General features: G+C 37.4%; 2 protein-coding genes and 1 long non-coding RNA gene across 3 annotated transcripts; 1 reads left to right on the top strand and 2 right to left on the bottom strand.

Moving 5' to 3' along the window:
• Positions 1–33,417: 33,417 nt before the first annotated feature.
• Positions 33,418–35,398, bottom strand: LOC131013261 (uncharacterized). Its single transcript, XM_057941328.1, has 3 exons — positions 35,190–35,398; positions 33,976–34,181; positions 33,418–33,890 (listed from the first exon to the last, which is right to left on the bottom strand). Exons 1-3 carry the CDS (start codon positions 35,277–35,279, stop codon positions 33,632–33,634), a joined length of 555 nt encoding a protein of 184 aa, XP_057797311.1. The 5' UTR covers positions 35,280–35,398; the 3' UTR covers positions 33,418–33,631.
• A 2,074-nt stretch (positions 35,399–37,472) lies between these two features.
• On the top strand, positions 37,473–42,181 carry LOC131008268 (uncharacterized). The gene is made up of 4 exons (XM_057935155.1): positions 37,473–37,915; positions 38,009–38,183; positions 38,366–38,499; positions 41,983–42,181. The coding sequence occupies exons 1-4, from the start codon at positions 37,473–37,475 to the stop codon at positions 42,179–42,181; spliced, it is 951 nt and encodes a 316-aa protein (XP_057791138.1).
• Positions 42,182–68,253: 26,072 nt separating this feature from the next.
• Positions 68,254–71,075, bottom strand: LOC131013260 (uncharacterized). Its single transcript, XR_009097610.1, has 3 exons — positions 70,806–71,075; positions 69,204–69,267; positions 68,254–68,659 (listed from the first exon to the last, which is right to left on the bottom strand). It is a non-coding gene; the product is annotated as an uncharacterized LOC131013260 (long non-coding RNA).
• Positions 71,076–72,089: the final 1,014 nt, after the last annotated feature.

The raw sequence follows: 72,089 nt of genomic DNA, 5'->3' as shown, positions 1-72,089 counted from the left end.
GAAAATAATTTTAGGATAGGTAATGAGCTAACTTAGAAAAAATAATTTTATGCATGATTAGCTCATATTTTAAAAATATATATTGTGATGTGAATACTTTTTTTTATTATTATTTCTTCATTTCTTTTAATTTGAATGATGTGTTTATTCTATAATTTTAGGGAAGAAAACAAAGTTTTCCATCAAATAGATGGAAAATTAAAAATGATACTTTTGAAAATTATAAAATAAAATTAAGGATCTTTACTGAGTAATTGATGTAGATTATTTTATTTTTTAGAAAAAATAATTTACATTTAATTATATTCTAACTATATTTAATATTTATTTTTTTATTTATTTGATACATCATTTAATTTTTATTTTTTTTTGATAAATTAACATGATTAAATAAAGAAATTTAAAGGCCGCGCCACAGGGGCTTGAACCCAAAACCTTCGATTTTAGACATTAACCCCTAATCGCTTAGCCGATTCACACACTACATCGTTTAAGTTTGATGCAAATGTTAGGTCCTGAGGGTCTCGAATAGGTGTATGGGGGGGGGGGGAATACACCTATGGGCTATTTTTAACAAATCCTCGCTCAGAGGGATCTCAGTTAGAGATCAAAACGAAACTTTACATGCAAACAGAGACTCCTGTTTTACTGAAATCAGTTTTGACCAAACAGGGTTGACGACTGATACTGAAAGCTCTTCAGTAAAGAGTTATCAGTTAAGTTGCTGGAACTTAACTGATGCAAGTAAGGGCTTCAGTCGAGTTTGCTAAAACAGAGATGATAACACTCTTCCTGACTATAAGAAGATAGATCAGTCAGACTGATATCATACGCAGCGGAAATTAAACTTAGTTTCGCAATAGCCTCGGTGGAGCACGTTGTTGGTTATTCGGTTTCTCTTTGCACATGTTGAGCACACCGTAGCCTTTTGTTTCTCCGATTGAGTTATCTCCGAATGCAACTTTGGATCCAGCTTTCTCAACATACTGAGATAGATATTCTTTGTAGCCCGTCATGTACTTCGAGCAGCCACTATCAAGATACCACGTTCTGATTGAAGCTTTAACCTCTTCCTTCTTTTTGTGTTTCCTGACCTTGACCTGCAAGGAAGAGTTGCTTCAGGCACCCAATCAAGCTTTGGGTCCTTCGATGTTAGCTCGAGTTCCCTTTGGAACCCATATCTGCTTCAGAATTGGTCTGGCTGATCTCTTGCGCTTTGTTGATTGTCTGATTGACGTTGTTGGCACTTCAGTTGGCACACGAACATTCTTCTGTTGAGAAATTCCTTTGAATGCCTCACTCTTGTAGCAGTTCTGTCTGATGAGTGGTTAAGGTCTTCTTTGCTCGGCGAAGTATCTTCCTTGAGATACTCGAGTCTTTGCAGACTTATGGAGACTTGATTGATGTCCAGTTGCTTGTTGTTGTGGATGTCGCTTGGCTCGACTGGACTCAGCATTGGTTGGTCTCCATGGATGTTGTTCCTTCTGAAACTGAACTGATATCAGTCTCTGACTGATGTGGCCTTTCTTCCCCCTGGATTGGTGAGGAAGATTTTTCTTGATTCCTGATGTTTCTTCCCCGATCTTTGACTGAAATCTGCTTTCCAGTCTTCTCAGTAGGATGATCTGGTTGGGGGCCTTCTTTGCTCGTCTGTAGCTCCGTGGAGGTGGAACATTTGATCTTGCCATCAGTTTGCGTTTGCGAACTTCATCCATATCATGATCTCTTGATTCTTCTGATGTTGTGATCTCAGAAGGATCGTCCTTTGAAATGATCATGATCTTCTTTCCTTTATCAGCTGCAACCTTTCCTCCAATGCTTTTAACAAGACCTTTCGATGGAAAGTTGCTCATCATGGGAGACTGCATCATGCAGTTCTTGACTGTTTCTTCCAGCTTGTGATTGAGCCTCTTGATCTCATGAGATGCTCTCTCACATCCTGAGTTGGAGATTCTGAGCTTTTCCTCCAGTCGGCTGTTCTCCATGATTAGCTGATCAAGACAAGTTTCATCCAGAAAGTAGATGATTGTCTGATTCTTAGCTCGTTCATCATTGATCTCCTTGTCCAATTTCTGATTCTGCTTGAGGAGATCTTCGAACATTTTCCTCAACTGACAGTGATCAGTCATGAGCTGATCAAACTCGTCAGTTTCATCGGATGAGCTATCTCCAAATTCTGAGTGGTCTCCTGAAAGCATCAGGAAGTTATCAGTATAAGGAGTTTTTAAGTGAGAGATTACCTCTGAGCCATTCATTCTATTGTCGTAGCTGTTGTCAGCCACGCTTTCTGATTTATTGGCCATCAGGGCTCGGCTCTCATCGTCTGAGCTGGAGCTGTCGAAGTCGAATGATTCTGATGTGTCTTTGGAAGAATCAGCATCGTCAGCAACCATCGCTTTCTTCTTCGAAAAGCTGCGATCTTTCTTAGCTTTCAGCTCTCTGCGCTCAGCTTGAGTCAGATCAGGGCATTCATTTCGAAAGTGCCCTTTCTTTCTACATCCAAAGCATTCCATGTCTTTGATGTCGTAAGCGGCTGACTTCCTTTCTCCGCTTCGATCTGTGGAATATCTGGAGTTGCTTTCTCTTTTCTTTTCTTTGTAGTGCTGCTTGTGGAACCTTCTGTACTTCCGGAACTTAGACTCCATCTTGTTGAATCTTTCAGTCAACAAAGCATATTAACTGAAGAAGTCCTCTGGGTTGAGTTCCGTTGGTTCCTTGATCTGCTTCTTGCCTTCTCTTGTTGAGGCTTTCAGTGCAACTCCTCTTGAGGTTGATGGACCATCTTCGTCTGATCCTCCAGCCTTCTTGTTTCCAAGATTTCTCAGAAGGTCGAACTCATTTGCCATGAGATCAGAGAAAAGCTTATTTGTTGGGAGCTGACTGAATCCAGGCTTATGCTGATGAGCGACTGAGTAGATCTGTCATTCTCCACGTGGCAGTGCTCGAAGAATCTTCAGGTTGATTTCTCGTTGAGTGTATTTGTCTTTGGAAATGGATTGACTTCATTCAAGATTTGATTGAATCTAAGTTCCATTTCCTCGACAGATTCATTCTTGAGCATGAGGAAGGAGTCGAACTTCTGGCAAGCTATAGATAGCTTATTCTCCTTGATTTCCTCAGAACCTACGCACATTCTTTCCAGAATGTCCCACATCTCCTTTGCAGTTCCGCACTTGATGATCTTCATGACATGCTTGTCGGGAACGGTGCCGGAGATGATGCTTTTGGCGAGGTTGTCTAGCTCATCTTGCTTCCTTTCTTCTGTTGTGAAGTCTGCTTTTTGCTTGGACTGGACCTCATCATAAGGATCTTGTTGTGGATCAACAGGAATCCTTTTGATGGTTTCGGTGACGGTGATTGTTCCGCTGGTCATGACTTCCCACATTCGGCAATGTTGGGCGGTGAGGAAGCTTTCAAGCCGAAACTTCCATATGTCGTATTTTTCAATACTAAACATAGGTAGAGAAGATAATCTGCTGTGGTTAGTCTCCATCAAAAAAGAGAGAACAGATAACAGCAGATAGAACAGATAGCAAGCACAAAAAGAAAGAGAATTTTTTTTTTTCGAGACCTTTGAGAAAAAGGATCTAGTTCAATTAGAACCTAGACAGATACAGGTAGTTCTTGCGAACAACCTGCTCTGATACCAATTGTTAGGTCCTGAGGGTCTCGAATAGGTGTATGGGGGGGAATACACCTATGGGCTATTTTTAACAAATCCTCAATCAGAGGGATCTCAGTCAGAGATCAAAACGAACCTTTACATGCAAACAGAGACTCCTGTTTTACTGAAATCAGTTTTGACCAAACATGGTTGACGACTGATACTGAAAGCTCTTCAGTAAAGAGTTATCAGTTAAGTTGCTGGAACTTAACTGATGCAAGTAAGGGCTTCAGTCGAGTTTGCTAAAACAGAGATGATAACACTCTTCCTGAATATCAGAAGATAGATCAGTCAGACTGATATCATACGCAGCGGAAATTAAACTTAGTTTCGCAATAGCCTCGGTGGAGCACGTTGTTGGTTATTCGGTTTCTCTTTCAGTTTATCAATTGAAATAACACAAGTAAGAACGTAAAGCTGAAAACTGTAACAACACAGAGACTTTTACGTGGTTCGAAAAAACCCTTTCCTACATCCACGGTTGGTTGATCAGACCAACAATCCACTCCGCAAGTGCTTAACAGGTGCACTGCAAATCGAACCGTGTGCTTGCCGGGTGCACACAACCGTACCACTGAAGAAAACCCTTCTTCAGGACCCACGCTACACTCGCGTCAGATTTCTCTGCTCAACCCAACCCGTGCTAAGACTTCTCACTCAGAGTCAGAGTACCTTCCTGAACTCCGAAACACTCAAACACTCTTTTGGGGAGGAGGTTTGAACGAGTGCCAACTATACTTACAAAGAACAAGTTCTTTGAAGCAAGTTTGACCTTTGGCTTCTGGGTAAACAGAGGTTTGCCTAAGGTCTAAGAGAATGTGTGTAATCAGCAGTGACTGATTTTGGCTTTGAAATTCTCTTCTTTGATTCAAGCTTTGGGGAGATTAAGCTTTAGGCTGAGTAGCAATTTCGGCAGAGCTTCAGCTTATGTCGTTGAATCGGTGAAGGTTGAAGTGATCCTCGAGCGCTATTTGTAGGAGAACTCTTGAATAGATCCGTTGGCGTAGATCGCCCTCAAGATTTCTTCCATTGGAGAGCAATTCGAATTTGGGCTGAGGCTTCAATCTTCGAGGTTCCTTGTCTGGGTGGAAACGGCTCTCTTTGATGGACAGGAGATGTGACGTCTCTGAAAAGTAACCACCAGATAGGAATGACCTCTACAGAGATAAGATCCTGAGATCTCTGCATTTAATGCGACTGTACTTTGTGAGTACGTGGCTTCCTCTGAACGTTGAAAGATCAGTCTGAGGAGGAATATTCAACTGATACTTGACTTTAGTATCAGTCCATTGCGTGCATTAAGTAATCAGTCTTCAACTGATACTTCAGTTGGTATCTGCAGTCTTCAGTCTTCAGTCCTTCGTTCTTCAGTCTTCAGTCTTCAGTCTTCGACACCGCAAGCTAAACTAGAAACGAACTCTAACACTTGAGTTCAAAAACGATTCTAGTCTATTACATTTAAGACCTATGAATTTTGGTATCATCAAAACAAGGGTTAGGATATTCCACAAGGTTCCCAACAGCAAAGCTATGTTCGCCGTGCATCGCACGAGCGAGTTTACTAGTCTACTTAAAAACACAACTTTTAATTTGTCGATAAGACTCAAAGTTGAAGCGCTCAAGAACTCTCCTTTGTGAGAGGTCTTGGTTTCAATTCCGTCCGCGTGCATTGTAATTTATTTACTTTTGTGTGGATAATGGTGCCCTCTAGGGTGTGCATGTTTTTGATAAAACCAAACCATTTAATTACATTTAGATACCTCTTGTAATTATAATTAAAAAAAATCACACAACTTTTAATTTGATTTCAATTTCAAATTGATTTTGAATGACATTTTTGTAATTTATGTAAAAATAATGCCTTATTGTAAGAATACAGAGATTAGATTAAATTAACTTAATTAAAATTGTATTATCCAACTTCTAAAAAAAACAAATTAAAATTGCATCTAATTATTAGCATATATGTGAATCAAATTAAAAAAAAATGCTTTTTTTTTTCTTTTTTCTATATTTTATTTTTATCAAAATCATGTTATTTTGTTTAGAAAATTATATACAATATATGCATCTTGAAATGAAGATTGCGATACAAACTTTAATTTGATATTATATGATATGTAAAAAAATTGATTTAAAATAAATAAGTTATAAACATTTAAAACTTCTGAACAAATTATAATATGTATATATATGTTTTATAGTATTAGTCCTCAAACTTATCATTTTTCAATTTTGACATTTTTGTGGGCTAGAATAAAAACACTTTTAATTGTATAAAATATAAACGTTTCTTAATGTACGAATTTTATGTAGAACACGTATGAATTTATCCAACAGAGTTACGAATTGCGAAAATTATACTTTTTGTTACCTTTGGGATTCGAACTCAAGACCACGAATTCATCCAACAGGATTACGAATCAACCGTAGATCTTGATGATCAAAGGGCTGAAAATCATTTATATTTTATACACTTATAAATGATTTTCAGCCCTTTGATCATCAAGATCTACGGTTGATTCGTAATCCTGTTGGATGAATTCGTGGTCTTGAGTTCGAATCTCAAAGGTAGCAAAAATTTATTTTTCACAATTCGTAACCATGTTGGATGAATTTGTAACCCTGTTGGATAAAATTCGTACATTAAAAAACATTTATATTTATATTTTAAGAAGTGTTTTTACTGTAGCCCTTCCCTATATATATATATATATATATATATATATATATATATATATATATATATATTTCTATTTCTTTTTTACTATTGTTTATATCCTAAATTGAATTCCAAAGGTGGTGTTCGGTTTATAGGATAAGATAGGATTAGTTATGTAATATTATGTTTGGTTGAGTAAATAGGGACCGAGACGTAATCTCGAGATTATGCCACGTATGATTAGTCATGGCTTATGAGTCTTAGCCTACCCCTATGACAAAAATAATCTCGAGCTAATTCAATCTCGGCTAATCTCAGGACAATTCAATCTCGAGCAACCGAACACTCCCTAAGAGAGCTAGTCAACTATACTCTGTTCCAAGGCAATACCGCCAATTATAAAATTATAAAATATAAACAACATGTGTGTGTGTTGGCCAAGCGGTAAGAGGTTAATGCCTAAACCCAAAGGTCTTGGATTCGAGTCCCCTGTGGCGCGGCCTTTAAAAATCTTTATTTAATATTGTTAATTTATCAAAAAAAATAATATATAAACAACATATTATAAAATCTAATTTAATATCAATTAAACACGTCAATTCCAAAATTTTAATGCTCATATGGTCTGCAAGTATAAAAATCATAAACATATTATTAATATGCAATTTTATTAAGAAAAGAAAAAGGAAAACCTAAGCAGAACCCATGAAAGAAAAATCATACACATAATATACATTCAATTTTTTTACCATTTTCTAAATTTTCTTTTAGATTTGAGATAATGGTTTATCGTCTATTCAATATAATAAGTAAACCTTGTTTTAAAAATAAGATTCAATCAATATTTGATATAATACATAGATGAGCCAATGACAATAACTTAAGTACTTATTAGTCAACTTGGTATTAACTTAGATGGAAATGGTAATTTTGCAAATGTACAAATAATCAATAGGCACTCTTTTATTGATATATAGATAGCCAACTACTTAGTTTATTAAATTACTAGTATGTGGACTTATTCAACCGAAATCTTACACGAAAATGTGGTTCAAATGATCAAATTGTATATTCTAAATGACACTATTTTAAAAAAATAAAATAAAATAACCCGATTGAAGTATTGAAATCATACTTTTACTGACAAAAATAGTTTTTGTAGCTCAATTCCACATGATTTGTTGGCATTTCCCTTCATGTTTTGCTTGTGAATGCTTGTTTGTGCCCTAATGTTGAGTTTTATGAAGATTTGATTTTTTGGTGTAGTTTTGGAGTGATTTCAGGAAAAAATAGGGATTAATTGAAGGATTTTGAAAACATTAGATTGAAGTACGTCTCAAGAGGAATCCATGAGCGTAAACGGCGACCAAATCCGAGTCAAGGACGAGGCAGAATAGAGCAAAACGAGTGGACTGCACATAAAGCCCAGGACCCGCGGTCTCGGGCCGTGGCCACGGACCCGACCGCAGGCCCCTCCAACAGCTCCCCCACCATCTTGTACCGCGGTCACGACCGTGACCGCGGTCAAAAGGCGGAATTGTGCGTTTTTGTGGGCCCAGATGGGATTTTCAGCCCCAAATACCCCTTCTTCTCACATTTTTTTCACAACATTCATTACACACACCAACTCCATCACTCCAAAAACCCTCCACACACTAAACCCTAGCATCCATTACTACATTCAACCACCAAGAATGGAAGAACATTGAAGAAGAGAGAAGATTGAGGAAGCTTATTAAATAGGATTTGTCACCTCTTACTCTCTCTTTCATTTATGTACCCATTTGATTTAGGTATGTTATTTGTAAGCATGATAGGCTAAATCCCCCATTGGTTTGGGGATTAGGCTATTTAGATGTTGTAATGGATTAAATATTATGCTTAATATATATCTTGTTTGTTTCTATTGCTATTATATTTTCAAGCCTTAGGTTTATATCTTGTATGGATTGTTGGCCACTTTCTATGCATTTCTAATTTGTGATTTGAATTGGGAGAGGATTGTTAGGTCCTGAGGGTCTCGAATAGGTGTATGGGGGGAGGGGAATACACATATGGGCTATTTTTAATCAATCATCAATCAGAGGGATCTCAGTCATAGATCAAAATGAAACTTTACAAGCAAACAGAGACTCCTGTTTTACTGAAATCAGTTTTGACCAAACAGGGTTGACGACTGATACTGAAAGCTCTTCAGTAAAGAGTTATCAGTTAAGTTGCTGGAACTTAACTGATGCAAGTAAGGGCTTCAGTCAAGTTTGCTAAAACAGAGATGATAACACTCTTCCTGACTATCAGAAGATAGATCAGTCAGACTGATATCATACGCAGCGGAAATAAACTTAGTTTCGTAATAGCCTCGGTGGAGCAAGTTGTTGGTTATGGTTTCTCTTTGCAGTTAGTCAGTGTTCAGTTTATCAATTGAAATAACACAAGTAAGAATGTAAAACTGAAAGCTGTAAACAACACATAGACTTTTACGTGGTTCGGAAAAATCCTTTCCTACATCCACGGTTGGTTGATCAGACCAACAATCCACTCTGCAAGTGCTTAACAGGTGCACTGCAAACCAAACCGTGTGCTTACCGGGTGCACACAACCGTACACTGAAGAAAACCCTTCTTCAGTACCCACGCTTCACTCGCGTCAGATTTCTCTTGCTTAACACAACCCGTGCTAAGACTCTCAGAGACAGAAAACCCTTCTGACCTCCGAATCACTCAAAACACTCTTATGGGGGGGAGGTTTGAACGAGTGCCAACTATACTTACAAAGAACAAGTTCTTTGAAGCAAGTTTGACCTTTGGCTTCTGTGTGAACAGAGTTTTGCCTAAGGTCTAAGAGAATGTATGTAATCAGCAGTGATTGATTTTGGCTTTGGAATTCTCTTCTTCGATTTATGCTTTGGGGAGTTTAAACTTAAGGCTGAGTAGCAATTTCGGCAGAGCTTCAGCTTATGTCGTTGAATCGGTGAAGGTTGAAGTGATCCTCGAGCGCTATTTGTAGGAGAACTCTTAAATAGATCCGTTGGCATAAATCGTCCTCAAGATTTCTTCTGTTGGAGAGCAATTCGAATTTGGGCTGAGACTTCAATCTTCGAGGTTCCTTGTCTGTGTGGAAACGGCTCTCTTTGATAGACAGGAGATGTGACATCTCTGAAAAGTAACCACCAGATAGGAATGACCTCTGCAGAGATAAGATATTCTGAGATCTCTGCATTTAATGCGGATGTACTTGTGCGTACGTGGATTCCTCTGAACGTTGGAAGATCAGTCCTAGGAGGAATGTTCAACTGATACTTGACTTTAGTATCAGTCCTTTGCGCGCATTAAATAATCAGTCTTCAACTGATTCTTCAACTGATACTTCAGTTGGTAACTGCAGTCTTCAGTCTTCAGTCTTCGTTCTTCAGTCTTCAGTCTTCGGTCTTCGGCACCGCATTTAAACTAGAAACGAACTCTAACACTTGAGTTCAAAACGATTCTAGTCTATTACATATAAGTCCTATGAATTTTGGTATCATCAAAACAAGGGTTAGGATATTCCACAAGGTTCCCAACAATTTCCCCCTTTTTGATGATGCCAAAACCACACACCAGTTTTAGACAGCAAAAAGACTGAACTCACAGTACAAGTTCTAAAACTGGGGTGAAAACAGTTCCCCGTTAACAATAGAACCTAAAAACTTGTACTTAGAGTTAAGAACGAAACAGTTCTAAAAATAGAACAAGGAGAAGACAGAAAAACATAATCAGAGCCTAGACAAAGAATCATTGTCTTCAGGTTGAGATCAAAAAGAAGTTCTTTTCATTAAAAAAAATACTGATAAGTCATCAGTCTAGGTACAGAGCAAGACTTACATTGGAGTAAAAAGAAAAACAAAAACAACATGGGAAACCCATGGACTCCAGCAGTCTGCTTGGCTGCGCCTTGAACTTCTTGATCTTCATCTTCTGTCTTCGTGTCTTCATGTTCCTAAGCTTGTTCCACTCCCACTTGTGTTCCGTTGAATTGAGGTCTTTACTGGAACGTCGTCCTTACAACTTCTGGTGATCCTTTGCTGTCCCATCTACAGTCAAGAAATAGAGGACATGAGCAACGTTAACGTAAAGGAAAGGTTGCTCACTGACTCTATCTCTGACTTTTCCCCCTTTTTGGCAACATCAAAAAGAGAGTTGATGATGGAAGCTATGATCAGACGATACCCAACTCCTAGTCTCAGAATCTCGTGAGAAGATTCAAGAACAGGGTGAGTCTAGAAATGCAGAAGAGGAGAACGCCAGTGATGAGGTGAGGAGATGAGAGAGACGGAGAAGTGGAAGAGGATAAGAAAACGTAGAATACGAAAGATAGAAGAAGGCTGCCTTGAAAGGAGACGAGGGCTGCCTATGAGGAGAAGAACAGGTTGGTGAATTGGAAAGAAAGAAAGAAAGAAAGATGGGCGTGAGAAGGAAGAATCGAAGCGGTGGCAGCTGAGAAGACTAACACCGTCGATTCGCCGGCACTGGGTCTTTGAAGAATAGACCAGGTGCGGCTGAAGATGCCGGCCAACAACGAGAGAGGTCTCGTTGTGTGTTGCAAGCCAGGGAGGAGTGCAATATATGCAATATATGATAATGGAAGACACTCGCTTCGCTGGATACAAGTGAGGGTAGAGCAAACTTTGACGTCGGAGAGACGTTGAGATCCAGTGGAAGGGTCCGGTGAAGACCAGGTATGTGAGCGTCATTCTTCCACTCCATGACTTTGCAGTCATAGATTTCTCCTTTCGTCGGAACAATTTTTCTCTGCAACTTTGGAAATATTGAAAATTGTTCTCACAGTGAAGGCTGTGGAGAGGGCGATAATGCCTCGTCAAATATGTAACTTAGAGCTCCATCATTCACTCTATGATGGTTTTCCGATTATCTAAATCTCTGCTCCATGATATGGATAGGAAATACAAAAATTTCATTTGGACGAGAAGAATTGAGAAAAAGCCTTCTTGCACGGTGGGATGGAATCGCATATGCGCTATTAAAGTAGAGGGGGAGGGGGTTGGGCATCAATTCATTTTCATTGATGAATAAGTGTTATCTCATGAAGATAGCCTGAAAGTTGGTGACATGTCAGGATTTCGCTTATAAAGTCCTCTACACCCGGTAACGCAATGCCTTTGGCCATGCAAAGGCTTCGGTGGCGAACTCCTTGGTTTGAGTTGACCTTAAGCACGAGATTAGCTTCCGTTGAAATAAGGTCAGAGAAAGCGGCCACATAAAAATCCTTACTTTCGGTGGTATTGAGTTGCTCCAAATGAGCCTACTCCACACCTTCTCATCATCAACGCTGGACTCTTGAGGAGTTTATAATAGTCCATGCCAAGTAAGTAGGCCGTCTTGACAGTGAATTTTCCATGAGCCTCATGCTTCCAACTTATTTGATCATCCGACCTATGCTCCATAATCGGGGTTCCGTAAGACTCCTTCAATTTTATGTGACTGAAAAAGTTGCTCAAGGATATCAATCTTCCATTCTTTCTCTTCATCAAGCAGTTCCGTAACTTTCATTCCTTTCAACAACTCATTCTCTTTTCCTTTAATTCTAGCCCCATGGAGATCTTTCACCCATACATCCTTATCCACACTGATAGTCTCACCATTACCCACCTTCCATATACTACCCTCATCAATCACCGAGCGGCTCCATGCGATGGATCTCCAAATGTAGGATGAATGGGCAAGAACCTTGGCTTGCAAGATTGTCCGATCAGAGTACTGCGCCTTAAAGACTCTCGCCACCAGTGAGTTTGGATTAGTGACCATTCTCCAAACTTGTTTCACCAAGAGAGCCTTGTTGAAAACTTTTAGATTCTGAAACCCCAGCCCTCCTTCATCCTTAAGTTTACATAATCTTTCCCAATGACTCCAATGCATAATTTTTTTATCTTCCTTATCACCCCACCAAAACCTTGCACAAAGTCGATGAATATCGTCATAGATGCCCTCTGGGATGCGAAAACATTGCATTGCATAAGTGGGGACAGCTTGAACAACAACTTTTATTAGAACCTCATTTCCACCCGCTGAGAATTCCCCCTGATTCCAATTCAACAACTTTTTCTCAACCATGTCTCTCAAATAGCTAAATTGAAGGCGTTTGTTTCTAAGGGAAAAAGCTGGCAGACCGAGATAGCGCTGAATGCCATCTCCCGACTTCACCTCCAAGATATCTGAGACCATTATTTCATTACACGCTAAAGTATTTGGGCTATAAGAAATTGATGATTTGTCAAAGTTAATGAGCTGCCCGGATGCCTTCTGACAACAGTGTATAATATTCTTGACCGTTGCCGCTTCACCTCCATCCACACGGAAAAACATCAAACTATCATCGACAAAAAATAAATGTTATATTGAGCTGCCGGGGAATAATAAGAACACCACTTATCATTCTTCGTCGCTCATAAAATTTGAATAGCGAGGAGAACCCTTGAGCACATATAACAAAAAGGAACGACGATAGTGGATCGCCTTGTCTCAAGCCCCTAGTCAGCTTCACCTCACCATATACAACTCGATTCAACAAAAAAGAGAAGGTCACTGATCTGACACATCTCATAACAATATTGCAAAACCTCACGGGAAACCCCAGTTACCTCAGAACAGCCTCTAAATAATCCCACTCAACCCTGTCATATGCCTTGCTCATGTCAAGCTTAAGCGCTGCATATCCATTCTTTCATTTCTTCATTTTCTGAATCTAGTGTTGGCATTCAAAATTGATCATCACATTGTCCGTGATTTAGCGTCCTTTGATAAACGCACTCTGGGCTTCATCAATCACGTTATCCATGATAGGCCGCATCCGATTCACCAACACTTTGGACACGATCTTGTAACTTGTGTTACACATACTTAGTGGCCGAAAGTCTGCCACCTTTTGAGGCTTATCCATCTTGGGAATAAGGCCAATAAGTGTGTGGTTCCACACCGTTACATCATCCTTTCCATTTAGAACATCCTACACGCTATTCGTCACATAATCACCCACTGTCGGCCAAAAGCGTTGGAAAAAACGAGCATTAAAATCGTCCGGCCCAGGCGCCTTGGTCGGGTGCATATCGAAGACCGCCCTCCTGACTTCTTCCATCTCGTATGGTTTTTCCAGGCCTAAGATATCCTCCTCGGACAATTGCTCCTCAATTTTTTCCACCAAATCGTTGATATCCTCCATCTTTGACCTACTGGAACAAAAGAGTTGCTGGAAATACTCTTTGATAATCACTGCCTTATCTTTCTCTTCATTCTTGATTTGCCACTGGTTGTCTTGCAAAGTTGCAATAGAGTTTTTCTTTCGGTGCTTTGAAGCTTGGGTATGGAACGCCCTCAAGTTGCGATCCAGATAACACATGCTCGTTGTTTCTAGTGACACGCTTGGGCCTCCACCAACTTCTCTATTTGTTTTGAGATACCCATAATCTGTTGAGGTTTAGCTTTACCTCCCACTTCTCGCCTAAGAGCCTGCCTTTCTTTGCGCATCTGTGCCACTTGCCTGTCCATCTTATTGAATCTCTCATTCGCCCAATCTTTCAAAAATTCCTTGCATTGATTCAACCTTCTAGAAAGTTCAGGAATATACTGATTAGACAACCATTCACATAGAAAAATCGTGACAAAATCGTGGTCAAGTAACCATTTATCCTCGAAGTGGAACCGCCCTTTGCCAAAACTGATAATATTGTATTCCTCCGGCTCCAGCTGGCATAAGATGGGTCGGTGGTCAGACCCAAAATAATCAAGCACCTGGTACGTGGAATTGGGATAAGAGGTGTTCCACATATCGTTTCCAAGATACCGATCCAGACGCTCGAAGATAGGATTCCCTACCTGCTTATTCATCCATGTATACCCGCTATTAAGGTGAGCGATATCATGGAGACGACAGTAATAAAGGGTGCTGCGAAAAGCCTCCATCTGTGCATAAGTTCGAGTCCTTCCTCCAACTTTTTCAGAATCCTTGAGAATTTCATTAAAATCTCCTCCCACTAACCAAGGGAGATCCTCTATAGGTATCATGTCACTGAGCCTTTTAAGGAGCTCCCACGTATATTTCTATTGGCTGTTATCCAGGTATCCATAGAGCCCCGTGAAGCGCCAAGTCTTACCGCTCGTAGTAACGTAACAGTCAGTGTGCCCCAATGAGTATGATAAAATCCGTACATCTGTGCTTGCCTTCCAAAGAAGGGCTAGGCCTCCTTTCCGTTCAACTGCGTCCATCATAAAAATACCGTCGTATCTAAGCTACGTTTTCCAGAATCTGCGTTTAGACGTCACAAGCTTTGTTTCACAAACAAAAATAATGCCCGGGGAATATTCGGCTAGCAACTGCCGGAACTCATGGAATGCACAAGGACTTTCCCAAACCTCGTGCATTCCAAGCTAAGCAACTCATAACGCTCGGCGGGGCTACTCGGCAGCCTCCGCCGTTGAATTGTTGTTCAAGTTCTGTTCCAAAGTTCCCGCTAATGCCATCTACTTGCACGGTGTTCCCTCAAGCTCCTCCCGTTCATCATTCTGTCCCCTCCTCTTTCTGAGCAGCACCTCATCCATGCCATCTCGTCTCTTTTCCTCACTCTTCCTCCGTCATCCCCATCCCTTGCCATCATTTTCCATCTTCGCCCAGCCGGATTCTTTTTTGCTTTCTTTGGTAAGGTGTGTTTGAAAAAAAAATTCGTACCATCCTGCCCATGTTTGTTACTCCCCTTGCCCCCACCCTCACTCTCTTTCTCCTTCAACCCCTCTATCGTTGTTTTCCCGATCTCCCAGCCCTCTTTCTCTCATCCTCCCTGACTCCATCCCCCGATCGCCATCATCTCCATCTTCTGCTCCCTTTCCTCCATTCCAACCTTCCTAGCATCTGAGACTTTTCTCACTCATGTCCTAACTTCCAGCCCTTCCCATTCTTCCCCTATTACCCTGTCATCAGCCCCTAAATCCACATTTATATCCTCATGTTCCACCAACCCATCTATCTCGTCAGTACTCTCAGTTTCACCACTCTCTCCCCTTTCTCCTACTACCACAATCGCAATGTCGGTCTGGGTTCTACTATCCTCTCGCGGTGATGGTCATGGCCCCCTCTTATTCTCCTTTACCGTCAACCGCATAAATTAATTTTTGTTGTTCGAGTTTGTGGGGTATGTTGTACGTCTATAATCAATTCCACGTCCCGCCTTCATCCACATACCGAAACTAGAGTTCAGTTTCGATTCCTTGCTCCCCTCGCAATCCTTTAGGTAATGACCTATCCTTCCACACGCAGTACAAAAAAGCTCTGGTAGCTTCTCGTATAAAACGAGTATCATGGTTTTCTCTTTTTCACCTTCTACGCTAATTGGGATCCCCCTGATTAGAGGCGTCTCCAACGACCTCGTAACCCTAACTCGCGCATAGCGGCCCAAGTAAAGCCCTCGAACTCCCTTATCAACCTCCTGTACCGTCCCAACTTGTTCTCCAATTCTTTTAATAATCTGTGTTTCCATGCAAGCTATCGGTAGGTTATGCAATTGTATCCCAATCGAAATCTCATTAAACTCTGCCATAGTCGCCGTTTGCATGGAATTCACTCGCTTAAACAGCATCAAGTCATTATACCAGTAGCAGGGTCCTTCCGTTATTATCCTCTCCCTGTCAGAGTCCAAGTCGAGCGACAAGGCAAATATATTGATTTCGACAATCTCTACTTCACAAACTCCTCGAATCTGCAGAATACCCTGCAACTTCTCCTTCAAGGTCTAGCGATTTGGTTGCCTTTTGCCAAATATCTTGCCAATAATGATTTTGTTCGCCCTTGTACTTCCACGTGCCTTTTCAGTCGTTGAGAAAATAATCGGTCTCGCTTATCCTCTTTCTGACAGTTTTAACGCTTAAACTCTTTTCGCTATCTCCTTCGGATCCATCGTGCTTCGTAAAGCAATAGCAGCAACAAAACAAACGAGACTTCTCTCCAAGAAAGATGAAGGAAAATCAAAGCTTTTCCACGGAAAAGCAAACTTCGCTCTTTAGAACCTTAGCCACCTAGGGTTTCTCGAGAGGAATTGATCAATGTACATCTGTGGATGATTACTTCTATAATGGCATTTTGCATTTCTCTGCTGACTTTGTGACCAGCTTTCCGGATATCGTTTGTGATATTCTACTCTTACCTATTGGCCACAGTCCTAACACTAGATTTTGGAAACCTTTTGTGCGTGGCGATGTAACTACGGTTTTTGCCTATGCTAATCACTGCAATAGGTTCCCCAAACTCATATGGGGCTCATGGCTTTGGGATCAATTTATACCGACTCGACGCTCCCTTTTTACTTGGCGTCTCATTCACCATCGGTTGCCCACTCTTGACTGCCTCATCAGACAAGGACTAATCACTCTTAATTTATGTATCATTTATTCACGTGAGGTGGAATCCATTGACCATATTTTCTGGCATTGTTCCCATGTTCAGCAATTTATACCGACTCGATGCTCCCTTATTACTTGGCATCTCATTCACCGTCGGTTGCCCACTCTTAACTGCCTCATCAGCCAAGGCCTCATCAGAATCCATTGACCATATTTTCTGGCATTGTTCCCTTGTTCAGCAAATCTGGAAAGAGGTCCTCTCTTGGTTCGATAAAGGGCTCCTACATCGAAAGTCGGGACGTTCACGACTTTCTTACTCTGGCCTGGAATGCCAACTTCAACACTCAGGTTCACAAGTTTTGGAAGGCAGGCATCATTAATATTGTATGGCGGATATGCCACTGTCGTAATCAAGCTTGGTTTGATAACGTGTTGTTTCAGTCCTACGGGATTTTGAAATTCGTTAAGGCGGTTTTTCAAGAGATGAATACTCATTTTGCAAATTTTGGGCATATGAAGAATGAATTTAGTGATTATATTATTCTCCGTCGTATTGGTGTTACGCCTCGCGCTTCCCCTCTCCCAAGAATGATTAACGTCTATTTGGATTGAAGCATACTCAACTTATGTAATCCGACTTGTAGAGACAAGAACCTGCGACGTTCCTTGGTGGTTTATTGCCTCTTGGAAACACACTCTTTTGCTTCTCAACGACATTAATATTCTTATTTTTCATGAAAAATAACATTATCACTATAAATATAACTCTCCATATGTAAATATTAAATTGTATTTCACATACTATATATTCATACAATTGTTGAAAACAGTTCAAATGTTGGGAGTATAGAATTACATATTTTCTATATAATACTCCCTCCGTCCCTGAAATAAGTTCATCTTTTTCCTTTTTGTGACGTCCCCCAAATAAGTTCCTCTTTATTTCTTCTCATTTTTGGACAACTACCCCACCACTAATAATACTTTATTTATTCTTACTTTTCACTTTTTCACCACTCCCAATACTAATTATAACATTTTTTCATCTTTTCACAACTCTCAATCTAATTATAACATATTTTTCTCCACTTTCAATACACTTTACCACTTTTCCTTAAAACCTGTGTTGTCCCCAAAGAGAAACTTATATTGGGGACGGAGGGAGTATTATTTAAAAAAAAAAAAACTCAAACCTCGTTTTGTTAGTGGTGGATGAGAATTTCATAAAATCTGATATAGTGGTTGACAAACAAAAAATGTCAAACACTTTCCATATCACACAGAGTCATATCGTTGACCTGATTAAGTGCAAGTGACTACAGTAGAAACTTTTGTGGTCGGCCCTTCCTCGTATCATCCAAAAATAATTCACTATTTTTCTCCTAAGAAAACACTTTTTTTATATTTGAGGTGAAAATTAGTTAATGAAAAATTGGTGGTTTAGAAAAGAAGAACATCTTATCAAAACCAATTTTACGAATCATCGTGTGCATGTCTACTTGTCAAAATCTCGTTATTTATGATTTTTTTTTTTCTGTGGCGTGAAATTGTTAACCTTAATGTTATTGCAAACATTATTCGACAACTTTATTGATATTGCCGTCTTGTTTGGCATCAAAGGTAACTAACTAAAGTGGATTTTGATTTTCACTCATTTGTACAGATTTTGTTGTTTAAACCCTTTTTTCTTATTTCTCACTATCAGTTTTCGAGTCCAAACCTTTTGAAAGTTCATTATTCGTTGGGTTATTAGCGCCTCCTTGGAGATACTTTGATCTTGCACATGAATTTTAAAAGAGGTAAAAAAATATATAAATTTTAATATTTGTAATAATTTTATCAAAAATTTAATTTTTACTCAAATTATATTGATGTGATAAGTTGAAATATCGATGTGTACTCATCGAACGTTTTGAAAAATAACATCGTATAGGATATCTCTAAAAGATATTGTATAAGATATATCTAAACCCGTAAATCGTAAGATTTTTATGAAATTCGAATATTTAGAATTGAATTTGTGACAAAATTACTACAACATTAAAGTTCATGTATTTTTTTACACATTTCAAAGTTCATGCGCAAAATCAAACTAACCCCATAGTTGGCATATTTAGACGCTAATAACCCTTATTCATTCTAAATATTTGGTTCATCTTAGATCTTCACAATAATTAAGAATTATTTTAGAAAATGAATTAGTTAAGTATTTTAGAAAATGAATTAATTAACAATAATTTGCTGGCCCTAGCTTAATTGAAAATGTTGAGGCACTAAAATACTCTCCTTTATGAGAGCTCTTAGGTTCAATCTTTCTTGAGTGCGGATAGTTTTTCAACCTTTGTGTGGTGTAGTGGTCCCATATGCGTACGGTTATTTTTCCACCTTTGTCCGCCTACGTGCGATTATTTTTTCACCTTTCTATGGTGTAGAGGTCTTGCCTGCATGCAGATGACTTATTTGATTATATTTAAATACCTCTTATAATTCTAATTCATTAAAAAAAAGTATTTTTTCTTTTTATGTTATTCTTATTTGTTTTTTTGATAAGAAAAGAAGATAGGATAAAACCACCGGTACCAGAGGTACCTAAAAGTCATACAGGAAGAAAGAGAAAAAGTGTTTGAACACCAAGACAAGAAATTAACATCCGGGAAACTAATTCTAAAAGCTGCATTCCAGCTCCAAAGCCTTCCTTTAATTTCCATCACCACCTCCTCAATATCCCAAGTTTTTCCTTCGAATCTGCTTTCGTTGCGTCTCTTCCATAACACCCAAACCGTACAAACCCATAACGCTCTAAGAAGCTTCCCACTCTTCTTACCTCTGCCAAGATGTGTAAACCATTCAAAATGTTGAACCAAACTCCTCGGTCTCGCCGAGGGAAAGCCAGCCCATTTTACAATATCATCCCACACTTGTTCCGTTTTCGGACATTCCAGCAACATGTGTTCGGCCGTTTCTTCTTTTGACACACATCCATTACACCACAAATCCTCCGCCGAGAGCACTTTTCTCTTAAAAAGGTTGTCATAGGTTGCTAACCTGTGTCTCAAACATCTCCATGCGTGCACTCGAGCCTTCTGCGGAGCTGGAATCTCCCAAACTTGCGAGCATCTCCTTATGGGGCTGTGTTGGAGAGGTGCCGTTCCTCGCTGCCGCCAACGTATGGTATGCTGAATTTGTAGAAAACACACCATCTTTTGAAGCTTAAGACATACAATAATGTACTATACCATGTTAATTAATATACAATACTATAAACAGAAAATATATTTATGGAATACTTTTATCTATATTACTCGAGTTGTATTCAAATTAAAACATAATTAAAAATTCAATATTTGTAAGAGTAGAGCAGTCGCTGCTCAAGTAGGTAGTAGACTAGTAGTAATATTTATTAGGGCATGACATGGTATAATTAGAAGCTTGCGCACTGTTGAGTGTCTTCGTTTACTTTTTATTTCTTTGTGAAATTTTCCAACTAATTGCCTCAAATTTGCCTCGAAATATTGATCAGAAAAGCAATCAATATATGAGTGAGGTTATAATAATGTGAGGTAATGATAATGTAGAACGTGTTAGCGATTTGATTAATTCCAGACAGGCCACGTGGCTTGATTCCTAACAGCCTGTTTCATTTCACATAAATGCCTTGGTTATCACTAATTAAACATATGCAACACCAAAATATAAAAACAAAATATTCTAGTTGGCTTATTCCTATTGCTTCACGTACAATATATAATTAAGTTATTTATCTGTTAAGATATAAATTTTAGATTTTAGAGCCTATAAACAAAAGTACATAATTTAAGCACTGTTTTGAGGTTTATGGAATAGAAACAGTAATTGAGTAATATTCTTGAATTTAGGTGCACACCGGAAATAATGCCCTTTTATATTTATAACTAGCATATGTGTCCTGTGCAATATATGATGAATGTTTTTATATTTTTATATTTATATAAAATTGATATCAATTCAATTATCTTATTAACAAATATAATAAAAAATAATTTTAATTGAATATATTCAAGGCGGAATATTAAAAAATTAAGAGGAATTTACAATAATAAAAATTAATATTATGAAATGCAAAAAAATAAGTTAAAAATAAAAATAAAAAAAGAATTAAAAAATAGATTTATTCAAAAAAAGATGAGAGATGACAAAGAACTTTTTAAAATTTTAATCTTTAAATAAATATAACTTTACATTTTAAATCAAATATTTACATAAAATATATCAAATTCAAGCTCTTATTGTGATCTCTAATTTGATATGCATATTAAATATTTATAATTAGTCAAATTTAACAATATTAGAAAAAAAATAAGATGATAAAGAAAAAGAAAATAAAAAGAAAAAAAAATATAATTTACAAATAAACCTTCAATTTTATTTTAACTATAAAATTACCACATAATTTTGAAATTGATATCAAATTGAAAGTTGCCTTTTTAGGGCGTGTTTGCTAGCTTTGGAAACGCGGGACTGTTATTTAATCTGATGTTTTTTCGCTGTTTGCTAGCTTCTGTTATTAAGCAAGGCGGCCCGACGGAGCCCGATGGCCCGCAGTTAAATGCCAGAAAACTCTCGATTAATTAATCAGCGAAAGGCACCGGATTCAGTGTCTGGAGGGCTTCGATACCTCATATTAATTTTTTAAATTTCAATACTACGCCCAAAAGTTATGTTTTCGAAATAAAAAACGACCTAGCAAAGCCTTGGACACTCCGCCAGTCCTCGTCTTCAAACTTCCCATAGAACAACAACCTTCAATTTTCCATCTAAAAACGACCTAACTAGTCTTAGACACTCCGCCATTCCCATTGAACAGCAGTCGTCGTCTTCAATAGCTCTTGTGGAACATCAATCTTTAATTTTTCATCAATATGCGTTAGATTTGGTATGTAGTAGGTTTTTTTTCCTGATTTCTTGGTGCCTTAATTTAGTCATAGGGTTTCATATTCTTTAATTTCGCTAGTGTTTCTTTTGTTATTGTTGTTCTGAAATTCGAACTCTTGTATCCATCGATATGTTATTCTTTAATTTATAAACATGTATTTGGGTAAAAAGGGCCCAAAGAGCCCTCAAGATACTGTGCATTTACTTAACTTGTAACTGTTGGAATAAATAGCTAATTAATACCATAATTACTTTGGTAATTAATAGAATTAAATGATATTTTTGGAATCTACATGTTGAGTAGATTAATTTGGTATATTTACTTGTCCAAATTTATTAAAAATTGAATGAGTAATTAATGCCCAGAGATAACCATTTGTAAATGGAAATGTGGTGTGCTATCCCACATTGAAAAAACAAGAAAGTTATAAGCTATTTATAAAGTATTCTCTACCATAAAGTAACAATCAAGTATGCTCCTCTATGGTGGACCTTATGGTGCACCCAAGTGGATTTTAACTTAGCCTTTTAAGGTTAAAACTCAAATTCCAGCGAGGTAGGTGGGATAGTACCTTCCGAGGTCGAGCACGTGCACGTCGCACTTGTCGCAATGGCGCTTTGTAGGCGCACTTTGCACTTCGCTCATTCGCATCCTCACGATGAGCATTGAGGAGCCTTTAGTTTTGATAAATGAAATGGCGGTTCGATTATATGGCGGATTATACCGACGCGTGGCACTTATGTGGCGGATAAGGGGTTCGGGTGGAAGGGCTCTGCTGACGTGGCAGCGGTTGGATAAATCTGGGTGATATTTGGCCAAAACAGTGTGATGGTTCGAACCATTGCATTGGTTCGGTCAGCCTCCTCCCTACAGACACACCCTTTCACAGTACCCTTCCACATACTATAAATAGGATCCCCCAGAATGAGATTTAATCACTTGAATTCAGATAATCAATCTTGTCATATTAGTTTAGTATACATACTCAGTCCTAAGTATCAAGCCGTTCGACCAGATAGCGATCTCCTAGTGCTAAGGACTCGTCTATCAACCCTAAACCGTTGTATCTTGGGGGCAATTACTTTAGATCCACGAGCACAGAGCGGAAGTAATTTTGCCTTACGGAGTGAGATTTATTCTCGCCTTGATTCTGCATCATTTCCATTCATCGTCGTTTTATTTTCTGCACTCCAAAATAACAGTAACCTTCAAATATAAATTCGTGAGCATATTGATCCCTCAAAAGTTTATCAGCTTCCCTTCTTCCTCAGCTGTGAATTCTAAGAGATCAGGCGATAAGCATTGCTCTTCTTGAGGGATATTTTGGCTGTCTGAATTGGCCTTAACTGCTTGGATTTCTAGCTTGGTTGTGTTGCCAAAAGTTCCGATGGCTAGTAGACCATGGGGCCAGTCACTGAATTCTTCCTTTGGAGGCTCTTTCTTTGTATGATCTACCAAAAAAAGTGAAACTTGATCTTAGCTTTGGTTCATATTTGTCACATTCTTTGATTGCATTTATGTCACATTTGAATGAAAATTGGATGTTTGAAGGAGTGAAAGTTAATCTACTTTTGCTGTCTTTATGCAATGGTGTCTCACATTTGATCAATAAAAATTGGATCTTGAAAGAGTGAAAACTAATCTTCTTTTGTTGTCTTTATTCAATTAAGCCAAAAAATACACGAATTTACATTTTTGTTATAATTTTCACATAAGTTTGACTTTCAACGAAATTATAGCTTAATTGACAGTCAAAATTAAGTGAAATATATTAATTTTTGTCTTCTTAGACCTCCGAGCTTCTAAATACTTATTATCATCAAAAGTTAGACCAATCTCTGCCACGGATTTTAGTCCAGAATGTGGGGATGGAGGACGGCTTTCAACTGCCCAATCTCTGCCACGGATTTCAGGCGTTGGTTTGCAATGGTCAAGCTGTCCGATTAGTTTTCGGTCTTGATTTGGTTTGTTTTCCTGATGTTCCTTTGCTTGTGTTTCTCTTTTGCCTTTGTTTTCTGCCTTCTTCTCTCTTTGGGTACTTCTGGTACCTTCTCTCAATAAAACTTCCTCTCTTTGCCTGATCAAAAAAAAAAAAAATCAAAAGTTAGACCAACATGAGGTGAATTTCCGATTGTTAACTAAACTCTAATTTTGCCGAAAGTTAAACTCATGTGAAAATTACAACAAAAATATAAATTCATGTATTTTTTGACTTAACTAAAAGTTCAAGTGAAAATTGCAACTTTTTCCAAAGTTTGTGTATTTTTTGACTATAATCCCTTTTTATTATTATTAAATTTTTATTTATTTTTTGTTCTCTCCTTATTTAATTAATTTTTTTTATTATATTTATAAATATGATAATTGAGTTGATATCAACTTTATATATATAAGAAAATATAACAACGTTTTGCACCGATACAAATGTTAATTTATTTAAAAAACAAAAGGCAAATATACCTAATTATGGAACGCCGCCTTTTTAGTAAATTCTTTGGCACTGAGAACAATAATAACATAAATATTTTGTGCTCTTCAGAATTTCCAATTTAGGTGTAGTGATTGACACGATTACATGTTGGTGTTTATATATATAATCAAGTCATAATCGTTTTATGGTCATGTCATAATCATGCCTTGATCATGTTGATGGCAAACTTGTTACACATTATCCTATTAAGTGTAAGATCATATAATTGTGGCAACTATTAATGTATGGCAATGATTTGTCATGCATGAGAGTGTAATGGTTGTGTTACGCTTGATTTTTAGTTGTGTTTGTTTCACCTGTGGTACGATGATTGTGATGGTATAAGCTATGATGATTGTTCCAAAAAACTTCTCAGCAAACTCAAATCTAATAGCACAAATTACACAATATCACAAATCACAAAAATAAAAGCTCCCCTAACACAGCAAGGACGAGAGAAAGAAAGTCCCCTAACACAACTGGGACATGAAGAGCATGCTAAAAAACATTCACCTAACACAGCAGGCACCCTTCCTGCAAAAATTTCACCAAAATTGCTCCAAATATCTCTGCACCAAAAAAAAGTAATTAACCCTGAAGATTTTTGGTGAAATTGAAAGCCCATTATAACCAATTAAAAAGAATAAAATCAACAATTTCAGCCGATGGAGAAATTGAAAGAATAATTGGATGAGCACGACGGAAATGATGGACAAAATTAGAGTAATAACTAGAATGAAATCTGACCTGAGATCAACGGAAATGGAGATCTTCAATGCGGATGAAGAGAAACAAGAGAGAAAAGTTGCGAAAGGGAGAGAGAGTGTGAAAGGAGAAAAAAAGTTTTGAAGAGAATGAGGAATGGAGCGGAAATGATTTTGTTTCCACCCTATTTTGTGGGGAAACAATTTGATGGATTGGATTAATCCTAGGTAAGGGTAATAGTTAACCCAATACCTAAACCAAACACTAATTAATGAATTCACTTAAATGAATCTCTTTTCAAACTCTAAAATAGCCCAACCAAACGTGGGCTTAGATATGAAACTTGAATACCATAAATCATCACGAGACAGCCTGATTTATCAAATCAATTAATTATTTACAAATGTGCGTTTTCTTCTCCTCACATCAAAACCCAAAGGCCGAAGCTGAGTTTCTGTCCATGATGTATGGGCCTATATCTATACATAGAATCTTAATATAATGTGGACTTGGAACTTTCTGGCCCAATAGCCCATATAATTTGTACAAAGAATATGGATTGCAACAGGCATCCTGAATGCCCTCAAAAAAAAAAAAAAAACAGGCATCCTGAATAAGTTACACAATAATATGACAAGTATACTTATATAATTAAGTATAAAGCATATTTGAATATTAAAAAAATATTACCTTTATATTTATGTAAACTTTAAAATATTTTTTTATATAAGCATATATAAAAAATATATGAATGCTTAATTCCTCAATTAAAAAAAAACTGGTTATAAATAAAATAAAAATAAAGGAAAATAATATACGAATAAAAACTACAAAGAAAATATACTAAGATTCATTACCCATTAAATCATCCCATAATACCTATATTTTTTATCAGAGAATTAGTTACATTTCAAAAATAAATTATTTCTACACCCCTCAAGCATTTTTAACCATCCAAAAATTTGATGTGTCAATTAATTAAAAAAATACTCCAATTTATATAAAAACTATTCCCTATGTCAATTATAAAAATAATGTAAAGTAATCTAAATCTAGATGTAAAATGCCACCTCATCCAAGTCCGGCGCCACGTCATTTAAAAGTTCACCGGAAAGTCACGCGATGGGAAATTCCAAAAAAAAAATATTATGTATTTTGAAACAAGAATGAAAGATTGTGGGAAAAATCCAAATTTAGAAATTTATTATGATTTTAGACCAAATTTACCCAAAAATTAACTTAGGATGATAAATTGTGGCCACCAGTTTTATTGGAGTGAGAGGGTGTTTGACTAAGCTTGTTTTAAATAGCTTATAAGCTTCAACAATTTATATATTGCTCTAAGAGCTTATAAATTGTTAAAGTGTTTGGATAACTGAGCTTATAAGTAGGGATGTAAAAAAAGCCTGAAATCGACGGGTCGACCCGAATAAACCAATAAAAAAGGAGGGTTAGGACTAAAAAAATTTAGCCCGAAAAAAATTTAGCCTGAATGGCCCGAACCGAAAATAGCCCGAGCCCGATAGGATTGGCCCGATTTTGGGTTGGCCCGATTAACCGAACACTTTCTTAATAATTAATTTTTAAACTTTAATACTTTACTTTTTAATTCGATAATAACATTTTGATACTTGTAGAATATATTTTGATTTTTTCCAACAATTAATAGCAAGCATCTATGATATAAAAGTAAAAGAAAGATAGTTATTTATGTTAAATCTATATACAATTTTTATCAGAAAAGAAGTTAAAGTTAGATATTATGTAAACTTACGTTAAAATAACACTAATTTTGTATCTAAAACAAGGCGAAATGTCTTGATTTTAAAAACACGACATATTTTTATTACAAGAATATGATTATCTATAAAATAAATTAAACACATAAAAAAATCGTAAACTTGCGGGCCCGAACGGGCTAGCCCGAAACCGAGTGGGTTAGGCTTATGGTCGAAAAATTTTAGCCCGAAAAATATAAAAACCAACTAGCCCGAACCGAAAATATCTCGAAACCGAATGGGTTGATCCGAAATCGAGTGGGCCGGCTCGATTGACATCCCTACTTATAAGTTAGAAAAAGAATTTTTTTTACTAGACAAAAAAAAAACTTTATTAGAGACAAAAAATCGAAGAGGATGAATTTAAGAAGGTATATGATAAAAATAACAAATTCTAATTGAATAATATTTATAAAATAATTAATGCATATATTATAAAATTATATAAAATAAATTGAAATAAAGAAACTACTTTTAAAGGAGATTATAAGCTCTTGGACCATATTTTAAGCTATTCAAAATTTTATTTCACCCAACAACTAGAAAACACTTATAAACATTTTTTTAAGAAAAAACACTTATAAACATTAATTTTTTTTTTTGACGAATATAAACATTAGATAATCCAAAAATTGTAGTGGTCGTGAAACTAACAAAATGAATGTTCATATACCAATAAAAAAGTAATTTATATATTTCTCTTTTCATGTCTTATAACATAATACAGACACGGATATAATGTGTGGGTGGGGGATAGTGTATAAAGTATGACAGTAATATGAGAAAATTAGTAAAATAAAATGTAGGTGTGCACCATCATTCACAATAGTCGGTGAAAAGGTCTCCATCAAAATTGTCAATGCACCGACACCCTCAGTCTTTGACTCTATTATTCCTCGCTCCACAAAAAGATTGGCTGCAATTTTTTTGTCAGTTCGTTCACCAAAAAACTACTCCCTCCGTCACAATAAAAGTGACCACTTTTTTTTGGGCACGGAGATTAAGAAGGAGATTGTTATATTTTAATTGAGTGTGACCCATCAAAATTAGTGAGTAATTTTTAGAAAGTGGCCTACAATTGTTGACCAAATTAGTGAGTAATTTTGACATTTTTAGAAAGTGGCCTACAATTGTTGACCAAATTAGTGAGTACTTGTTGACTTAATTAAAGTAAACTTTTGCCATTTTTAGAAAGTAGCCACTTTTAATGGGACACCCAAAAAGGAAATGTGGCCACTTTTATTGGGACGGATGGAGTATCATATTTATTTATACGCATATTTAAAATAAGATTCTTATTTTATTTTCTTTCCATCACTTTTCATCCCGCAAAATTTGAACAATTTTTTTCGATACGAATTTTAAGAAATTAATATTTTGTGTGTTAAGTGTGATAGGTGAAAAAAATGAATAAAAGAAAAAAAAATTACCATATAAAGAAACTGTTCAAGTTTCGTGGGACAACTCAAAAAAAAAAAATACTGCCCAAACTGATTGATTATCGGCTGATGCACACTGATTGAAAGGCGTGGAGGTTGACACAGATTCAGCTATACTAATATCAAGTAAGTTTTAAAGTCAAAAAAGTTGAAGCGAAGTCAACTTATGAAGCACATTAGACAAATGACGAGCATTTAATACTACAAATTTGACATTAATTGAAGATTCTATTTCTACAGAAGAAATGACAACACAAGTACGAGGATTTCTCATAACGTCTACATCATTCGCGTACTGATCGGCAAAAATCTGACACAACCTTTGAAGATAGGTCAAACATAATGTATTTTGAAGCCAACCATCGTAGATTTGAAGATGTTCTCTCCAACGAGACTATTCTTTCTTCGGTCTATAAATACCCCGAGGTATCCAACGTAGAAATACCAGAAACTCTGCGTATTCAAATTCTCAAGCTATCAAGCATTTAATCTCTCTTTTACAAAGAACTCAACGTATTTATAAAGAAGTGAATCTTATATTGTTTACAAGCTATTGTTGCGAACTTAATGAAATATCTTAATCCTAGTTTTGATGATACCAAAATCAATAGGTCTCAATTGTAATAGACTAGAACTGTTCGAACTCAAGTGTTAGAGTTCTTTTTCTAGTATAGTTGTTGTTTTGAAGTCTGAAGACTGAAGAATGAAGGACTGAAGACTGAAGGTACCGACTGAAGTAACGAATAAGGCAAAGTCAAATATTGATATTTGACTTATCAGTCGAAGGATCAATTTCGACTGATTACTTAATGCGTGCCACGTGGATTTAGCAGACTGATACTAAAGTCAAGTATCAGTTAAACATTCTTCCTCGGACTGAACCTTCAACGTTCAAAGGAAGCCACACACTCCAGAAGTACAGCCGCATTAAATGCAGAGATCTCAAGATTGTCCTTTCTCTGCAGAGGCCATTCCTTTTGGTGATTACCTTTTCAAAGATGTCGCATCTCCTGCTCTTCAAAGTAGCCGTTCTCAGCCCAAGTTCAAATTACTCTCTAACGGAAGAAATCTTGAAGACCATCTCCGCCAACGGATCTATTCAAGACGTCTCCAATAAATAACGCTCGAGGATCACTTCAATCTTCACCGATTCAACAACATAAGATGAAACTCTGCCAAATTTGCTACTCAGCTAAACCAAACCTCTCCAAAGTTTGAATCGAAGAAGAGAATCACAAAGCCAAAAATCAGTCACTGCTGATTACATATATTTTCATGAACCTTAGGCAAATATTGTTTATCCAAAGCCTAGGTAAAATTAACTACAAAGAACTTGTTCTTTGTAGTCTAGTTGGCAAGTTTTCAAACCTCTATTCAATCAACCGAATTGAGTGTTTGTGTCGAAAAGGAGTTCAGAAAGGTGTTCTGTCTCTGTGAGGTCCTAGTGCCCAGTGTGTGCTAGGAGTGAGAAATCCAACAAGGTTTGTTGGTACTGAAGATTGGTCAGTTGTCTCAGTTGTGTGCACCCGCAAGCACACGTTCAGGTTTGCTGTGCACCCGTAAGCACGAGCATCGGTTTGCAGTGCACCCGTAAGCACTTGCACAGTGAAGTTGTTGGTCTGATCAACCGACCGTGGATGTAGGAAGTATTTTCCGAACCATGTAAAAATCTCTGTGTTATTTACAGCTTTCAGTATTTACATTCTTACTTGTGTTCTTACCTTCTTAAACTGAAAACTGATTAATAGCAAAGAGAAACCTAAAGACTGACAACTTGCTTAACTCACAGGCTATTACGAAATAAAAGTTTTTCGCTGCGTGTGTTATTAGTCTAACTGATCTATCATCTGATAGTCATTAAGATTCATAACATATCTCTGTTTATCAAACTCGACTGAAGCTTTACGTGTATCAGTTAAAGTCTTTGACTTAACTGATAACTCCTTACTGAAGAGTATTCAGTATCAGTCGTCAACCCTGCTTTGGTCAAAACTCTTTTTAAGTAAACATGTTGAGTCAGTTTGTGTTTGAAGTTTCGTTTTGGTTCTTCGAACAAAAATACCCTATAGGTGTATTCTCCCCCCATACACCAATTCGAGACTCTACGGACCTAACAACTATCTCCTGGAATTTCAAGATAAGTTCTTCAAGAGTTAGTATACAAACATTTTCTTAGTTTTTAGACGATTCTTCTTGTAATCCTTAGCTTAGTATCTGAACACACTACTATGCCTATTGTTCTTATTGTAACAATGTGTTTATTGGTTGAAATCCTACCCTTAAGAGAGTATCACATATGGGATGACACATGTTTTAAGAAAAAGTTAGTAGATAATGTGTTGAGTGAAAATGAGTGGTTGTGGTTGAATTGATTATGGAGTTATGTAGAAATAAGTGTTTATGGTTAAAAAGAGAAAGTGAGACCATGTCCCAAAATGAAAATCATACTTTCTTATGGGACACACGAAAATGAAAAATGTGATACTTTCTTATGAGACGAGGGGAGTATGCATATGTGTTAGTGTTAGAAGAAAATCAATGAGTAAGCTATGTGTTGGTAGTCCAAACAGCTGAAAGATTGTATTCGGGTGCAACCGAGAAAATTGCTTTAACGGTCACGGCCGTATAACCTGTGGATTGGTCTAAGAAATTTGAATGATCAGCTGACTTGTAGCTTTAAAATAAGGATTCCAAAGTCAACATATTCTCTTATAAACTAAGACGGTGGGCGTAAGAGGGTTTCTTGGAACCACGTAAAACTGATTGTATCATTTATATTTGGGTTAATTGCCTGTAAATCCATAACGTTTACACGGAATTGGTTTTTGCTCTCAATTTAAAAATCCGCTTTTAAATCAATAACCTTTCATTTTTGTCTTGTTTTTGTCCGGTGACCTGTTTTTTCTTACGCCGGCACCAGAAACGATTCGGTGGCAGCCGGAATTGATGCGATGGCAGCCGAAAATTGACACCTAGGCTATTTTGGACATGTGGAATTAAAAAAAAAACAATAATTAACAAAAATAGGAAAATCCTCCCCCCACCCTCCGGCCCTCCCATCCTTCCATCATCTTCTTCCCTCTTCCCCCTAATTCCCCCGCCGGCGCCGCCCTCTGCCACCACCATCGCCGGCTTCCACACAAACCTCACAGCAATGGCTTCCTCAACGATGACTTCTTCAAATTCGAACACAACATTCAAGCAGAAGGTTTCCACTCAAACCTCACAACAATGGCTTCCTCAACTACGCTACCACCTCAGTCGCCGCTACACACAGAGAGCTTCTCGGCACCTCCGTCTCCCTCAGAAATATGCCGCCACCTCCGTCTCCCGCTAAAAACCCGGCACACCCACCTCTCTTTCTGCGGCGACTCAGGGAAGCGGCGACATTCTAGCCCCCATTTCCTCCAATTTCCGATGATAGAAACGGCTCCCTTTTCTCTGTTTCAACATCGACCGAAATCCTAGATCCCCAAATTTCAGCCCCCATTCTCTCCGATTTCCGACGACAGAAACGACTCCCTTTCCTCTATTTCAACATCTACCTACAGTAGCAACTCTCTGCCACCACCGTCAACTCACGACCAAACACCCTTCGTTCGACTCGACTCACTCAACCACAAAGCAAGCCCGGAAATTCTAGTTCAGTTTATGTTGTGGCGGTGGTGGAGGGCTGCGCAAACTGGCCGGCGGCAGATGGTGGGGGAGAGAGAGGGGGCACCGGGCATCGGGTGGGGGAACGTGGGGAGGGGAAGAAGACGATGGTGGGTGGGTGGGGGGGGGGGTTATTCCACATGTTAAATTATTTTTCTTTTTTTTATTATTTTTTTATGTCAAAGATATGTCTAGTTGTCAATTTCCGGCTGCTACCGTATCGTTTTCGGCACCGGCATAAGAAAAAATCGGTCATCGGACAAAAACAAGACAAAAATGAAAGGTTATGTATTTAAAAGCAGATTTTTTAAATTGGGAGTAAAAACCAATTCCGTGTAAATGGTATGGATTTACAGGCAATTAACCCTTTATATTTTGCACCTACTTTCAACATTATATTATCTAATATAAACTGCAAATGACCATCAACATATCACAATCAGGATTCACAATAAAATAGATTTTCAACATACATCTATCAGCTGACTCAAGTTTCTTATCATAAACTGAATTCAGACTAAGCTGAAACTTTGACAAAAAAGATTCTAATTAAGCAAGCAACTAAACCAGCACATTCCGCACGTACCAGTTACCAGTCCACTCGATCAGCTTATGAGCAGTCAGTAGGATTACTAACTAATCACACAGTTAGAACAAGCTTACTTTGATATCAGCTTGTCTACCTTTTGGGTAGCTGATTGTATCGCTCATATTCCAGTTAACTCATTATCAGCTGAATCCGTTTAGAACACACTCTGCAAAGCAATAAATTTTTTACAACTGGTGTACCCCACCCCTCCCACATACGCCAATACGCGTTCGTTCGAGACCAACACTATTAATCTGCAACGTGTATATATATATATATATATGGGTTAAGTTTCAATACAAATATTAATTAACTATTCTCATTTCTCACAAAAAATAGTTATTCTCATTGAATCTCAATCATATATATGCGAGTTGGATTTTAGTACAAACCTTACTTAACATAAAAACTACGAACCTTGCACTTAACCTTCAGATCAACTTGACTCAACGTATAAAATATTTGTACTTTCATAGTAATGTAATTATCTTGTGATTGTGCTCTTTTTGGAATTTAAGCACACATGACAATGAAAGTGCATATGCTTTATAGGTCAAGTGCAGTTACTTTATAGATTAAGTATAAGTGATTTGTAGTTTGTATATTGAGAGAGTATTTTTAATTGATTCAATCCCTATATATAATGTTGAAAAAGAAGAAGTTAAAAGTAAGTATTGTGATAGTATAATTCATGATTGATTAAATATGAAAAGATATGAGTACGGATGAAGTTTAAAGAATATGTTGATGTGACATTAATATTGTACCTAATACAAAGCACCAATATGCAAATGTAATCGTGATATTTTTTGCCTAATCAATTAGTTTGTCACTGAAACAATCAAATTTATACTCAAGAATGGCCAGTACGTGCGAATGACACGGGAGAAAAAATTGAGATATAATAATCAAGAAATGGCCGACAATACAATCGCTCAGTATTTTTGCCTAAATACTGAACTATATACATCGCACTTCATGAACACACCCGCACATAGGGATAGGAGATGCAATAAAATAAGTATCAACCAAATTTAGAAACCAATGATTAATTATCAGAGCCACCACATTCTTTTTAAATTTGTAATTCTTTTGTTATCGATCCATGACTTAACTAGGGTAGGGCAAAGAAAAGTAAACATTATACTCTTTGTGTGGTCTAACGTAAAGAAACAGAGAAGGGCACACAATATATCCACACAGAAGAAAAAAGAATTGTACATGGCCGAACAGATCAAAACAATAGGTATCTTGTTACATATATATATATATATATGTAGAGCAACTAAACTAGAATATGATTCCTAAAGCAAGATGAGTACCAAAGAACAATATATGATGCTTCAGATCCCACCACTAAATGACTGCTTTGGTGACACTCACTTAAAGGCTGTCATGCCGACTGCAGCGTCTCCTCCGTGAGCCCTGTAACTTCCCCTGGACTTGGAATAACTGACATAGTAAAATTCAGAGACAATGGCAGTGAATAAAGTGAAAGCTGCTCCTGCCGCAAACACTCCCTTCCTCACAGTCTCGCAAGAGGGCTCCTGATCGAAGAACATTCTTCTGTACTTGGTGTGATAAGCATTCCTCACGGAACCAGCAAGAAGACAAGCCTCAGCAATGAGGAATGTAACCCTGCAATCGGATTAGTTCAATCTTGATTACTTAAGTAGAGATGCAAGGGAGTTAGGCATACAATATGCTTGTAACGGGTGCATACCAGCAGAAGATGAAAAGAAGAACAGCACAAGCCCTTGAACCTCCAGGTTTCAGCGGAGTCCCACAGCAGAAGCATCTACTTGCAGCCATTATAATCACTTGACTTGCCATCAACAATAGAAACGCACCAACACCATACCCAGTTGCAATATCGGAGCTGTAAACACAGTATTTATAGTTATCATCACTATCTCTCTCTGTTGTGCCCTGTCAACAAAAACTCAGATTAGACTTGTAATGAGGAGCAGAGCTAGCCATCTATATTTAACGTGCATAATTTTCTCAAGATGCCAGATGAAGCACGGATGGTAAAAAATCATGGAACCATAATTGGAAGCTTTTTATTTAGAGCTAAAGTTTCAGTGTTTAAGACACCATTATGCTTTAAGTTTCGATTTCACTAAGTTGATGCAAGTCTGAAATCAGTTAACATGCCATGGCGTTGCACTTGAAACTTACTTTGTTACTCACATTATGGTAAGGTATTAACTGTTGATGTGAGCATGAGCTTTGGTATAAAAGTGAAGCTCAAAGGCGCAAATATTCTAGGTTTAGAGCCACAAGGAATGGTAAAAAAGAACTTGAGTTTGGAATACGTAAGCATAGCTAAGCCATACATCAATCATCAAGATACATGATCTATTCCAACTGGTAAGAAATACTATTGAATTTCTTCAATTGAAATTGATGTTTAGTTATTCTCAAAAAAAGAAAAGAAAAAGAAATTGATGTATAGTTATACCAATAGCCTATCGTGAACTTCATAATAAGAATCTATGTTTCCAAAAGGTCAAAGATCACTACTACATAACTAAGTCAGCTTTAGTTCATCGCTTTAATCAATTTAGGGAAGCATTAGACGAATGAGATAACATATTCATCACTTTAATCAATTTAAACTGGCGAACAGTTAAAAAAAATATTCAGTACATACGTATTTGCTTTCAAATTATCGGGAAAAAAAAAAAATCCCTAACTCAAAAGCTCGCAACTGTTCAAACCGATTCAGTACTAACAGATCATTCAGAGAAACCATAGATCATTTTCCGCACCAACACTTGAAAATAAAGCACCAAATCTACAATTAATCAAAGAAACACGTACTTCCACACACAATGACGCGCAAATGAATCAAGAGAGCAGGGGGAAAAACTTGCGACAAGCAATAATAGATAAAAACAGATTAATAAAATAGAAAGGGAAAAGGAATCTTACCGTGCTTCTTCTCTGCTCAGCAGCAACTGCCAAACCGAAAGCTATGAGATCGAAAATGAAGACAATGATGAGTAAGATCTTGGAAGCCATTGAAGTAGCGGCAGATCTGGATCTCTCAGTTGCTCCTTCAGGCCGTGCCTTGAGTTTCTCTCTCTACATGTAGTCTGATATAGAGAAGTTGAGTAATTAGTAAGCTGTGATAAAATAGGAGTATAAAAAAGTGTGTTGTCATCGCACAAGACACAACCATCAACCACATGGTCCACGGTCGTTGTCAGACTTAGTTATCCAAGTTTCTTTTTTCCTTTTTTTTTTAATATATATATATATACTTTGTTAATTCAATTTGCGCAAATTCTGTGAAAAACTATGATGAGCAATTTGAATTCGATACTTATTTTCGTCAACGTTGTTAGAGTATTTCTATACTCTAAGTTTTGTTGTCATTGTGTAGACCAAGGATGTTTCCACATAATGTCTCTTGTTGGGTTGCTTTTTCAGTCTCTTGTCGAACCGATTTCTTTCCCCGCGGGTTTTTAGTTTGAGATAGGCTTGGGCTTTCAAGTTTGCTAAGGAGTCTTTATTCCTAGGGCTTTTATGAACCCTTTTTAGGTCTGAAGTAATCCCTTCAATGAGCAGCTGCTGGGAACGAGCAGTCAGTCAAGAGTTTAACCAAACTTGATCCCAAACTTCTTCTAGGGTTTGGCCACATATTGGTGTTGAAGAGGATACATTTTTGCTGCTGTTTTTGGTGCTACTCTACTGCGTTTTGAGAGTTTTTCGTGGGTATTATTCAGAGCACACGTTTCATGTAAGTGTGTTATAGTTTGTGGCTTATTTCATCTTGTAAGCATTGTGGGTTGGTTTAGTACTTTGTTTCCTTGCTCCAGCCTGTTGGAGTAAGTTTATTTGTTGGGTTTGAGCGTTGAATGTGTAGCATTCAAGCTTAGGGAGTGAGTTGTTAATTTGCTCACAATTATTGGGAAGATATAGAGGCTTGGGAGAACGAGTCTTCGTGTGTAAGTCCTTTGTATATCTTATCATAACTAGTGGATAATTTACCCTGGGCGTGGCACCCCAGACGTAGGTGTGTTATCACCGAACTGGGTAATCATTGTTGGTGTTCTTGTGTTCTTCATATTTGTGCACGAGTTTGGTGTGCGAGTTTATATGTTTATGGATAGGCGAAACTTTCAAACGTATATACCATACGTTCGAGCGTAGTGTCATTTATTTATGGGACAGTCTCTTGTACATCCGTCCCAATCTGACCTTATCTATATCCATATATTTTTTTGTTTTTTATGTTCGATTCATATAAATAATATTTTTATTAACAATAAATAATATTTTATTAAATATAAATAATACTTCACAAATGATACTTCCTCCATTGCACTAAGTATAACTTCATAATATTAAACATAATATATTAACAAGGACTTGATTAAATTAGATGAATCCACTTTATTAAAGAACAAAGTAGATGGACTCACTTGATTATGGCCCTAATTTATTTTCATTTCGAAAATATGCCATTATAAATGGTACAATCCAAAATGTATTTCGTGACATGCTTAGTGTGGGACGGAGACAATATTTTTTATAAAAATAAATAATATTCCTTCCGTCCTAATAAAAGTGACCATTTTTTTTCGGCACAGAGATTAAGAAAGTGATAGCTAAGCTTTAATTATGTGTGGTCCACTTTTTTAATGACTTTATTAGTGAGTTAATTACAACTACCTTTTCCATCATTTAATATTTCTAAATTTAATTTAATTTTAAAATTGAGATTTTAAATTTAATCAATTTAAATCTAGAATTTTAAATTAAAATTTAAATCAACTTAAAATCTTTACACTAAAATTTAATCAATTTAAAATTTAAACTGTTTATATTTCGAGTAATTTAATAAGGAGTTCATAAATCGAATTTTACACTTAAATAAAATTTTAAAAACACTTTTAAACATAAATCTGAAAAAATAATTAAAATAATGAACACTAAAATCTGAAAATGGCGGCAGATTCCAAATTTTCATTGAAAGGAACACCCAAATATTGGGCGGCAGTTTTTACAAGCTTCAATACATGGAAATATATTTCGAAATCCCCTCTAAATTCATCTATAAGTAAGGGAGGCCGCTACATAACTTCTAAACCCTTCAGAATTTAAAAATCACCAACAATGGTGAGCAAAAATCTTTCCAACTAAGAGAGAAATCGAATTGTGCAATTTCTACTCCAAAATCTGAAAAACGACAAGCTAAGGAAAGGAGCCATGAAGGAGGCTATCACCATGTTTAATTCTTTGAAACATATGATGACTTGCCTGTGGGCTGTAGCCAAGAAACAACAAGAGAAAGGTGAGCAGATTTATTTAACAAGTGCAAAACCTAATGCACCTAGAAGGAAAAGAGTTTATGTAGACATAGAGCTCATTCAAAGCTTAGAACTACACAAACGTTCGACAATACGCAGGTTGGTAGTGAGAATTAATCGCAGCAAAAGCACAGTTTGGCGGTGGGTGAATCAAGGGCTGATCAGAGTCCACACAAGCGCAATTAAGCTTGATTTGACATCTCCTAATAAATTGCTTCGACTACAATTTTCACTAGAAGCATTGGAGTTTGATCGAATCATGATGGCTTTTAAGTTCAAGGCTATGAACAACACATTGCACATTGACGAGAAATGGTTCTACATAACAAAGGCTGCGCACAGGTTCTACTTAACATCCGGTGAAGAAGATCCTCACCGCACATGCAAGAGTAAGATCTTCATCACCAAAGTTATGTTTATGTGTGTTGTATGCAGGACACATTTTTCAGACAATGGTGAAGTACTTTTTGATGGGAAGATAGGTATCTTCCCATTCACACAGCATGTACCAGCTCAAAGAAACAGTAAAAACAGACCTTCGGGGACTTTAGAGACGAAACCAATTCAGTCCGTCACTAAAGAAGTCATCAAAGATTGTTTGATTAACAAGGTATGGAATGACCTTATAGTTTGTATCCATTGTAGAGCTGGCTATGCAATCTAAATGCAATTATTTTTTTTTCTTCGTATTTTCAAATTTGGAACAGATTCTGCGCTATAAGAGTCAAGTGGCCTCCAAATACAACCAAGGTCATATACATTCAACAGGATAATGCCAAACCTCATATTCAGGACAGTGACCCTGAGTTTAGGGTTGCTGCCACTGAGGATGGATTTGACATACGAATAGTTCATCGACCCCCAAATTCACCTGACACAAATGTGAATGACTTGGGATGGTTTCGAGCTACAATGTTGACCAATTGGTAAAGGCAGTAGAGGAATCATATGCACAACTCTCTCCTCACACTCTCAACAAGGTTTTTTGAGTTTACAAGCTTGTATGGTGGAAATCACGAAGCAAAGGGGTCACAATGCATACAAGATCCCTCATTTGAAAAAGGATGCACTTATGAGGGCTAATGAGCTTCCTACGGACTTACATGTTCCACTACAGTTAGTGGAAGAGTGTTTTTCCTACTTGAATGATAATGCACCAATACAACTAATTGAAGGGATAATGGCTAAGATGAGATATCCACATCAAGGAGGGCTTCTAAATCAGTTTTTACAGTTAGGAATTTAGGCTTGGGTGTGGATTTTTTGTAAAAACCGAATCTAGTTAAAATGCATGTTTTCCTATTTCAGTTTATGCCTATAGACAGAGGGCAAATTTAGTTTTTGTAAAGCAATGCATGTAAACACTCTAATTGCATCCTATGAAGACCATGTTTAGTTGAAATCATATGCGCAGCCTTATATTACAAATGGCATTTCACAAATTATATGTTTTATAAAATTAAATTATACTTAATATAAAAATAAATGATACATTGCAAATGATGATTTTAATACATGTAAATAATATTTTTCAGATGGACTGAGAATAGTAGTAGAAAATTAAAAATCAAATTGGATGAATCGGATTGGACCAAATCAGACTGAATCGAGCTGGTTGCATTGTACATTTGAATGTACTAAACAATTTGTGTTTATTATTAAAATATTAGTTGATAGTTAAAATAAAATATATGTATATATAATTAAATTAAAAAATTAAATATGACACATAAAGAGTATAATTTTTTTAAAAATTAATTTTATATATTCATAATTGTTCTACAAAAAAATAGAGAATTAATTAATAAAATAATTTTTTTAATATTTTATGAAATTAATTTTTAAAAACTAAAATTTGCAAATGGATTAAATAATCACAATTACAAATTTTGAAAAGTCGTAGTAATTTTTATATATTTAAGGGTAAATATCATGAAAATCCCTGAAGTATACCCGCTTTATCAAAAATACCCTGAAATTTTTAAAATGTTTTCTAAACCCTCAAACTATCAGGTTTTTATCAAATATATCCCGCATATATTTTCCGATGACCAAAAACGTGATGTAGCTCGCCGAATGCCACAATGTAATTTATATTCTATTTTTTTAAATGCAATGGCAAAAACGACGTCGTTTGGTACCATATCATTTAAAAAAAATTCACTATGAAATTTAAAATTCACTCCTACCGTGTTTGAAATTCACGCTAATAACCTAGAATTATGGATAAACATAATAGAATATGGTACGAAACGAAGTCATTTTTTCCATGTCATTTAAAAGAAAATAGAATATAAATTACATTGTGGCATCCGGCGAGCCACATCACGTTTCTGGTAACCGAAAAATAGATACAGGATATATTTGATAAAAACGTGATAGTTTGAGGGTTTAGAAAATATTTTGAAAGTTTCAGAGTATTTTTGATAAAGTATGTATAATTCAGGGATTTTCATGATATTTACCCTATATTTAATGAATAACATATGAATAATCTATTAATTTATGCTAAGACTACATATAGTATTTGCCAAAATTATAGATTTATTACTAGCTTAATAGAATCATCCAATTATAAGGCATATAACTTCAATTAAGACTACCTATAATATACTCCCTCCGTCCCATAATAAGTGGCCACATATAACTTCATCCAATATACTCCCTCCGTCCCATACTACCTATAATCATCCAATATACTCCCTCCGTCCAATTATAAGGCATATAACTTCAATTATAGTGACTCACTAATTTGGTCAACAATTGTAGGCCACTTTCTAAAAATGCCAAAATTACTTTAATTAAGTCAACAATTACTCACTAATTTGGTCAACAATTGTAGGCCACACTCTATTAAAACATATAACATTCAATTTCTTAATCTTCGTGCCGAAAAGAATGTGGCCACTTATTATGGGACGGAGGGAGTATGTATATTTTTACAAGAAGCGCACACACACACACACACACACACACACACACACACACATATATATATATATATATATATATATATATATTATATTATATTAGGGGTGGGCTACCGTGAGAGCACATCTTAAAATAAGAAATAAGAGCAATTTTTAATGTATGAATTTTATGTAGAACATGTATGAATTCGTTGTATAAAGGTATGAATTTTGAAAAATAAATTTTTGCCACCTTTGGGATTTGAACTCAGGACCATACATCCATCCACCAGGATTACGAATCAACCGTAGATCTTGATGATCTAAGGGCTGAAAATGATTCTTATTTTATATCTTAAGAAATGCTCTTATTTTAGCCCCTCCACACACACACACACACACACACACACACACACATATATATATATATATATATATATAATTTTAAATACCAGGTGTTATTTTTTGTTATATAAATTTATTCATCTTTAAATTCATAAATTGCTTTGTTGTAATATATTTAAACAAAAGTATGCAAATTATGGTTAGTGGTCTTCTTCCCTGCAAAAATGATTAATGAATTTCCTATAAAAATTAAAATAATAATTAATGGTAATTAATTATGATATTAGTGGATGATTAATTTGGTATAATGTATTTTTAAATTTCAAATTATTTTATATATTACATCAATTAAAAATTAAATTGTTCTTATTTATAAAATATCATCGATTTCATTTAAACTCAATATGAAATTAATTTTAAATTGAACATCTAATTTTTAAGTCGTAAGTTGTAAGTTTGTAACAAAAAAATTTGGCAGCAAGTCCACAACGCCATAGGTCATGCGGCAAATTTCTTTTTTGTTCCAAAATAAATTGTGTGATTTGAGAGAGAGAGAGAGAGACAGCTCAACTCTTTACCTGCCAAGCACAGATACTAACCACCAAACCAAATAGAAATCTGCATTTACACTTCACTTTATATAGTGGCGCTCCCAACTTTAGTTGAATCAAATTCAATATTAGCCCTCAGAAGTTTGTTGTAAAATTAGTATTAAATATCAAATTCGAAAATGTAATAATATTCCAATTTCCAAGATTTCAATATTTCTAAAAGGATTTTGAAGTGATGTTGATATCGCCATCTGGAATAATTTTAATTAAAGGTACGTAATAAATTCTAATCAGTTATTTATTTGTTTATTGGAAAGGAGAAAATTAAGATGATGTTCAAAATTACATAATATTTGAGAAATAAATAATTCATAATTAATTATGTAAAGAATTAAATTTATTTTAGGAATAAATGTCAAATATTATATTAATAATTTATAAGTATTTTAATTTATAAATTGAAATGTGTTTTATAGTGATTTTGGGTAATTCATGAATATGTGGGTGCTGCCCCCCACGTTTAAGGATGTGGTCGCGACTTCTTGGATGGATAGCATTGACCATATCGCTGTCCTATTTATCATGTGATGTTCAAACTGAAAAGGCTTCGCGGGGTGATTCGTACTTGGAACAAAGAAGTCTTTGGCAATGTGGACACTAACATTGGGAAGATGCAGGCTCGTTTATCTGAGGTTCAGAATCAGATATTGGAGGTCGGATTTACGGATCAGTTGTTTGATGAGGAAGTCTCCATTCAGGCAGATTTGAATGTCACTCTTTCGCATAAAAACAGCCTGTTATAGCAGAAAAGCCGGGTGAAATGGCTGAAAGACGGCGATAGGAACAGAGCCTTTTTTTCACAGAATAATCCAGTGTCATCGTGGGACTCATCTTATTTCTCATCTCACGATTGAGAACGATATTGTTTATGATCAAAGTATTATTGAGCAACATATTATTGACTAGTTCTCCTCTCTTTTTACTGAGATGGGAGGGCAACCTGTGGATTTAGCAGAGATTGAAGCTATGGTTGATCATGATGTTACTCCTGAGCAGAATTCGTCTCTCAGCAATGTTCCTGAGGAGGTAGAGATTGTTGCTGCTATTTTTGCCATGGACGCCGACAGCTCCCCAGGGCCGGATGGGTTTTCTGGTACGTTCTTCCAACATTGCTGGGAGGTGGTTAAGACTGATGTGATTTTGGCGGTTCGTACTTTTTTTATGAAGTCTTATTTGCCGAATGGTTGTAACTCCAGCACTCTTGTGCTTATTCCTAAAAAGGATACGGTTAATACGGTGGCTGATCTGAGGCCTACTATTCTCTCTAATTTATTTTTCAAGATTATTTCCAAGATTCTTGCTACCAGATTGGGACGGATTGCCTCTTCTCACGTGTCTCCGAATCAGTTTGGCTTTATCAGTGGTCGCTCTATCCATGAGTGTATTATGTTGGGGTCGGAAGGCTGTTAATGCATGCAAAAGACCAATCACAGCTCTAATATGCCTTGTAAGATCAACATTCGCAAGGCTTTTGATACCATGCGTTAGGATTTCATTGAGCAAGTGCTCCGGGCTAATGGGTATCATGAGATTTTCATTGGGTGGATTTCGGTTATTTTCAGATCCGCTAGGCTCTCTATTCTCTATAATAGTCAGCTTCACGGTTATTTTGCTTGCTCTCGTGGTGTTCGTCAAGGGGATCCCCTTTCGCCCATTCTGTTTGGTATTGCTGAGGATGTTCTTAGCCATCTTATCATCAATTGTGTCTAGTCGAATCATTTGATTCCCATGAGTTATAGTAGAGCTTCGAATTTTCCCTCTCATCTACTTTATGCGGATGATATCCTACTATTTTGTAAAGCGTCGGTCAGGAATGCTCAGAAATTGGGAGAGATTCCGGAGTACTATGGTTCTATCTCGGGACAAATTTGTAGTCAGGAGAAGTCAAACATTTATTTTTCCAATGGTGTTACTAATCCTATGCGCCGTGCAATCAACCAGATTTTAGGATTCGCGTTGGGAGGCATGAGCTTTACTTATCTCGGTGTTCCCATTTTCAGGGGAAGGCCTCGTGCGCTGCATCTTCGGTCGATTCATGACAGGATCGTGGCTAAGTTTGCCCGTTGGAAGGGACGTCAGTTATCTATGGCTGGCCGTATTTGTTTGGTAAAGTCTGTGATTCAGAGCTCCATTATTCATTCGATGATAGTGTGTAGTTGGCCGAAGTCACTGCTTCATAATTTGGATAAGTGTTGTCGGAATTTTATTTGGTCTGGCAGCACTGATCAAAAGCTGAATTGTGCTGTTAGTTGGGAGCCCAAAGTTTTTTTAGGCCCGTAACTTTGGTAGTTTTGCAAATATAGGACAATTTTTTTCGGGCTTGCAATTATAGGACAATATTTAAAAAATTAGACATTGGTAGGATAAATTGAGCCCGATATAGCTAAATCACACACGTGACTTAATTTATGCGGGCCGATGCCTACGTGGCTGACAAGTAAGCTATCCAGTCAGCTTACTCCTTATAAGGCTTGAAACAACTCAGCAAAATGACTCATTTTCATTTCCCCAAATTATTATGAAGAATTTTAACTTAGTTTGAAAGTTTGTCTTCCACAGAGTAGCGATATTTCTTCCATGGCCAAGCCCCATTGTTTGAAACTCTAATCTCATGCATTAATATACAATAATCATTTTTCTTCCCTATCTTATAATCATAGACAACATCCCAAAGTGAGTAACTCAACTCACGACACATGATGGTGAGATATAAATATATTTTACAAAACTTTTGTCTGTATCCATCGAATGAATATATCATGACATTTATTTGAAATTTATCAAGTCATTTTAAAATTAGACTTCTCCTTCTCATTCGATCTCATACAAGATTTATTCTATTTGAAACAGATACAAGTCGGAAAGGACGAGGACAGGGAATAACTCAGAAAAAACAGTTTCTTATGCGCACACCACCTGTTCGATGGAAATCCAAAGTGAAGAATACCAGCAAAATGAAGAATAGGCGAAATATTTCCTTTAGCAAGTAGTGTTCTTTTTTGCTTGTATTGCTCATGCTATTTGCAGCTTGTTGTAATGAAGATTTGCAATTTAGTTTATTTGGAGAGAATATCAAAGTCATACATATCTACATGCACAACATCATCATCTTCTTCACTCTCCTCACCTTGTGAATCTGGTATTATAATGTCATGTACATCCTTTGACACATATGTACCATACAATGGGTCATCATTATCAGAATCTTCACCCATGTTATAATCAGAATCACATATCTCATCAGAATCATTTTCACCACTACCGTGACTACTGTTAACCAAGGGAACATTATGATTCTCCCCATATTTTTCTTGAACATGAAAAACAACTTGCCTCATACCCAATGATGCTTCACAAAATTCCATCACTTCCTCATCAGTTTCTAACAACTTAAAAGTGTTGTTAACTATTATGTAAACCCACACTTGTCCAGTCATCAATAACCACTCTACAATACTATTTTTAAGGGAGTTCAAATTAATTTGCTTAGCTACAATGTAGTCCAACACCAATTTCTTACCCCCAACATATTTTGCATTAGTGGACTGCACTAAAGTACCTCCATATTTAAACACAACTGATAAATAAACCCCCACAGGCTCTGCAACAAACCAAAGAAAAGAAATGAATAAACCTTACCGATTATACCTTAAATATTAAAGCCCCACCAACTAAACCCCAAATATTGAAGACATAGAAACCCGACATGCAGGACCACCATGAATAAAAAAATACACATTTGCTGTCATACATTAAAGAACATTAGAATATACTATAACTTTTGTAACTTTATAAATAAAGACAAAAACCAACATCAAAACCCCACACCGAGTACCACCAACCATATATAAATACTCTTATCCAAAATTTAAGAAAACTCCACACTATTTCAATATACAGAATCCCAAATTTCAAGAAAACTTACTGTACATCGGTGGAGGTCTATTTAAGTTCCTCTCTTGCCGCACACGCATCACGATCGCGTGCTCTTTGCTGTCACCTCGCATTAGAGTCGATTCTATCAGTTCTAAACAAGGTGGGAACAAAATTCTTTTTCAGACTAGGGTTCTTTGAAGAATAGAACATGTTTTGATTCAAGGGTTTTTTTTCTCTAGACCAAGTGAATTTTAGTTTTACATCGCAGTAATACAAGTAATAATAGAAGAGTAATTTATAATTAAGCTGACTGGATAGCTTACTTGTCAGCCACGTAGGCATCGGCCCGCATAAATTAAGTCACGTGCGTGATTTAGCTCGATCGGGCTCAATTTGTCCTACCAATGTCTAATTTTTTAAATATTGTCCTATAATTGCAAGCCCAAAAAAAATTGTCCTATATTTGCAAAACTACCAAAGTTATGGGCCTAAAAAAACTTTGGGCTCGTTAGTTGGAGCTGTGTGTGCGCGATCCGGGAGGAAGGATGGTTAGGTATCTGCCCTTTTGATTTAATGAATAAATCTTATTTAATGAAGCTAACTTGGCAGATGATCACTGGGAACAACTTTTCTACTAAGATCATGCGCACTAGATACCTTAATCAATTTGGTTATGCCAAGACTTCTATCGCCAATTCGCCGGTCTGGGAGTTAAGCACGAGATTGATGATTTGGTGGATAACTCGTATGCTTATATTGGCCTCGGAAATCACATTTATTTTTGGAAGGACGATTGGCTGGGTTATAGTTGGTGGATAAACTGAAGGTGCCGATTTTCATGCATGAGTATCTTAACCATTCGGTGTAATATTATTTCTATGATGGGTTATGGCACTTTTCTGAAGGTTTTGTTGATTGCTTCCCGGAGATTGTTGTGGATATTTTTTTATTGCCTATTGGCTCGGATGAGGATACACGGTTTTGGAAACCGTCGGTTCATAGAGACGTCACGACGGCCTTGGCTTTTACTAATTCCTGTCACAAGTTCCTGAAAGTTTCTTGGGGGTCTTGGATTCGGGAAAGATTCATACCGGAGCGTCGTTCTCTGCTTTGTTGGAGGATTCTTCACAATCATCTTCCCATGCTGGATTGTCTTATTCAATAGGGTCCTATTGTGCCTAATTTCTGCCACCTCTGTCGCAATTCTGCGGAATCCATTGGACACACGTGTTGGAGTTGCGAGGAAATCCGCCCCGTATGGGCGGAATTCTTAACCTGGTTTAACCAATCGCATCTTATGAGCAGCGATGATATTCACGGTTTCCTAGTGAGTGCTTGGAACATAGACTGTAGTTCGCAAGTTGGGAACTTTTGGAAAGCTGGTATTTTTTCTTTACTTTGGAAAATCTGGGAGTGGTGGAATAAGTTCATGTTTGATGATATGATATTGCAACCTCAGACGATTTTAGCCTTTGTTAAATCTGCCTTCAAGGATATGGACACTATTTCCACTAAGTTGGGCACAACTAACAACACTTGGTTGGATTATACTATCACGCGTGGTATTGGAATTCATTGCCGTGCAGCGCCTCCTCTTTCTTTTATCAACGTGCACTGGTAGCCTTCGACTAATGATTGGATAAAAGTGAATACTGATGGGTCGGCTTTGGGCGCTCCTTGTCCTATTGCTGCTGGAGTGGTTTTTCGCGACAAGTGGTGTTGGGTGTGTGGCTGCTTCCACATTAAAGGTGGCAGGGGTTTCACTTTCGAAGCAGAGTTGCTTGCTGCCATAGTGGCTATTGAGATTGCACATGCTCGAGGTTGGCATCGTCTTTGGATTGAATCATATTCCACTTACATTGTCTCTCTTGTGGCTAATTGTTCTCTTGACATTCCTTGGCGTTTCATGGCATATTGGAAAAAGATCTTGGTTTTCCTTCTTGCTATGCACGTTAAAGTCACCCATATTTACCGGGAGAAAAATCGTCCGACTGATATTATGGCCAATGGAAATCGGGTTGAAGGTTGGTGGCCGTTCGCTATCGATGAAATTAAAGAGGCTGTCTCCCTTAATATAGCTACATATAGCTATGTTAGGATGGTGCGCTGATGGAGGAGGTGGGCCGGCCGATCATGGTAGCTGGCTGTTACGTGTGGCCTGCTGCCCGTCGAGTCTCAGCCCCGCAGCATGGGTGACGGCTCGGCAGCCAACAGCCAACTGCTTGCTGTTCGCTGCTGCGGCAGTTTTTTTTTTTGGTGCTTTGTAGTTTGGTTGGGATTTTGGCGGTTGAGATAAGGCGTCTGTTGGGTCCTTTGTCAACGTCTAGGTGCGCTCGACGTTGGGCTCAGCAGGTCGGACCTTGATGGTGGCTCCGTGGCAGCCGCTCCTCATGGCTGTCAGCGTTGAGTTGTTTTGCTTTGCTCATGGTTCTTATGGCCGTGGGTTAACTCGTTTAGTTTTGTTGGTTCGCTGTTGGTGATTTTATTTTTTTGGTTTGTCCGTTGGTATGAGTCGGGATCGTCTAAGGGCGATGGTTAGGCTGGAGCTCTTGAGATGGTCCTTTCCGCTCTACCGACTTGTATTCGTTGTTTTTTGTACTTTAGATGAGCACTCTTTTTCCTTTTGAAAGGTTTTTCCCTCAAGGGTTTTCTTTCAAAAGGTTTTAACAAGGCTTTTCTTTTGAAGGTTGGTGGTTGTTCGCTATCGATGAAATTGAAGAGGCTGTCTCCCTTAATATGGCTACACATAGCCATGTTAGGATGGTGCGCTGATGGAGGAGGGGGCCGGCCGTTCGTGGCAGCTGGCTGTTATGCGTGGCCTGTTGCCCATCGAGTCTCAGCCCCGCAGCATGGGTGGCGGCTTGGCAGTAGACTGCTTGCTATATGCTACTGCGGTGTTTTTTTTTTTGGCGCTTTGTAGTTTGGTTGGGATTTTGGCAGTTGAGATAAGGCGTCTGTTGGGTCCTTTGTCAACATCCGGGTGCGCTCGACGTTGGGGCTCGGCAGGTCGGGCCTAGATGGTGGCTCTGTGGCAGCCGCTCCTCATGGCTGTCAGCGTTGAGTTGTTTTTCTTCGCTCATGGTTCTTATGGCCGTGGGTTTACTCGTTTAGTTTTGTTGGTCCGTTGTTGGTGATTTTGTTTTTTAGGTTTGTCCGTTGGTATGAGTCGGGATCGTCTAAAGGTGATGGTTAGGCCGGAGCTCTTGAGATGGTCCTTTCCGCTCTACCGACTTGTTTTCGCTGTTTTTTGTACTTTAGACGAGCACTCTTTTTTTCCTTTTGAAGGGTTTTTCCCTCGTGGGTTTTCTTTCAAAAGGTTTTAACGAGGCTCGACCTTGAGTCTGCTATTTTGTGCTTTCAAGGGTTCTCTTAGACTTTTCTTTTTATATATTACCATATTTAATTAATAGTGATTTTGGGTGTTTAAATAAGAAAATGTTACAAAAAATGTCAAACAAAAAAGTAAATTGTTTAAAAACAATAAAGAAAAGAATGTTCATGAATTAAGGAGATTAATTTGATATAAATTTAAGAATATGAAACTTGACTTAGCTGCAAATAATGAAAAGGCACTTAGATTGACTGAATGGAAAATTTTTAAATTCATGAACTCTATTGATGACCTAGAAAAATGAAAAGATAATTAAATTTATGTTCATGAATACATTAAATTTAGTATTTTCAAAATCTTGAATTTTTACTAAAGGTATTTAAGGTAAAATACTTTTTAAGTTTAAATATTAGGACTATTTTGCGCTCATTAATCCGCATCAATTTGATCCGGAAAGACCTTATTTATTTTACTTGTAAAATGGGAACAATATGTGATTTGAATGTTCGACCTCATTATTCATATGTAGAAGTTCACACTGGTTGGATGTTCCATTTAGAACATTCTAATCAATTACTATTAAACACCGTTTCATGTTTATTCATCGCACTACATTATGCATATTATGCTTAAAGATGCATTATTCATGTTATTTTAAAACATTAACATTATCACTGACTCAATGTACGCAAATAGTCAAAGTTGCAAAAATACAATTATATGATGGAGAAGTTTATCATTGGTATTTTTATTTGTTCATTTCCTTCTAATAAAACTTCCTACATCCAAAAATTAGACTTTCTACGTCCAACTAGTATTTGTGAAACGAGCAATATTAGTAAACTTTTTTTGCTAGGGCGGCTGCGCCACATCATTATTTTGAAAAAAAAATTATGCTCCCTCCGTCCCATAAATAATGGTATGTTTTCCTTTTTGAGCTGTCCCATATATAATGGCTTTTTTCCTTTTTGGGCTATAATTAACACTTAATTAAAAATTTTAATTATGCCAACAAAACCCTAATTATTTCACCGCCTCCCATCTCCCATCTCACTTCACTGCCTCCATCTTTCCAATTCCACCATCTCCCATCTCTCTACTCCAATTTCTCTCTCACTCCACTGCCTTCATCTCCCATCTCTTCACCGCGGTCACCAGTAGGCCTCCTCCACCCTCCACACAAGCCTTGCGACGGTGAGGCGAAAACAGCAACGAGTTTCTCTTTCTCTCCCACTCGCCGCCCTCCAGCCTCGCCAGTTCCGGATCCACCCACCGCCTCCGCCCTTCACCGGTTCGCTCGCCTCAACCCTCCGGTGACTGCATAACCTTAAGGCGGTCGTCACCTCCACGCTCCCGCCTTCACCCTCCGGCGAAGGCGTGACGAAAGCAAGAGACGACTACTCGTCGGACTCGTAGCAGCAGCGAAGGCGAAGGCGGTGCCGCCTTTTTCTCTCTAATCTTCTCCAGATTTGAAGCTTTTGTGATAATTTTTCATTTTGAATTTAGGGATCAAGTTTAAATTTTGATGAAGCTTTGTTCTGGAATGAATTTTGAATTTAGGGATGAATTTCTAGAATGAATTTAGGGACGAATTTAGCAGATTGGATAAAAGAATTTCGTGCCGGGTGAACGCACGGGTTCTCCCTAATTCAATTGATGTAGATTAGCTAACAATTAATTTTACTAATAACATCTTTAAATATGTAGCCCATCACTTTATCTCCTTAATTTAACACTTCTTAACCTCTGTGCCCAAAAGAAACGGGTCATTATTTCTGGGACGAAGAGAGTAATATATAATATGTCATATTCTATAATAATAACATACGATCCTATTAATATTTTTTTATATAATAATTTAAAAAATTAAAATATTAAAATTAAGAAAAACATGAAATGAAAAAGTATTTTAAAAATAAGATTCTAGTTTCTAGGAAAATATTAATTATTTAAAAATATATTATTTAATATATTTAAATTATTAAAACTTGTTCATTTTTAAAATATTTTTTACATATCATATACTTCATATCTAATAAAAATTCATTTTTGATCTTATATTCAAGAACATATAATATATATTTTATTCAAAACATAACTAAATGAAAACAAAAAAGTGAAGGATTGTAGAATAGCTATACAAAATAGTGGAAATTAAAGTTGTCTCCCAAATATAGTTTCAATGAATTATAACCAAAATTAATTATTTTGGACGATATAACCCCTACTTTTTCTCTGTTGTGCCTACAAAAAACATCGACTTTCTCTTTCAATTACTTTCACATTTCCTATCTCTCTGAAACCCTAGTACGTTGTCGCACCTCCACCCTTGCTATCTCTCTCTCTCTCTCTCTCGCTGATGAGCCCTTCTCTCTCCTATGAGTTGGAACAGTTTAAGGAGCTGCAAAACTCCAAGAATGCTAAGATGCAATTCTAGATCTAAGAAAATCTTGAACAAATGGTACGAATTTGAACCATCTATTCCAAGATCTATCGTATCAAGTTGCCAAATCGGCCATAAGTACGACCATTAGTGTTAGAAACGAGAAGAAAATGCTCTCACACCGTCTCAAGATTTAGCTTTGCCACCAAGTGATACTTTCATTTTCTAGAATTTTTATCGTTCATTACATGGTACAAAAACACATAGAGAAAACATTATCCAACCATAAGAGGATTCACATACGCTGCTGAACCAATTCATATCGTTCGTAATAGGGATTTAGCTAGATTTTACAAATTTCATGTTACTTTTTGTTAATTTGCTCATTTGATTTATAATTGTATTTTTTGAAAAATGAATGAAATGTTGATTCGAATTTTGTTAATCAATTATTTTTGAATTTGTTAGAACAAAATGCAAGTCTAATATTTATTTATTTTTACGACACTTTTGTTATGAAATAATCACATTCGATCATGTCTTTCGCGCCTAGTGTTTGGTACGAATGGTACAAATACATTATTTTGCACCATTCAGGCCAAATATCCGCATTACTGTCGACACAAGTAGGCCATTTCGCACTTCGTATCATTTGTTTCAACACTTGGCGTGTGACACATCTTGACACGAAAGTTACAAAAATAACATATTCGAACCATTCGTACGATACACTTGTCGCAAATGACATTGGGACAAATAGTGTGAAATAGCATATTCGTACCATTCGTCCCATGGCACAGATATTGCAAAATATCATATTCATGCAATTCGTTCCAGTCTCAAGTGCAACTTATTCTGACAAATACTAGGAGGAATGGTTCGAATATGTCATTTCGTACCATTCGTTCCATTACTTTTCAAGAACAGACCTTGGGACTAATGGTGCAAAATGAAATATTCGTATCAGTTCTTGCCTGATAGAAAATTGAAATTACACGAAATAACACAAATTCGAATACAACATTTTATTCATCTTCATCATTTTACAACAAAATTCCTTTACAAATACAAGTACAATTCTAAATAAAACACAAAATAAAACGAAATCTTGCAAAATATCCACCGATATAGGGTCAACATGTAACTTTGACAAGATATCATAAAAAAATAACTTATCTATCGACAGCGCGGCAACAAAGTCCATCAACTTTTGCAGAAATTGGTACACTCGTGTCACACATGTATGAGACAGATCCCTACTGTTCGAAGGCTAGATGGTAGGGGTGAGCAAAAAATTCGAAACCGAATAACCGAACCGATCCAAACCGAAATTTTAAAATATGGTTCGGTTTTTTCGGTTTTTCGGTTCGGTTCGGTTTTTTTCCCCATAAAATTTCGGTTTTTCGGTTCGGTTCGGTTCGGATTTTTTAAAACCGAACAAAACCGAAAAACCGAATTATATTTATAATATATATATATAAATATATATAATATTTAATTTATATATTTTAATTATAATTTTATAATATCTAACTTCTAATATTTTTTTTTAATTTTATAGTTTTTTTTGGAATGTTCGATTTTTTTTTGAAAATTTCGGTTTTTTCGGTTTTTTTTTCGAAAATTTCGGTTTTCTTCGGATTAATTCGGTTTTTCGGTTCGGTTCGGTTTTAATTATAAAAATTTCGGTTAATTCGGTTCGGTTTGTTCGGGTAATTCGGTTCGGTTCGGTTTTTTTTTAAACCAAACTAAAATATGGTTTGGTTTGGTTTTAGCAAAAACCGAACCATATAACCGAATGCTCACCCCTACTAGATGGTACCAAAAATAGATTTGGACCATCCATTCCTCCAACTGATCACACGACAAATATTGGTATGGATGGAACGAATTCGTTTCACATTTTCTTAAATTTAGATTTACATCTTAAAACTGTCGTAGATCTGGATACCCTTGAACTCATATTTCACCGAATTCTACATAAAATGAGAATGTTGGCGGAGATGACGAAGAAAATCGGAGAGAGAGGAGAGAGAGATGCGTGACAGAGAAAATTAGGATTTGAGAGAGAGATCGAGAACAAATATAACATAACTCATATTTTCGTTTGAAAATAAAACAGAGAAAATTCAGGGATAATTCCATATGAAATAGTTAAAATTGACTATAATTTATTGAAATAATGTTGAGTGGACAACTATTGATTTTCACTATCTCCAATGGATATGTCACTCCATTAGCACATAAGAAAATGTTTTCTCTCTACAAAATATGGGGAAAAAATGAAAAAAAAATAATGATTAATGACAATTAATCAAGGGACTAGTAAACGATTTATTTAACTTTCTTCATTTTAAATTTTGCAGAGCTTATGATATATTGCTTTCTCTTTACTTTACAAAACTATCATTAAAATTAATTTCAAATTAGAATTTTATTTTTAATATAGTACTATAAAATTAATTATATTTTTTTAAAATAATAAATAATTATAAATAATACTCCCTCCGTCCCATTACAAATGTCTTATTACTTTTGGACACAGAGATTAAAAAATATATAGAAATAAATAAAGTGAATTGAAATTATTTAAATAGTAGATATAGAGAGAAAATATATTGTAAAAAAAGAATGAAATATTTATAATAAAATATCACATTATGAAAAGTGAGACATTTGTAATGCGACGAAGGGGTATTGCGATATAATAATCAAAAGAGACACTGATAAATCATAAAAAGATAAACGCGATTGAAAGAGACACTGATAAATCATAAAAAGATAAACGCGATTGGGTTGAGAATAATACTTCTTTTAGCAATGTGAATTGAAAGATCATTAAATTAATTAAATATTACAAAATTCAGAATTGAAAGATCATTGAATTAATTAAATATTACAAACATAGATTTTTGAGAGATTAGAGTGATGTTTGATAAAAGTAGTAAATGCGAATATTATAGCCGGCTGACACTGTATTGAATCGGTAATATAGTAAGTAGTAACTACGAAATGTATACTATATTTAATTCATTTTAAAAGCTACAGAAATGGAGTAATGTATATAAAAGTTGTTTTAATTAATGACGAAGAAACGAATTGATTTAGAGTGACAGAGACGGAGCAATCGACTGTCGGTGGCGTATACAACTAATATGTTTAGGCCCAGTTTGATAGCCTTGCTATATTAGCTCCTTAACTGGGCTAAAAACTGTGTTTGATAACCAAGCAACCTTTACTTATAAGCCCATGTTAAAAGGCAGGCCCGGTCCTAAAACACTGTTCCACCAGCGAAACGTGACTGAGGGTGCCCCTAGGTTACTGATACTCAATGCTACAGTGTTCCTAGTTTAATTTTTTGTTCTCACAAATGCCCCCACTTCCCATCGCCTGATTCCAATTCTATTTTAGCACCACCACCGCCGTATCGCTCCACCTGATTCCAATTTTATTTTCGGTGGTGGTGGAGCTTCCTATCGTGGAGCCTGCTGGCCTTGCTCCTGCCGCTGGCGTAGATGTCGCCTTCTCTGGCGGTTTGGCAGGCAGTGAAGCAACAACGGAGGTGCTCGGAGGAGAGATCCACGTTTGGGAGTGAGCGCGCCTCGAAGATGTGGCAGTGGAGCTCCAAATCTCCATGCAAGTAGAGCACCGCCGGCTCGTCCACCGCCATGAATCTTGGTGACTGGAATAAGGTTTTCCGTCGCGGCGTCAGAGTGTGATTGCTGGGGTAGAAGCGAGAATTAGGGCGAGAATGAGATCTAGAAAATTGTTGTCGCCGGTAAAAGTAGCAGTGGAGTAGAGAAGAAGAAAGTTGTACTACAGGAGGAGTGAAAGGGAATCCGGGGATTTAGACTATTAGCAACTGGTTCAAGATTGAGAAATATGATGATGATTATTGCGCGCTTGTCATCATATTCACGATTTGCAGCGTTTTGGTTGTAGAATCGTGGTGGCGCCGCAGATCTGGTGAATCGATGGGCATTGGGTAACCGACCCGTTTTGTGGTTGAAGCTAATTGTTGATAACATTTTCTGTAGGTTTGCGACTGATTTTGGAAGGACATTTAGGTCATTTTATTCTAATTTCTTGTTGGCAGGCGGTGCTATCAAATGGACTTATATTGTTTTCAGCCTTTTGAGACTCTATTTCCAAATACGCATGCCATTTTCCATTCCTGGCCCTACCCAGTAACCTTTCCTTGGGTTTGGTAAAATGGCCTTAACCCAACAAAGTTTTCAAACACCCCCTTACGGTTCAATGGAACTAAATTAAAAATTAGATTAAATTAAATATGTTAAATGAAATTATATATTAATATAATAAATTTAAAATAAATTATAATATATAATATGGTATTCTTGTAATGTCTTTTATGGAGTATAAAATAAATTATATATTAATATAATAAATTTAAAATAAATTATAATATATAATATGGTATTCTTGTAAGAAACAATAGGGCCGAATGACCTTATTCAACATACAACATCAAATTTTGTCCACCATTTGAAAAAACATAAAATTTGGCCATTTTTTGTATGTCATGACTATTCTACCCTTCTCTCTCTCCTCTCTCTTTCTCATCTCCCTCTCTCTCTCCAGCGGCTCCTCTCTCTTTCTCATCTCCCTCTCTCTGCTCCAGCGGTTCCTCTCTCTTTCTCATCTCCTTCCCTCTCTCTCTCCAGCGGCTGCGCGGCAGCGGCATCGAGCTTGGAGAATTCGTCGGAGCTCTCGCGGCGGTGGTGGAGGAGATCCTCCATCTCTCTCTCTCCAGCGGCTGCCGCTCTCTCCTCTCTCTTTCTCATCTCCCTCTCTCTCTCTCCAGCGCGCGGCGGCGGCAGATCTGGTCTGATGAGGCGGCGGCGGTGGATTTGATCAGATCGTTGCGCCGCCTCCTCCATCGGCCGCCTCCTTCGATTTCAGCCATGGCAGATCTGATCTGATCTGTGTGCTGCACGTATGGCACTTATGGAACTATTAGTGCCATAAGTGCCATAAGTGCACACTTCCCCCTAGGGTTTAGATATTCTATTTTGATTATCCATTTGAGGTTTAGATGTTCCATTTAGGGTTTAGATTATCCATTTAGGGTTTAGATGTCCCATTTAGGGTTTAAATGATGTTGTTGTTTCTGTATTTGTGCTGCACGTATGGCACTTATGGCACTATTAGTGCCATAAGTGCCCAAAATGATTATTTTACTTGGTTTTATTTTGGATTTCCGTTGGCACTTATGGCACTATAAGTGCCAACGGAAATCCAAAATAAAACCAAAGTAAAATCTTGGCCCTTATGGCACTAATAGTGCCTAACCCGACCGCGACCCGCGTGCCTGATCCTACCCGGTCCGCCTCATTAAGGGTAAAAACGTCCAAATCAATAAAAATGGCCAAAATTTGTGTTTTTTCAATGTGTGGCCATAAATTGTGTTTTATGCTTCATTTTGGATACTTCAAAATTTTACTCTTCTTGTAATGTCTTTTATGGAGTATAAAATAAATAGAAATATAATCCCTCCGTCCCTAAAAAATTTACCCTAATTTCATTTTTGAGTGTCCCAAAAAAATTTGCCACAATCTTCTTACTTTCTATTTTGTGACAAATATTAAAATAACCATTTTACTTAAGTAAAGGTTAATAATGATCATAAAAATAAAAATATATTAACTGTAAATACTTTTACGAAAATATCCTTATATTTTAAAATTATCAAAAATTTAAATTTTATTTACAACAGTTAAAATCTGAAAAGAAATGAAAAAAAATACTCCCTCCGTCCCACGGAAAGTGGTGCGTATTCCTTTTTGGGTTGTCCCACCGAAAGTGATGCATTTCCTTTTTTGGCAAAAATTAGACAGCCCTTATTTTTCCTTAATCACTCCCTTATTACATTCTCTTTCCTACTTTATCACTTTATTACATTCTCTCTCATTCTTTATCACATTCTCTCTCATACTTTATCACTTTATTACCTTCTCTCTCCTACACACTTAAAACACTAATCTACAACTCCTTAAATCTCGTGCCCAAAAGAAACGCACCACTTTGCGCGGGATGGAGGGAGTATAAAACTCCAACCCATTCCATCGTCTCCTTCCAATCAAGAGGTTGCGCAGGTGCTTTTTCGTCGCCGGTAGGCTACATCACTGCTGCCGGCACCCACTTGGCCTTCTCTTATCAATTTTTATATAAAATCAAACAAGAAAATGAGATGGTAGAGAGAGGGACGAAGATTGAATCAAATGCCGTATGGTTGTTGATGCAGAGACGAAGGGATAAAAGGGGGATGATGGCGGGCTGAAGGTAGTCGCAGAGAAGAAAAAAAAACGATAGGAAGGGGGAGGAGGGACGATGCTGCCTAAGTAATTGGTGAGAGAAAGGAATGGAAATGTGGTGGTGGGGGAGCATAGGAGTGGCCGAATTGGTGAGAAAGAGGGGGGAGTGTCTGGTGGGAGAAGAGTGGCTGAATTGCTAAGAGGGGGGGGGGGGGGGGGGGGGGTTAGTCTTTTATTTTTTTTTAAATTGTTTTTTATTTATAAGTCCAGTAAGGATAAAATAGTCTATTCACGCAAAAAATGATTTGAATTATTATATTTTTATTTTGATGGTTGAAATTAACTTTTCCTTGAGTAAATTGGTTATTTAGGAATATTAACACTACTATTTTTGTACATGACTCCACCATCAAATAACTTTCTACCAGCTTTTATTAAAACCTATATCGTTCTCTTTGGAGCAAACTTTTAAGAGAATGAGGGAGTATAATTTTAAAAATTGAAAAAAATACATAATTTTCACAAAAATAATAGAGAAGAAAATTGAAAATGAAAAAAATTGATGATAAATACATAGTATGAATTCTTGTGTGTGTGTGTGTGGGGGGGGAGGGGGGGTTCCAATGAGACCCCCTAATTTTCGTGTAACATGAGGCAAGATCTGGTGCGTTTATTTTATCAATCGTATGACTGATATTGTATCTGGAGGGAGATTTTTTTTCGCAAGGTTCGAATCCTGGAAGGAGCAGAATATTTTAAATTGTTTTATTCATCAGTATATACTACATTGTTCATCAGTATATTGTCTTGTTCATCAGTATATGTCTTATTCATTACCAATTTTTTATTTTTTTTTCATCAGTATATACATTTTGTTCGTTAGATATACGTCTTGTTCATTAGTATTATGTCTTATTAATTATCCTCATGTTACATGAAAAATAGGGGGGTCTCACTGGAGCGCTTATATATATATATATATAGTGTCAATAGAAAAAATTAGTTATTTTCATATAATTGAGCTCTTAAATGAGTAGTGATATGTTTGATAATTTCACCCTTTAATTATGGAGAGAATAATTCACCTGTAGTGCGTAGTGAATCGAGAGAGAGTGATGAAAACAGCTAAAGCAGGAGAAAAGTATTGTATTGAGTGTTTAGAATAGCGTGTGTTTACAATGGCAGACACATCTCATGTTTATAGGCGTTTACAAATAGGGGTAGATTGGTAATTTCACATTTGATAGCTACCTCGGTAGTTAGGAAGAATCTTCGAGGTTGTTATTGATCAGTTATGCCTTCAGTCCTTTCTAGCGCTGCACGCATCCGCCAGCTCTGAAGCTTTTTCCCTGGATACATCAGCGCTGCCCGAGTCCGCTAATTGCTTCTTTGCCGCTTTATTTCAAATCTGACTTCTGATCCGCTTTCCTCTTCTCTGACCATGTCAGCCCTGACACCCTCAGTGTTAGAACCCTCTTGAAATGGTCCAGAAGCTTCTACCCTTCATGCTTTCCCCTAAAAGCATCATTCCAGCCCTTTGCTTCCTTTCTGTTTCGAACGCTGACTCCTCCGATGCGGCCAGGTTTACCTTACGCATATTTTACTCCTCATCAGCTACTCCCCCAGTCTAATTAAGCGTTCTCGTTGCCTACGCTCAATTAGCTCTTCCACCTCTTCCCTTCATTTTCAGCGCTGTCCTTTTTCCCTCTGTCGGGCATTAAATGCTCGTCAGTTGAGTGGACCCCGTCCCGTCTAATCACCTCTTCTTTTTCAGAAAAATGTGCCCTTTCGGTTGTAACCCCCGTTTGAAAATGCCACGTGTCACCTTCCTATTGCACCGGTGGAACCCTTGTTCTCTGCGCCACCCTCAAGTATATATATCTGTTCTTCATCCTCATTCCGCCATTTTTGTCGTTCTCGTTCTCACCAAAAAAATTCCTGGTCGTCGTATGCTTCCACTATTCGTCCGACGATTTCTCGACGCTTGCCGGATTCTGCTCACTCCCTTCACATTTCTGCGACCGGATTTAGGTATTGTCTCCATTCTCCCTTCCTCGGGTTGTGTGGCTGTGCAAAACCGGTGTCACTTCTTCTGTTTTTAGGAAAACTAAATTTTAGGCGAAATACTGTAGAAACCATATGAATGTATTCGTATTCAGTTCCCCCTTCTATCATGGGAGTTAAGGAAATGAAACGACGAGAGAAAGCCTTGCGGGGGCCTATTCCCGGCCCAACCTTTCATCTTCCCGACAAAAAATCCCTTGAAGGTCCCTCCAACTTACGGGAGAACAGTATTGCTCTATGGGATTTGAAGGTAGCGGCAGGGCTGCGCTTACCCCCCACCCCCCTTTCCTCGTAGAGATTTGTAACTATTTCCGTATCCTCTTTTATCAGCTTGCCCCTTCAGCTCTGCGAAGAGCCTTCTTTTTTCATATTCTGTTAAAATACCATGGATGCCGAGTGATTTATGCCTAATTGTTCGTATTTTAGGGGTTTGTATGTGCTTATTTTAAGTTAAATATCCTAGAAATTGGTGTGTTTATGAGTTTGTTTTATGCTTTGCAGGAGATTCTGATTTTATAGATGGAAGAGTGTGATTTTAGAGATTTTGGGTCAGAATTGCGTACTTAGGCGCAAAATGGGTGTCCAGAGCTAAAAGTCCGTGCCAGAGCAAAGCTGAGAAGTTGTACCAGAGCAGAGCAGAGAAGCTGCGACAAAGCAGAGCTGCGCGGATAGGTCTGTACTAGAGCAGAGCTGATTCCATAGTCAGAGCTGACCATCTCCAGAGCTGAACTTCACTATCAGAGCTGAAATCTCCAGAGCAGAACAAACTTGTCAGAGCAGAGCTAAACTCGACAGAGCTGACTTACGCGCCAGAGTAAACACGTTCCAGAGCTGGGAAGAATCGACAGAGCTGACTATTCTCCAGAGTCAACATATTTTGCCAGAGTAAACATATCCAGAGTTGACTTCTAGCTCTGCCATATTCGCCAGAGCTCGCTAATTTCAGAGCTGATTTCCAGCTCTGTCATACCTTTCCAGAGTTCGCTTACGTCGCCAGAGCTACAATTTCTCGCTAGAGCTAAGATTACTTGCAGAGCACGATCCAGATGGACTTTCCTTCCCTTTTATGATTCTATTTCCTTAAGAGTCCAGTTTTGCAAGGCGAGTTTGATGGTGATTAGGGTTGGAATGAAGTCTATAAATAGGGTCTTATTATTCATGTTAGAATCATCCCTTTGCCCTAATCTTTCGTTCCACCTTGGAGAATCATCCTTCTGCAAGGCAACCAAGACTTAGGCTATTCCTGTTTTCATTGTTTTTATAGTTTTCGAGTTCTTTGTTTTATTTCGATTTCAAGTTTAGTTTGTTTAGTTTTCCTTTCGAATTTGTGATCAAGTGACAGTGGTTGCACCTTCGAGATGTTTTATGGTATTCCGTATTTATTTTAATTTACTTGCTTTGTTACGTTCACGCTTTGCTTTAAATTATGCTATTTCAATTATGCACTTTCGTTTTATACTTTCCTTTAAATTATGCAATTTCAATTCTGCAATTTAAATTATACAATTTAGTTTCATGCCTAGTTTAGAATCTTTAATTTACAAGTCTTTAAATTCTTAAGTTGCATTTACTTTAAGCGTTTAACTCTTGTCTAGGGTTTAATAGTTTCTTGCCTAGTTAAATTTACAAGTTTAAGTTTACGTTCAAGTTTACTTTTCACGTTTAAGTTTTAAGTTTAAGTTTACCGCTTTTAAATCCAAGTTTACCATTTTCTCGTGATATAGTTAAAAGCCCTTAAAGATCTTCCTTGAGAGACGACATTGGGTTAACTTACCACTACTAGAGTGTCATTGTCTTATTGCAAGTCAATCTAGAGGTGTTTCTAGTTGAGTCAAATTTTGGCGCCGTTGCTGGGGAAGGTTTTAGGCGTTTAGTTATGTCACTTTCTTTTCAGTTTTTAATTGCTTTCTTTACTTACGTTTTGTTTTTATTTTTCTTTCCACCCGGTGCGTTTAATCCGTTTGTTTAGTGTTGTGCATGCAGGGACGCCGTAATCTTAAAGGCAAACTTGTGTCTCCATTACACAGTACGAGCGAAGGGATTTTCAGAAAGAACAGCTGCAAAGGAGTTTTTACAGACGACAGAGCAGACGATTCTGAGTCTGACTATGAAGGAAAGGAGCGTGCCAGAGCAGAAGCTTTCTACTCTGACTCTGGCTCTGGATCGAACGTTGACTCTAACGCTGACCTTACAGAGCAGCCCGTAGACAAGGAAAACACTGAGCCCTGTTCAGATGAATCCAGCGCTGACGAGTCCAGCGCCGACGACAAGGAAGAAAGAGAGCCAGCCATCCGCCATCATGCTTCGAGTTTAAGATAGGAATTCTATGGTAGAATATTTTGATATTTGTGAGTACATGAACCTTGTGGTTGAAGCAATTCCAAAGTATGGAGTCACACAGATCCAACGCCATGAAGTCGTACGAACGTTGGCGAAATTGCCCAAACTTTTTAAGGTTGGGCATAACTCCCAAATACATTTGCGTGATCCTTCCCCTGAGAGCACCGTTCAAGCCTTCATACACGCGATCATGTCAGTCATTCAATCTACACAACATGATGTTGAGTTTGTTGACGCAACAGTGAAATGTTTTGAGATTCACGTCCTTCAAGTTGTTAGTTGGGTAAGAGAAATGATACGCCAGTGCAAGGGAGAAGATCTAGACATGGAAGTAGATGACAACAATGACAAGGAGTTCACTGCTGAAGAGCCAATTGCTGAGACACTAATGTGGCCCAAGACCGAGGAGGGACTTCTGCAAAGTTCAGCGCTGCCCAGTCCAGCTCTGACGAGCCCTTGCCAGAAAGAGAAGGCAGAGCAGCAGATGCAGCAGAAAGAAGGAGAGATGGAGAAAGAGGAGGTTCCTGTGTCTTTGTTGGATGGCAATGAACTAATCGATTTGTTGGATGAGGATGTGATAGAGTTAGAATGTTTGGCAAATTTAGAGGAAGATTCCACCGAGATGTTGGAAGAGCCTGACTTGACCTTTGCCAAGACACTAATCGACTTGACTTGACCTTGGTAAGTCGGGCTGGCGACTTTAAAACTAGCGCTGCATGGGAGGCAACCCATGTTGTTTTTCTTAGTTTGCTTTTCATTTCTTTTCGTTCTGTTTGTTCTTTGCTTTCTGTTTTTGTGTTTTTTGTTTTGATGCCTTTGGTTTGGAGTGTTCTTGTTTATGTCAGGCAGAAGAAAACTTTTCCAGCGCTGAACTTACACTCTGAAATTGTCAGCTCTGAAAAGGCCAGCTCTGAAAATGACAGCTCTGAGTCTCTGCTCCTCTAGTTTAACTATGAGCATGGAAAACCACGTGAAAAGACTTTGGATTACATCCAAATAGTTTTTATTTCATGAATTATGGCTCAACTGTCGAAAATTAAGTGTTTAAGCACAAAGTATGAAAAATGGAGATATTGATTATATATGCGATCACATTAGGGAATTCACTTCTAGCAGAGAATTGGGTCTGATCGAATTACTTGCATTACCGTTTTGTTGCTTCGTAAACTTTAAGTTACTTGCATGATCGAGAGATGTGTGTTGATTGGAAAATTTGAATTGACTTTGTTGAATGTTTGGATGGAAATAAGTATCGTTGAAACCAATCTCTTCCTAGGATTCATACTGATTTTGCTTGAGGACAAGCAAAAGGCTAAGTGTGGGGGGTTGATTTATGCCTAATTGTTCGTATTTTGGGGGTTTGTATGTGCTTATTTTAAGTTAAATATCCTGGAAATTTGTGCGTTTATGGGTTTGTTTTATGCTTTGCAGGAGATTCTGATTTTATAGATGGAAGAGTGTGATTTTGGAGATTTTGGGTAAGAATTGCGTACTTAGGCGCAAAATGGGTGTCCAGAGCTAAAAGTCCGTGCCAGAGCAGAGCTCAGAAGCTGTGCCAGAGCAGAGCAGAGAAGCTGCGAGTAGTAAGTATTTTCAACTTACTCTTGAAAATTAGTTATTTCAGTTAAGAGTCTTTTGTTTAAATTCAAAAGTTTTCTCTGACTGATCAGTTTATTTAAAAATCTTTAACTGATTGTTGGAAAATGAAATATCCGAGAAGGACAAGTACTTTTCAAAAGGGAAAATTCGTATCTGATTTAACTTGTCCTGATCTTTTCTAAAAATCTTTCCAACCTTTTGCCTTTGTAATCAAATTTCTTGAGAATCTCATTGACATGACATAATGCAATGATACTTCTCACCTTTTGAAGCTTCTGTCCTCTACAGTGACGGCGGACGTGAATTTTTAGTTCAAAAACATTTTAAGCACAGTTTTCGAAAAACTCTTTCATCTTCATCTTGGTAAAATTTGTGTATTTATACCTTGATGTCTTCACCTATTTTCTACATCAACTAACAACTCTCTACAATATTCACTGTGAGAAAAATTTCCAATCTTTCCAAAGTTGCAGAAAAATTTTTGTTCCGACAAAAGGAGAATACAATGACTGCAAAGTCATGGAGTGGGAGAATGACGCTCACATACTTGGTCTTCACCGGACCCTTCCATTGGATCTCAACGTCTATTTGACGTCAAAGCTTGCTCTATTCTCACTTGTATCCAGCGACGTGAGTGTCTTCCATCCTTATGCCTGGCCCATATGGTTTGAAGTTCCTGTCTCAAAAAGACGGACTTCACCTGGTTCTCAGGAAAGCTTCTCACCTTTTTGTGAAGCTTCCATACGGAGCAACAACAATGAGCAGGAGCTCATTGTCAGTCGGCGCAACATCGACACTGATAGTCCTCACGACTACCACTAATTCGATTTTCCTTCCTCACATCCACTCCCTACATGTATGACAAACCGCCTTTTGCCCTACTCCTTTCACCACAGGCTTGTCATGCATTTCTTTCATTTCCCTCCTCACTTCTATCACTCCTCTTCCCCACCATTCCTTGTCTCTCTCCCTCTCCCTCTCCCTCAGGTTCGTATGCATAGCCGCATTACATGGATATATCCAACATGCTATGCATACTTTCCTTTCCTTCACACTGCTCTTCTCCATCTCTCCGTCTCCTTCACTTCTCCGTCTTCCTTCTCATCTCTCTACCTCCCCACTGGCGTCTTCCTCTTCTGCATCTCTGGACTCATCCTGTTCTCAAGTCCTCCCACAAGTTCTTGAGAGTCGGAGTTGAAGTCCCATCCGATCATAGCTTCCATCATCAGCTCTCTTTTTGATGTTGCCAAAAAAGAGGAAAGTAGGAAGTCAGAGAGAAACCTTCTCAAAGGTTTTTTCTGTATCTTCTTTCTTAACTGAAGATGGTAAAGCAAAAGGATCACCAGAAGTTGTAAGTAGGATGTTACAGTAAAGACCTCAAGTCAAAGGAAAACAAGTGTGAATGGAACAAGCTTAGGAACATGAAGACTGAAGATGAAGATCAAGAAGTTCAAAGGCGCAGCCAAGCAGACTGTTGGAGTCCATGGGTTCCCCATGTATTTTTGTTTTGTGTTTACTCCCCTGTAAGTCTTGCTCTATACTTCCACTGATGTCTCATCAGTCTTACTTTTAATGAAAAGAATTTGACCTCAACCTGAAGACAATGACTCTTTGTCCAGGCTCTGATTAGTGTTTTTCTGTTTTCTCCTCGTTCTGTGTTTGAACTGTTGTGTTCTTTCTCTTAGTACAAGTTTCTTAGGTTCTATTGTTAAGGGGGGATAATATTCACCCTGGTTTAGAACTTGTGCTCTGAGTTCTGTCTTTTGTTTGTCTAGAACTGTTGTGTGGTTTTGGCATCATCAAAAAGGGGAAAATTGTTGGGAAATTATTGAAATATCCTAATCCTTGTTCTGATGATACCAAAATCTATAGGCCTTAATTGTAACAGACTAGAATTGTTCGAACTCAAGTGTTAGAGTTCTTTTCTAGTTTAGTTTGCTATTCTAAAGACTGAAGAATGAAGATTGAAAGACGAAGGACTGAAGACTGAAGACTGAAGTTACCAACTAAAGTATCAGTTGAAGAATCAGTTCGGAACTGATTACTTAATGCGTGCCACGTGGATTCAGCGGACTGATACTAAAGTCAAGTATCAGTTAAACATTCTTCCTCGGACTTAACCTCCAACGTTCAAAGGAAGCCACGTACTCCAAAAGTACAGCCGCATTAAATGCAGAGATCTCAGGATCATCCCTCTCTGCAGAGGTCATTCGTATTTGGTGGCTACTTTATCAGAGACGTCACATCTCCTGCTCTTCAACATAGCCGTTCTTACCAAACAAGGAACGTCGAAGATTAAAGCCTCAGCCCAAATTCGAAAAGCTCTCTAACGGAAGAAATCTTGAAGACGTTCTCTGCCAACGGATCTATTCAAGACTTCTCCTATAAATAGCGCTCGAGGATCACTTCAATCTTCACCAATTCAACGACATAAGCTGAAACTCTGCCAAAATTGTTTCTCAGCCAAAGCTTAACCTCTCCAAAGCTTGAATCGAAGAAGAGAATACCAAAGCCAAAAATCAGTCACTGTTGATTACATACATTCTCTTAGACCTTAGGCAAACCTCTGTTTACCCAAAGCCTAGGTCAAAACTAACTCCAAAGAACTTGTTCTTTGAAGTTTAGTTGGCAAGATTTCAAACCTCCCTTCGAGAGATAGAATCGAGTGTTTGAGTTGAAAGGGAGTTCAGGAAGGTACTCAGACTCCGTGAGATCCTAGTGCAGGTTCGTGCTAGGAGTGAGAAATCCAGCGCTAGTGAAGTGTTGATACTGAAGATTGGATCTTCAGTTGATTCGGTTGTGTGCACCCGGCTAAGCACACAGATAGGTTTGCAGTGCACCAGTTAAGCACTTGTGGAGTAAAGTTGTTAGTCTGATCAACCGATCGTGGATGTAGGAAGTGTTTTTCCGAACCACGTAAAAATCCCTGTGTTATTTACAGCTTTCAGTTTTACATTCTTACTCGTGCTCTTTCCATTGATAAACTGAACACTGACTAAATGCAAAGAGAAACCTAAGACTAACTACGTGCTCAACAAAGGCTATTACGAAACAAAGTTTTTTTCCACTGCGTATGTTATCAGTCTGACTGATCTATCCTCTGATAGTCAGGAAGACTTGTAACATCTCTGTTTTAGCAAACTCGACTGAAGCCTTAACGTGCATCAGTTAAGTTCCAGTGACTTAACTGATAACTCTTTACTGAAGAGTATTTCAGTATCAGTCGTCAACCCTGTTTGGTCAAAACTCCTTTCAGTTAACAGGCGTCTAAATTTGCGTGTAAAGTTTTGTTTTGATCTCTATCTGATTCCTCTGTTTTTAAGAAAAATAGCCTATAGGTGTATTATCCCCATTCACCTATTCGAGACCCTCCAGACCTAACAGTTTTTATAGTTTTCGAGTTCTTTGTTTTATTTCGATTTCAAGTTTAGTTTGTTTAGTTTTCCTTTCGAATTTGTGATGAAGTGACAATGGTTGCACCTTCGAGACGTTTTATGGTATTCCGTATTTATTTTAATTTACTTGCTTTGTTACGTTCATGCTTTGCTTTAAATTATGCTATTTCAATTATGCACTTTCGTTTTATGCTTTCCTTTAAATTCTGCAATTTAAATTATGCAATTTAGTTTCATGCCTAGTTTAGAAGCTTTAATTTACAAGCCTTTAAATTCTCAAGTTGCATTTACTTTAAGCATTTAATTCTTGTCTAGGGTTTAATAGTTTCTTGCCTAGTTAAATTTACAAGTTTAAGTTTACGTTCAAGTTTACTTTTCACGTTTAAGTTTTAAGTTTAAGTTTACCCTTTTTAAATCCAAGTTTACCGTTTTCTCGTGACATAGTTAAAAGCCCTTAAAGATCTTCCTTGAGAGACGACATTGGGTTAACTTACCACTTATAGAGTGTCCTTGCCCTATTGTAAGTCAATGTAGAGGTGTTTCTAGTTGAGTCACCGAGATACAGCGGAGCTGTTTTGTCAGACCCAAATCTTAAAGAAGACCAACACCCATTACAACTTTTCCACCAACAAGAAGTTTAAAACCACCTTCATGAGCAAGTTGCCCTCTACCGATAAAAATTTTGTAAATAAATACTGTGTAGTTTCTACAGATAAAGAAACCTGGCGTGCCTTTGCCGACGTCGCTGTCGTGATCTGGTACCCAGAACGACACAACCTGCCGCTCCGCTCTCTTCCTCCTCCCTCTGACCGTGACTTAGAATTTTTGACCGACTCAACTCCCTTCACTCTTCCAAACCCTTTCCCTCCAAGCGTTTGGTAGAAAATAATTCAGCCCTGGCGGCTAACGGGTTGTTCTCCCGTTTTCCTGATTCGAAAATAGGTAATGATATTGTTTTTGCTTTCCTTTCTGTTTGGTGTGCGTAATATCAAGATATGCCAGATGCTAACTCGCTTTCATTTGCCTTACACATGGATTGGATGGAAAACTGAGAGGGCCTCCTTCCAGCCCCAGTAGCGGATGATGATGTCAGGGCTGACACTCTCCAGGATGCTCCTTCTGAAGCTGATATGTCCAAAACAGTCAGCGATGTACAAGAGTTTGGGGGCCCAACCGAGGCCCCTTCTTTCATTGATATTCCTATGATCAAGGGTGTCTCCTAAGTCTCGGTTTCTTTCGTCCCCTTCCACCCTAGTCCTCGTCGCCCCAGCCCAGTCTTGGAGCAGGTTACCAACATTTCTACCGTCCGCATCGGGCTCCGGGACGAGGAGGAGGAAGAGCAAGTCGAGGATGATATAGAGATCCTCGATGTCGAGTTTGTGTCCATCCTCCGCCCTGAAGCTGCCAAGACTGCCCCGAAAAGGAAGAGAAGGGACCCCACCAAGGAGAAAGTGGAGGCCCTAGCCCGTAAGAAGAGGGTGATTCGCCTGGGCAAGAATGTTGCCTAGGAACCAGATGTCGCATCCCGGTTCAGACACTAGTAATAGCGGGGACCGAGTATCGATACGACTAATAAAAGAAAGGGGGAAGATAGAAAGAATACATAGATCAACAGCGGAAGCTCACAAAGAAACATGCTAAGGAAAGATCATCATAATTCATCAAAAGGGTATATTCGTCAACATCGTCATAACTCGATAAATATCAGGAATCTCAACATGAAAAGCAAAACAAGTATAGCTCGATTTTTATGTAGAGTCATAATATTCAGAGTGTGATAACAAAAGGTGAACCGACTATATGTATGAAGACACATAATCGTGAGTAAACTGCTTGATTTAATATAACATAACTTCATATCAAAACTCTATCGACAAAACAGACATACGATAGAGAAAGAAAACGTCAACCCGAAACATTCCCCACCAGCACCGCACCATACTCCCCCTCCGCTTATCCTGCACGTTTAGAAATACATGCAGGGCGTGAGTACATAAATACTCAGTGGGCATATCGCCGAAAACAAAGTTGCTCATAGAGCTATAAATTGAACTTGCCACACTTCAGTAATACACAGGAATAACAGTTAGAAAATCCTATGCATGCAGTTAAAACTCAACATCATCAATAAATGAATGAATGACTCGAATGACTGCAGTCAAAACTCAGCAAGTAAGTACCACATCTACAACTCATCATCATCTCAACTCAGGTACTGAGAAGTAGGCCTCCTTCTCAAGCACCGTGACCGGCCGATTCGCTCAACGGCTCACAGTCACCTCAGTGTACACTAGCCCTGGCAGGATAGCTATCAACTGCCCAGGACCCGATCGTCTCATCTCAACAGTAGAGGGTAAACATACAAGCTCAACATCATCATAAAAATATTGGCAAGTCAATAATTCTCAAACATCATTATAATCTCAAAACATCTCGTAATTTCATCATCATTTAAAACAGTTTAGAAAAGCTCTTAAACTGTATACTCAAAATAATGCCCACCTGAAGACCTTACTCAAAACCTCCCGTCAAAGCGGAGCTACTTACTTCCTTGCTCTGCTCGTGTCTTCAGGGATCATCATCATCATCGAAGGTTCATGTCATAAAATGAATCTCGATTAGAAACTCATTGACTAATTCTCAAGCCTTAACTCATGCTCTATCTCATATTCTATCTCCTTACTCAACTCTATATAACTCTCCACTCATCTCAAATCCTTAAGTTCAAGGATAGGTTTCAAGAAAATCATGGTTCTAAGTCTCGATTTATCTCTCATATAAGGCTCGTCTAATCTCATTCAAACACATAGGCAAAACAATCACATAAGGCACATAAGAAATCACAATCAAACATCATCAAAACATGCTCTAATTTTACACTGACTCAACTTCAAAAATTAAACTGTTCTGACTCCGACATCTCCTGGACTCGAGACTCATACCGAAAGAAAGATCTTCGAGTCTAGTTTCATTTAAAAAAAAGTAGAGTCGAAAACTCCAATTGGTTTGAGAGATATGACATTTTTACCACGATCTACCATTTCTGGCAGTTTTGTGCAACCGAAAGTTACTAATTTTGAAAAATAGTAAACGTTGTCAAACTGGGCTCAACTTTGGTGGATATCTAGATAACAGAAAAAGGTTGATACCTTAAAAAAGTGGAAAGCTAGATCACATAGGAAGCTACTGAAATAAATGACTCTTTCCCCTGTTATCTGAAATTCTCGATAGTAATGTGCCGTTTAGGTTTTGAATTTTAAAGAAATATCAAACGAAGTTGAAATGGCTTGAAATTTTACCAGGGTACTCAAGACTCATGTATGGACTTGCTATAAAATTGTCAAAGCTATTTGACATCGAAAAACCGTCGATCACAGTAGGTCAGTAGGCCTACGAAATTTCACCAAAATCTCATCTCAAACTCTTTAATTGCTCAACCACATCAAAACGATCGAGCGATTCAAAAGATATACTCAACCTCGACTCTTCTCATCTCATATCATTCTCGAACATCAACTCAAAGCAAAAGCAAATTTCACTTTAACTCAATTAAATTCTCATGGCAAACCATAGCCAATATCCTCAACATATATTTATTTCATGCTCAAGATTATATACTTAAAAGATTTCACACAATTAACCCATAGATTTATTAATAACCCTAGTTTTTATTAAACTAAATCTTTTGAAAAAATCACTAATCATGTATAACCTATTGATCAAATCATAGATCTAACATCCTAGGTTACCAATTAGCACAAATCAACATCATATAACAAGATCACATATAGATACACATATATGTCATCTTCTTCCTCAAACTAACACTTTTCATTTTTCACTTCTCAACCTCAAGCTTCAATCTCATCCATCATTAATCATCTAAATCATCTCATAAACTCAAATCCATCATCATATAACTCAAGCCAAATCAAGAAAATAAACAACAAAATTCGTAGGGTTTCAAGGCCCTAATTTTCGAAAATTTCATAAAAATAAGTTTGGTGATTTTCTAGCTCAATCATGATCATATACTCATTCACATATCATTAATATGATCAAAAAAATAATCTATGATCAAAAAAATAATCTATGATCACTTACTCAAGGATTTAAAAGGTGATCAAGACTTTGCTCCAACTTTGATCTTAGCTCAAGCTTCTTGAATTTGATGAGATATGATAATATTTGATTGGATTGGATGGTGGATTATCTCATAGTAGTGTTTGATGAAGCTTCTCTAAGCTTTCTTCAATGGACAACAATGGAGGAAAAGAGAGTATTGAGAGAGAGAGGGGAGGCCGAGAATGGGGAGGAGAGGGGAGGGGTGTGCGTGAGTTATGGGTAGAATTAGGATAATGACTTGCTCAAGAATTTAATCCCACTTGTATCAAAGTATTATCCCAACATTTTCTCTTTACATTTAAAGCATGTCCCCTTAACTCCAACCTCCTAATCCACTTGCCTAATCCTAATCCACTTGCTATTTAAGATAATAAGCATGTGGTAAAAGCAAAATATCTCAAGTGTAGTATTAGTGGAATTAATGTAATTATGTATCTCTCTCTTGATAAAATAAAACTACACTTTATTTACTCGTGTGATAAAATAAAATAATAGTAACACCAAAAATAGTGTATTCGAAAATATCACATCTCATGTCTTAGTAAAATATTTCTCATAAAATACGGATATGCAAAATAATAATAGCTGTATGCTATTTCCCGATTTTAAAAATAATCTCGTTCTCCAAAATCTCAAAAATAATCCATGTTAACATAACACGAAATAAATCATACTCACATCATCATATAATCACACGTAACAAATAGTCACGTAGACAATCACTCAAACCATCTCAGATAAAACACGGATACAATCCACATCATAGCAATTAGCAATCATCTCTCAGTTAGATCATCTCTCAGATCGACTCTCCCTTCTATGGGGTTTCTCACTCACTTATTTCAACTCTATTCTTAATCAGATGTTCCTATTAACAATAGGACAACTAAACTCACAGATACTCGATCTCAGCTCTGCCTCCAGAGCAGAGCAGAAATTCAGGTCAGAGCAGAAAAATGAATTCTCGGCTCAGAGCAGAGGAATGAACTTCTCCATCAGAGGAATGATTTCTCTGTCATAGCAGAGGAATCGTGATTTCTCTGTCCAAAGCAAAGACCGCTCAAAACATAGCTCTCAGAGCAGAGCTCGCATCCAGAGCAGAGGAATCACTAGTCAGAGCAGCGAAATCAACTAGCCAGAGGAATGCTCGCCAGCGGAATGCTGAATTCTCTGGCAGCACAGAGAAATGAGGGCAGACAAGAGCAAACTCGAAAATTCATCAACTTTTTCATTCCCAAAGTTCATCAAACACTCTCAAACATC

This window comes from Salvia miltiorrhiza, chromosome 2 (genome assembly GCF_028751815.1).
Source record: "Salvia miltiorrhiza cultivar Shanhuang (shh) chromosome 2, IMPLAD_Smil_shh, whole genome shotgun sequence".
Taxonomy (NCBI): Eukaryota; Viridiplantae; Streptophyta; class Magnoliopsida; order Lamiales; family Lamiaceae; genus Salvia; species Salvia miltiorrhiza.
Note: the sequence above shows the minus strand (reverse complement) of the source record. Positions and strands in the feature narration are given on the sequence as shown.

Coding starts and splice junctions, on each gene's coding strand:
- LOC131013261 (XM_057941328.1), bottom strand. CDS start 35,279: ATGGCTTCCAAGATCTTACTCATCATTGTCTTCATTTTCGATCTCATA. Junction 34,182..35,189: donor CTGAGCAGAGAAGAAGCACG/GTAAGATTCCTT, acceptor TTTTGTTGACAG/GGCACAACAGAGAGAGATAG. Junction 33,891..33,975: donor CTTCTTTTCATCTTCTGCTG/GTATGCACCCGT, acceptor ATCCGATTGCAG/GGTTACATTCCTCATTGCTG.
- LOC131008268 (XM_057935155.1), top strand. CDS start 37,473: ATGAAGGAGGCTATCACCATGTTTAATTCTTTGAAACATATGATGACT. Junction 38,184..38,365: donor AAGATTGTTTGATTAACAAG/GTATGGAATGAC, acceptor CCTCATATTCAG/GACAGTGACCCTGAGTTTAG. Junction 38,500..41,982: donor GCTACAATGTTGACCAATTG/GTAAAGGCAGTA, acceptor CAAACTGAAAAG/GCTTCGCGGGGTGATTCGTA.